General features: G+C 34.9%; 2 protein-coding genes and 1 pseudogene across 7 annotated transcripts; all 3 read left to right on the forward strand.

Moving 5' to 3' along the window:
• The first annotated feature begins 11234 nt into the window (after positions 1-11234).
• LOC145544461 (NKG2-A/NKG2-B type II integral membrane protein-like) lies at positions 11235-16013 on the forward strand. Its single transcript, XM_081587371.1, has 6 exons — positions 11235-11485; positions 11875-11973; positions 12526-12579; positions 13114-13265; positions 14997-15097; positions 15433-16013. The coding sequence occupies exons 1-6, from the start codon at positions 11278-11280 to the stop codon at positions 15548-15550; spliced, it is 732 nt and encodes a 243-aa protein (XP_081443497.1). The 5' UTR covers positions 11235-11277; the 3' UTR covers positions 15551-16013.
• A 12094-nt stretch (positions 16014-28107) lies between these two features.
• Positions 28108-37091, forward strand: LOC145544463 (NKG2-A/NKG2-B type II integral membrane protein-like; annotated as a pseudogene). Its single transcript, XR_014081440.1, has 8 exons — positions 28108-28143; positions 29815-29931; positions 30438-30536; positions 31356-31409; positions 31940-32090; positions 33822-33922; positions 34259-34379; positions 34902-37091. The product of XR_014081440.1 is annotated as an NKG2-A/NKG2-B type II integral membrane protein-like (transcript).
• Positions 37092-43106: 6015 nt separating this feature from the next.
• Positions 43107-59797, forward strand: KLRK1 (killer cell lectin like receptor K1). Of its 5 annotated transcripts, XM_081587373.1 has the most exons (9): positions 43107-43173; positions 47701-47946; positions 48674-48717; positions 52149-52256; positions 55796-55888; positions 56084-56119; positions 56720-56871; positions 57172-57275; positions 58836-59797. In XM_081587373.1, exons 4-9 carry the CDS (start codon positions 52151-52153, stop codon positions 58951-58953), a joined length of 609 nt encoding a protein of 202 aa, XP_081443499.1. In that variant the 5' UTR covers positions 43107-43173; positions 47701-47946; positions 48674-48717; positions 52149-52150; the 3' UTR covers positions 58954-59797. The 5 variants fall into 5 exon arrangements, with proteins under 5 accessions (XP_081443499.1, XP_081443500.1, XP_081443501.1 ...); XM_081587374.1 differs by lacking the exon at positions 47701-47946 and having other exon boundaries at positions 43119-43173; XM_081587375.1 differs by lacking the exon at positions 43107-43173 and having other exon boundaries at positions 47703-47969.
• The last annotated feature ends 234 nt before the right edge of the window (positions 59798-60031 follow it).

Raw genomic sequence — 60031 nt, forward strand, 5'->3', positions numbered from 1 at the left:
ATGTTCATCAGCTCAGTTCAATTCAGTTCAGTCGCTCAGTTGTGTCTGACTCTTTGTGACCCCCTGGACTGCAGCACACCAGGCCTCCCTGTGCATCACCGACTCCCGAAGTTTACACTAACTCATCCTCTGTCATCCCCTTCTCCTTAATGTTCATCATTGTTCATCAAGCCACTATCATCTCTCACCTAGATGACTGTACTAGATACTTCATGTCCCAATTCATACTCCCTATACACCTAAACATACCCCAGACAGCCTGGAAAGCAAAGTCAAGTGGGCCGTAGGAAGCATCACTACAAACAAAGCTAGAGGAGGTGATGAATTCCAGTTGAGCTATTTCAAATCCTAAAAGATGGTGCTGTGAAAGTGCTCAACTATGCCAGCAAATTTGGAAAACTCAGCAGTGGCCACAGGACTGGAAAAGGTCAGTTTTCATTCCAATCCCAAAGAAAGGCAGTGCCAAAGAATGCTCAAACTACCACACAGTTGCACTCATCTCACACACTAGGAAAGTAATGCTCAAAATTCTCCAAGCCAGGCTTCAACAGTATGTGAACCATGAACTTCCAGATATTCAAGCTGGTTATAGAAAAGGCAGAGGAACCAGAGATCAAATTGCCAATGTCCATTGGATCATCAAAAAAGCAAGAGAGTTCCAGAAAAACATCTACCTCTGCTTTATCTACTATGCCAAAGCCTTTGATCGTGTGGATCACAATAAACTGTGGAAAATTCTGAAAGAGATGGGAATACCAGACTACCTGACCTGCCTCCTGAGAAGTCTCTATGTAGGTCAGGAAGAAACGGTTAGAACTGGTCAAGGAACAACAGACTTCTTCCAAATAGGAAAAGGAGTATGTCAAGGCTGTATATTGTCACCCTGCTTATTTAACTTATATAGAGTACATCATGTGAAATGCCAGGCTGGATGAAGCACAAGCTGAAGTCAAGATTGCCGGGAGAAATATCAATAACCTCAGATATACAGGTGATACCACCCTTACGGCAGAAAGTGAAGATGAACTAAAGAGCCTCTTGATGAAAGTGAAAGAGGAGAGTGAAAATTTTGGCTTAAAACTCAGCATTCAGAAAACTAAGATCATGGCATCTGGTCCCATCTGCTGCTGCTGCTAAGTTGCTTCAGTCGTGTCCAACTCTGTGCGACCCCATAGATGGCAGCCCACCAGGCTCCGCCGTCCCTGGGATTCTCCAGGCAAGAATACTAGAGTGGGTTGCCGTTTCCTTCTCCAGTGCATGAAAGGGAAAAGTGAAAGTGAAGTCGCTCAGTCATATCTGACTCTTAGGGACCCCATGGACTGTAGCCTACCAGGCTCCTCCATCCATGGATTTTCCAGGCAAGCGTACTGGAGTGGGGTGCCATTGCCTTCTCCGTCTGGCCCCATCACTTCGTGGCAAATAGATGGGGAAACAGTGGAAACAGTGACAGACTTAATTTTCTTGGGCTTCAAAATCACTGCAGTAGGTGACTGCAGCCATGAAATTAAAAGATGCTTGCTCCTCGGAAGAAAAGCTAATCTGGGTTTGGGTAAACTCCAGGAGTTGGTGATGGACAGAGAGGCCTGGTGTGCTGCAATTCATGGGGTCACAAAGAGTCAGACACGACTGAGCGACTGAACTGAACTGAACTGATAAACACATATTCATAAATACTTGGGGCAAACCCCTGTGAAAAACAGATTAGCAATTTTAGTTCTTAGGGCTTCTAAAATAGGCTTGTACATTTATTATAATTGAAATAAATATAATAAGTGCTAGAAAAATCTGGCAGACTATATGCTTTAAATGTTTCATGAACAGTATCTACAGCAAGAAAAATGTGAAATATCTTCAGAGTATGGATACATCATGATTATTTTATTTTAAGAATTAAAATAATTTCTCCTGAGTTTTATTAATTAGTTGATTAAGCTCTTTTCTATTCTTGAAGCACCCACACAGTTTTGCACACAAAATGTTAATGTACTTTTAGTACTATCTAGAATGGCTTTTATTCTAAACAACTTACCTTTCAACCTGAACTTTTACTTATCTTTTAAAGTGCCATTGAAGTATTGCTTATGTTTCACTATTTTCACATCTACAAAGCTAACTCAATATTAGAAAACAAAACAAAAGAAATAGAACTTCAAATAGCTTTGAATGAAAGAATCATGAGGTAATAGAAACCAAGATTCAAACCTCAGATGAAATAAATAAAATAAAATAGAGAGGGGAATACTTCATGATGACACAAGTAAACATAAGCATAAGAACAAAGCAGAATGATAGCAGGATTTAACTAATATGAACTTAATTATAAAGCAGATGGAATACAGAAAATTATGAAACAATATTCTAAAAGGAGAGGTCTGAAAAAAACTTCTTTTTTTTGAGGAAAGCTGAATCTTTCATATGTATTTTTAAAAATTCTTTTTCAACTAGAGTATAGTTGATTTCCAATTTGTGTTAGTTTCTATGTACAACAAAGAGATTCAGATATATATTTATATTATATGTATGAAAATACGCATTTCTTTTCAAGATTCTTTTCCATTATAGGTTATTACAAGGTAGTAAATATTGTTCCCTGTGTTGTTTATCTATTTTATATATAGAAGTGTGTATCTGTTAATCCGAAACTCCTGATTGATTCCTCTTCTCATTTTCCCATTGGTAACTATAAGTTTGTTTTCTGTATCTGTGAGTCTGTTTCTGTTTTGTAAATAAGGTCATATGTATCATGTTTTTTAAGATTCCATATGTAAGTGATATGATATGATATTTGTCTTTGTCTGATTTACTTCACATAGTATGATAATCTCTAGGTACAACTATGTCTATACAAATGACATTATTTCATTCCTTTTTATGGCTGAGTAAATATTCCATTTTATATATATATATATATATATATATAGTATGTGTGTGTGTTTATATGTACAACATATCTTTCTATTCATTCATCTGTCAATGGACACATAGCTTCAATGTCTTGGCTATTTTAAATAGTGGTGCTATGAACATTGGGATTTAATGTGTTGTTTCAAATTAAATTTTTCTCTTGATATATGCCCAAGTGTAACATTGCTTCATCATATGGAGATTCTATTAAGTTTTTAAGGAATCTCTATATTGTTTTCCATAGTGTCAACACAAATTTACAATTCCACCAATAGTATAGGAGGGTTCTCATTTTTCCACACCCTCTAAGCATTTGTTATTATAGAAAATTTGAGTTAGTTATTTTGACGGTGTGAGGTGATAACTAACAGTAGTTTTGATTTGCATTTCTCTAATAATTTCTTTAATAGTTTTCTGAATAATTACCTAAGGGAGATCAGTCCTGGGTGTTCATTGGAAGGACTGATGTTGAAGCTGAAACTCCAATACTTTGGCCACCTGATGCAAAGGGCTGACTCATTTGAAAAGACCCTGATGCTGGGAAAGATTGAGAGCAGGAGGAGAAGGGGACGAAAGAGGATGAGATGGTTGGATGGCATCACCGGCTCAATGAACTTGAGTTTGAGCAAGCTCCAAGGGATGCTGAAGGACAGGGAAGCCTGGCGTGCTGCAGTACATGGGGTTGGAAAGAGTTGAATATGATTGAATGACTGAACAACAACAATAAATGGTTCAAGGAGGTGTTTTAACTTCATTGATTTGCATGCAGCTGTCCAGATTCCCAATGCCACTTGCTGAAGAGACTTTTTCTCTGTTGTTTATTCTTGCCCTGTTGGTGAAAGATTAGTTGACTGTAGGTTGGAGGGTTTGTTTCCGTGCTCTCTGCTCAGTTCCATTCATCCATATATCTTCTTTTGTGCCAGTATCACACTGATTACTGTAGCTATGTAGTATTGTTTGAATTCTGAGAAGGATCTGCCTCTAGATTTGTTCTTTTTCCTCAGGATTACTGGGTCTTTCCTGGTTCCATACAGATTTTAGAATTATTTGCTATAGCTTTGTGAAAAATGTCATGGGTAATTTGATAAGGAATTACATTAAATCTGTAGATTGCTTTGGGGGTAGTATGGCCATTTTAACAGTATTAATTCTTCCAATTAAAGAGCACCTTTCCATTTCTTTAAATCATGTTTCCTTTATCAATATTTTACAGTTCTCAGCCTTTAGATCTTTCACATCCATGGTTATATTTATTCTTTTGTATTTTTTAATGCATATTAACCAGGATAATTTTTACTTTCCCTTTCTGATAGTTCATTGCTAGTGTAAAGAAATGCAACAGATCTCTATGTATTAATATTGCATCCTCCTGCTTTGCTGAATTTATTAGTTCTTGTGGGTTTTGTGTGCAGTCATTAGAGTTTTCTATATATAGTGTCATGTCATCTGCATATATTGACATTTTTGCCTCTTTGTTCCCAATTTGAATGCATGTGTGCCCAGTTGTTTCAGTAGTGTCCACTTTGTATTCCTGTGAACTGTAGCCTGCCAGGTTCCTTTTTCCATGGGATTCTCCATGCAAAAATACTAGAGTGGGTTGCCATGCTGTTTCCAGGGGATCTTCCCAACCCAAGGAGCAAAACTGCTTCTCTTATGTCTCGTGCACCACCTGCTAAGCTCCCAATTTCAGTTAGGTTCAGTTCAGTCGCTCAGTTGTGTCTGACTCTTTACGACCCCATGAACCGCAGCATGCCAGGCCTCCCTGTCCATCACCAACTCCCAGAGTTTACCCAAACTTATGTCCATTGAGTTGGTGATGCCATCCAACCATCTCATCCTCTGTCGTCCTCTTCTTCTCCTGCCTTCAATCTTTCCCAACATCAGGGTCTTTTCAAATGAGTCAGCTCTTTGCATCAGGTGGCCAAAGTATTGGAGTTTCAGCTTCAAAATCAGTCCTTCCAATGAATACCCAGAACTGATCTCCTTTAGGATGGATTGGTTGGATCTCCTTGCAGTCCAAGGGACTCTCAAGAGTCTTCTTCAACACCACAGTTCAAAAGCATCGATTCTTCTGTGCTCAGCTTTCTTTATAGTCCAACTTTACATCCATACATGACCACTGGAAAAACCATAGCCTTGACTAGATGGACCTTTGTTGACAAAGTAATGTCTCTGCTTTTTAATATGCTGTTTAGGTTGGTCATAACTTTCCTCCAAGGAGTAAGCATCTTTTAATTTCATGGCTGCAATCACCATCTGCGGTGATTTTGGAGCCAAAAAATAAAGTCAGCCACTGTTGCCACTGTTTCCCCATCTTTTTACCATGAAGTGATGGGACTGGATGCCATGATCTTAGTTTTCTGAATGTTGAGCTTGAAGCCAACTTTTCACTCTCCTCTTTCACCTTCATCAAGAGGCTCTTTAGTTCTTCTTCACTTTCTGCCATAAGGGTCGTGTCTTCTACATATCTGAGATTATTGATATTTCTCCCAGCAATCTTGATTCCAGCTTGTGCTTCTTCCAGCCCAGCGTTTCTCATGATGTACTCTGCATATAAGTTAAATAAGCAGGGTGACAATATATAGCCTTGACATACTCCTTTTTCTATTCAGAACCAGTCTGTTGTTATAAGTTAAATAAGCAGGGTGACAATATACAGCCTTGACATACTCCTTTTTCTATTTGGAACCAGTCTGTTGGTCAATGTCCAGTTCTAACTGTTGCTTCCTGACCTGCATACAGGTTTCTCAAGAGGCAAATCAGGTGGTCTGGTATTCCCATCTCTTTCAGAATTTTACATTTTATTGTGATCCACACAGTCAAAGGCTTTGGCATAGTCAATAAAGCAGAAATAGATGCTTTTCTGGAACTCTCTTGCTCCCAATTTAGATACCATTTATTTGCTTTTCTTGTCTGACTGCTATTGGCAGTACTTTGAATACTATGTTAAATAGAATTGGTGAGAATGGGTGCCCTTGTCTTGTCCTAGATTTTAGCTGCATGGCTTTCAGCTTTTCATTGTTGAGCATTATATTGACTATGGATTTGTCATAAAAAGTTTATGCTGAAACATGTTCCCTCTATCCCACTTTGGTGAAAGTTTTTATCATGAATGGACATTGAATTTTATCAAAGACTTTTTCTGCATCTATTGAGATGATCAGTGTTTGTCTTCTTTTCTTTTGTTATCATGGTTTATCATGTTTATTAATTTGTATATGATGAACCATTCTGGGTACCCTGTAATGATTTTAATTTGATCATAGTATATGATCTTTTTATGTATTGTTGCATTCATTTTTCTAATATTTTGTGAGGAATTTTCCATTTACATTAATCAGGGATATTGGCCTTTAATAATTTTCTCTCTCTTTTTTTTTTTTTTGGTAGTATCTTTGTCTGATTTGGTATCAGGATGCTGGTGGCTTGTTAGAATGTCTTTAGGAGTGTTTCCTCCTCTTCAGTCTTTTAGAATAGTGAAAGAAGAACTAATATAACTTTTTTCTTTGTGTATTTGGTAAAATTCCCCAGTGAAACCATCCAGACCTGAACTTTTGTTTATAGGGAGTTTTTTAAGATGACAGATTCTATTTCACTTCCAGTGATCATTCTGTTCAAGTTATCTTTTTCTTCTTGACTCACTTTGGAAGGTTGTACATTTCTAGAAACTTGTTAATTTCTTCTAGATTGTCCAGTTTGTTGAAATAAGGATTCATAGTATTTTCTTATTTTTTTTAATTTCTCTGGTATTGGTTGTTATCTCTCATTTTTATTTTTTAATTTTTTTTATTCGAGTTCTCTTTTCTTCTTGGTGAGCTTGGCTTGATTTTCTTTACATTCTCAAAAAAAATCAGCTTATTAATCTTTTATCTTTATTTTATTTCCTCCATTGTTTTAATCTCTTATTTATTTCCTCTCTGATATTTGTGATTTCCTTCCTTCTGATGACTTTTGGGTTTGTTTGTTCCTCTTTTTCTAATTTTCTTAAGTGGTAGGTTAGGTTGTATATTTGAGATTTTCTTCTTTGAGAAAGTCCTGTATCCCTATGACCTTCCATTTTAGAACTGCTTTTGCTCAGTCCCATAGGTTTTATAAGGTTGTCTTTTCATCATCATTTGTCTCTAGGTGTTTTCTGATTTTTCTCTTTCATTTCATTGCTGACCAATTGTGTTTTAGTATTGTGTTTTTAGCTTCCATGTAATCATTCTTTTCTCATTTTATTTCTGTGGTTGATTTCTATTTACATAGAGTTGTGGTCAGAAAAGATGTGTGAAATAATTTCTACCCCTTACATTTCTTAAGGCATATTTTGTGTTCTAGTATATGGTCTATTGGAGAAAGCAATGGCACCCCACTCCAGTACTCTTGCCTGGAAAATCCCATGGACGGAGGAGCCTGGTAGGCTGCAGTCCATGGGGTCGCTAAGAGTCGGACACGACTGAGCGACTTCACTTTCACTTTTCCCTTTCATGCACTGGAGAAGGAAATGGCAACTCACTCCAGTATTCTTGCCTGGAGAATCCTAGGGACGGCAGAGCCTGGTGGGCTGCCGTCTATGGGGTTGCACAGAGTCGGACACGACTGAAGCGACTTAGCAGTAGCATATGGTCTATCCTTGAGAATGTTCCATGTGCACTTAAAAGGATGCTCTGGGCTTTTTGTATGTAATGTCCTGTAGATATCAATTAAGTTCACCAGTTCTATTGTGTCACTTAGATTCTCTGTTGCCTTACTGATTTTATGTCCAAGATCTGTCCAGTGATGTCAGTGCAGTGTTAAAAATCTCCCACTATTATTGTATTCCCTTCAATTATTATTTTTATGTCTTTAGTGTTTGTTTTATGTATTTAGGTCCTCCTAAATATATTGGGTGGATATATGCTAACAAGTATAATATACTTTTCTTATATTGATCCCTTTATCATTACATAGTGTCCTTCTTTGTCCTTCATTATGAAATTTGTTTTAAAGACTACTTTATCTGATATGAGTATTGTTATACCTGCTTTCTTGTCATTTTCATTTGCATGTGCCATTTATCTTGTGGTTTAAGTCTTCTTTTCCTCCCCTTTCCATTGTTTTGTTAGATATGTTTAAAAATTACCTTTTCTTGAACTGCATAGTTTAACTTGGGTTTATATTGTGATATAAATATTCCCAGTAAAATATAGACCACTAGACATGATTGAGGATTTGAGGATGAAATCATGACCTATTTAATGTGTGTGTTAGTCACTCAGTTGTGTCCAAATCTTTATGACCCCATGGACTGTAGCCCACCGGGCTCCTTTGTCCATGGAATTCTCCAGGCAAGAATACTGGAGTGGGCTTCCATTTCCTACTCTGACAGCATATTGGACATAGCTTGACATTGCCAATAGTTTTCTTCCAATTTTAGTTACATCACAAACCTCTATGACCCTGCCTCAATTTCATCCCAGGTTTCTGGTTTGAGCACTCAGAAAAATGCTGGATTGCAAGTTGTCTGAAGACGGTTCAGTTTGGGGGTAAGAACTGACACTTTTCATGTTGTAAAGGACTAACAAAGTGAATCCTAAGGAGGAAACAGAAGTGGGAAGAAACTAGGAAAGTAAACGAAACTGATGGTGATCAACAGTGGACATGCCTGTGTGACTCATTTCGTCTCTAAAGGTAGGAATGGGTGGATAGAAATTAAAAGTACTAATACTTCTTCCATTATAACAAAAAGAGAAGGGAAGATGGAATGTAAACTTTGAAGGTGGGTAGCTGGGAAGTGATGAGTTATCTGATATGATGAGTAGTTAATTAATATCTCAGCCTATGTCATAACGATACATTTAATATTGTTTATATTTCTCCTTTCGAGGGGAATTTATTTTTATCAGAGGAAATTTATACATTAAAATATTTATTTAATAAGATTAAAGCTGAATGTAAGAACTAAGGCAGAGAAAGAGAGATGGTATTTTGAAAGTGTTGGACTTCTGTGCCAGGTACACTATGGTTGGCAATGCAGTAATTTCTCAGAATAATTATGGACAAATATCTTTAAATATTTCTTGAAAATGGGATTATGATTCATAGAACTTCTTTAATGACAATGGAAATGAACTAATAATGGATGTGAGTAAAAGGCATACATACTGCTAAGATTTAGCAATCAGTTTTAAAAGAAAAGCCTGAAGTATTCTAAGTTTGCACTCTATATGATTGAGATGGAAGCAAGATAACTGCATGGGTGGTTAAACCTCAATTTCCTCAGGTCTTGTAGAATATGGAAATAATTTCTCAGAGGCATTTGAAAATTGAAAATATAAATAACACACTTAGAGGTCCATCTGTCCTTTCAACTGGAGTCCAAAGTTTCCTATTTTCTGGAGGTGTGTGATGAGCTAAACTCTCTTCAAATAGCCCAAGTGTGAGAATTTCCTGTCCAAACCTGATGTCACACATTGATGAGAAATCAACTTTTTCCACTCTCACTTCACTCTGAGCTTTCACAGGCAGTATGTGAAGGTCACAGACATTGTTTACTCTTGTCCTGGATTTATGTATTTAAATGTCTCCTTTTATTACCCAGCCATAGCAGGCCTCTTTTATGAGAGTAACCTGACCTCCCCACTAAAGGATGCACGACTTTCTGGCCAACAGAAGGTATGTGTCCCTTCTCACCTGTCTCTCTACTAGAACATCTCACTTAGTGGGAACTAGCAAATGTTAGATATGAAGCAACTGAGGTATAGTTAATATACAACAAATCAAAGTATAATGTTAGTTTTTTAAAAAAATAACTCAGGGTAAAAAACAACCATAAAATATCAAATATGATGGAAGATTTCTCCAAGTATTCAAATTAGTGTCTGTAGAATGCTAGTCAAGTGCATATTTGGATTTGTATATAATCTTAAGTGAAATCTACAGGCATCTTGACAGAGAACAACTAGTTTGGGATTTTATAATCAGTAGAAGGTAGGTTTCTTGTATAATAATATGTTAATATATATTTCTCTCAACTTCTATAAATAGATTCTTGGAAAAGAATTTATTGCATAAAAAGGCCAAACATAATTCTTTACATATGCACTTAGATTGAATAAAATCAGTTTTATTTTTAATAAAAATCAAGATGAAGTAGCTTCCTAAATGCTAATATAACCTTAACTGAAGGTAATGAAAAGATTTTTAAGAATATTGAACAAACATTTCAAAAAAGATGTACTGTACTAATTAAAGACACTCTTGTTTAATAAATTGCTTTCCAGGCTCTAACTGATATGAATCAGAAATAGTAACACAGAAACTGTAACTTAAACAGTAGCTAAAAACTAATATTTATTGAGAACGTATAGGTACCAGATTGAGTGCTCAGTGTAACATGCATTATATATTACATATTCTTATTTCCATGTTAGATTAATAATATAGGTTGCTAGACACTAAATAACTTTTAAAGAACACACTTATTTAAGTTTCAAATCCATAATTAATTTCCAGATCTTTCTGACTAATGCATCCATTGACTGAATTATTAAGCTATGTTTTCTGGATTTTATAAGTAATTATCATTGCTTATACAAATAAAATGACCTTTACTAACTTTGACTGACATCTATAAGATCTTTCTGGAAGTTTGAGCCAACAGTGTTCTTCCATGAATGACCTATATTTGTTTATCATTTTGTGGATTCAGACCTTAGCCACTAAATCGATTATTAAATACTTTTGTAAAGTAAGTATTTTTTAGTCTTTTTCTATTGTTTTATTTTTAATATTGTTTAGGTTATGTTTAGTTTTTCAATACATGAAGTAGTACCTCAATTTTTAAAGTTTTCTCAGAATTCCTCAGCCATTCAAAATAAAGACCATTTGGTACCCTTTTTAATAAATAAATGTAAGTCACCATATACTGTAATTTAGTGCAGGAAATGCCAACTTTATCTTCATCTTTAAAGTACTCAGTCTATAACCAGTGTTGGATTTCAAAATAATCAAAATTATTGTTGGATCTCTCTCTTGTAATACACAATATTGTCATTTTAATACAAGCACTTAATGCTGTTAAAATATTTCTGTGGAATCTAACTTTAACTTAAAGAGGATATTGTTGGTCATAAACTTCTTTATTATTCCCTGATTTGTTGTTTTTCATTGTTTAACCAATAATATATTGTCAAATATAGAATATCTTTTTTTTTTTAAAGTGTTCTATCATGAAATGCTTGTTTGAAGTTCCAAGGAATTCAGAACCAGGCTTTAAGTTTGTTCAGGTGCAAAGCGAACACTAAGCTCTTTGCCGCGCCCGTGTTATTGCAGCAGGATTCTTGTTTCACATACACCACTCATTCCTCAGTTCACTTAGAGCACAGTCCTTGACATCACTCAGCTTCAGAGATGAATAACCAAGGAGTAATCTATGCAGAACTGAAGGGAGTCAAGAACTCAGAGAGACAGCGAATAAAACCTAAGGGCTCTAAAGGTTTTATTTCAATAACTCAGCAGGAATTAATATATGCAGAATTAAATCTTCAAAATGCTTCCCAGAGTCTTCAAAAGACCTCTCAGAATCTTCAAGGGAATGAGGAGAACTACCACTCCAAAGGTAAAATGTTAGCAGTCACTAGGTGGAACTGTTCTAGGATATGAGGTTGGGGTGCAAAGATGTGGAGAAAGAGTAGGGGATAAGCTTACATATTTTTCATTTGAGGAAGAGAGCTTAAAATTGGTATGGTATCTAATGTGAAATCAGAGAACTACTTTCATTCTGGCATTGCTGAAATTTTTAGTCTTTAATCAACAACTAATGCAGCATTATATTTGCTGAAAATGCAATGGTATATTCTGAAAGAAAGACTATAGTGGTAGAAATTGAGTTTGGGGTCCAAGTTTATACACATAACTCTCTGTTTACATGGGTTCTAGTTTATGTCTTCTCTCTAAACAATTGCCCCCATCACTCCTTTCTCAGTAGTTCCTTTTCTCTCCCTGCAGGTTCACCGTCACCTCCAGAGAAGCTCATTGCTGGGATCCTCGGAATCATCTGCCTTGTTCTGATGTCCACTGTGGTAACAATGATCATTATTACTCCCTGTAAGTACATTTTTTAAAAACTGTAGGGGAACTTTTCACTTAAATGATGGTCAGTCCCGTAAACATTTCATAATATTATAGAATATGCCTATCATTAAAATATATGCATTTAGACTAAAGGTGGAATGGTAATTCTGAATCTGTCAAAAATATACAACACAAAATATTTACTGAGGATAAGTATTTGTATATTCTGATTTCATAACTCAAAACATATATTAGGAGATTGAAAGAATTTATTGGTAAACACAAATTAATTCTTTTTTTAATTTATTCATTTTAATTGGAGGCTAATTACTTTACAACATTGTAGTGGTTTTGCTTAATACTGGTTAAAACAAATACTGTAAGAGGTGGTGGCATCTGTTCCTTTTGGTTTTTGAAATATTTTTTCCACCAGATCTTCATTGCGTCATTAATTTTTCTTGGTAAAATCAGTTTGATTTTAGATTACTCTAATCCTAAACAATAAACCAAATTTTAAACTCAGAAACTAAAATCATTATGATTTATTTAGAGCAATATTAACTTTTATAATGATTAATTTTGTAGCTACTCTAATACAGGAACAGAATAACTCCTCTCGGATAACAAGGCTCCAGAAAGGTACATAATGATTTTAAAGCTCTGGCATATATACAGTTGGTATTTTGTCTCTGTCTTAGGCTAATGAAAATAAGAATACATTATGGGGTAGAACGTAAATTGTAAAATAGAGCAACAAATATTTATAAGTAATGATTATCGGAGATTGCTTCTGCCTATACAACAATATGATCAATATGAACAATACAACAATTGTTGAAAATTGGTTTTAATTTCCTTCTACTATAATATGATAAGAGACAAATCAGTTTATTATTCTAAAGCAGAGGTTTCATTTCTTGATTTTCAGGATGTGTAGGGTGGGTATTTCTGTGTGCTTGCTTTATATGGAGACATAAATTGTGTTATGAGAGACTGACCCTTTCTGTAAATGTATGTGTTGGCTTGTTTAATATGTACCAGCCTTGAGGGTACAGGTATGTTGTATAAACATGCATATACATAGATATGTTTATATCTATGCATATATGTAAATCGACTTTTATTTTCTAAAATTCAGCATTTTTTGGCTAGTAATTCACAATCTTTCCTCAGAATGCCATTATGATCGTTGCCCAAAAGACTGGTTTACATATTCCAACAACTGCTATTATATTACTTTTGAAGAAAAAACGTGGAATGGGAGTTTGACAGCCTGTGCTTCTAGGAACTCTACTCTGCTTTATATAGATAATGAAGAAGAAATGGTAAGATATCAAATGTTTCCAACACTTTGTTAAAGGCTTGATTCATCAATATTATATTTGTTAGAATGCACTTGTGTTTTAGTATGTATTTGTAGTTTGTTTAAGGCATGCTATTTTATTAAATAATGGAATACAACTTTATGATATTTTATTAATATTTTATCCTATGAATGCATGCTTGATTATTTCCACTCTTGCTTTTCTCTGAAAACCACACTTCTACAAGTGCTATCATATTCTAAAATAAACTGTGCTATTTAATTTTAATATATATCAAGGAAAGTAAGATAATAAATTTTCATATAGATCACAAAATAAATAGAACCATGTAATTACACATCAGATCATGGATTAGAAGTTTCAACTTTCCAGCAGCCTATTCTCTGTAATTTCTCATCATTCTGTGTCCTCCTTATTTACCCACTGTCATGACTTTTGATGTTTTAGAATGTCTTTGAATGTTTTTGCTCTTCATGCACATAGAATCAAACTATATGCATTCTTCTTTCAGTCTCTGCACACTCCCATGTACTAGTTTTGCAATTCATTCATATTCTTGCATTTAGATGGAGTTTGTCAATTTCCATTGTTCATTATGTAAATATAACATTTAAAATCCATTCTATCCAATGTCTCTGAGTGGAGATGGAGTCTTATGCCCTCAGGGAAAAGAGGCTTCCTAGGTTCAGAACTTTTAGTCATGGGATCCTCTTTGCTGGCCCCACCTCCATCCCTGACTCCCAACTCTAGTTCTCTTTGTGGGGGCAGGAGGAGAACTTCCTCTAACTGCTCCTTATTAGCAGGTGTCCTAATAGACACTTTGTAAGGCTCATGTGGTATTGTCGACAGGATTCCCCTCAACACAAAGGAAAAATGGAATGGCTTATCTGTGCCACCTCCTACAGCTAGGCTGGGTAAGTCATTTAGCAGATCTAGGTCATTTTCTTCTTTGGGGGAAGATATAAGATGCCCCTAATTGTTGTTCCCTAACCTCACCTCGTTGTCTCATCCTGGAGAAATGATGAGAGGTTACAGATGAGTCAAGCTGCTGTTAAGTCTCCAACCACGTCACCCTTCTCTTTCCACCTTTCAGAGTTCTCCGTTCTTGTGTCTTTCGTTAGTTCCGGTGTTTACACTTGTACTTAGCAGGGAGGAGCAGAGAGAAATGAGTCTCTGATCCTTTGTCTTGTCCACCGGATTCCAGCAAAACAGAAAAAAAGATTGATTTGGGGCTTATCTAGGCAAAGAATGGTGTGGGTCCCAGAAAATCAAAACTTTGTCTTTCGTGTCACTTATTTTCTCAATTTCAATCCCTTAATTTCCTTCTAAAGCTGAATCTCTGAGAAAAATAGTAGCGAAATCCAGTGATATAATCACAGTATCCGGAAAAACAAATGTCACAGAATCTGAAAACATTTAAAACATTGCTATGTTTAATTTGAAACCGTGGGTAGCAATTAAACTGCATGAATCAGACTTCTCTTATGAACACAAGAAAAGTAATGAAACTGATAAACATAACTGTTTGAGTTTATTTTTAATCAAAAGTACAGACATTGGTTAATGCTTTGACAAATATTAAAACTTTCACCTTTGTATTTTTAGTGTTAGATTAGATTCTAATACTTCTCTTTTTCAGAAAACTCAGGATCCTATGAAAGAGTACACTATTTGCATTTTAAGAATTAATGAAATCTTTCATAGTGATTAAACGAAAATACTTTTGTGTAGAAATTTCTGAAGTCCCTATCAATTATGTCATGGATTCCAGTCTTTCGTGAAGGCCATCGTCATCTGTGGATGTGGCAAAATGGCTCAACTTGCAAACTACAGTAAGTTTTTAAAAACAATACTATATAGAGAAGGAACGCAGTAAAAAATATATTTTAAGAATATTATTAAAACATTTGTTTTGGTTGAATTGCACAATGATGAAGGAAGATGTTGAAAGTTAATAAAATGTTGATAGATTTATTAAAAATGGGATACTCAGTATTCCATTTTCCTAATAACAAACTCTTCCTGAAATTGTGTTAAAAACACCATTACACACTTTCAAAATATCTTTATATTTTGTATATGTTGTGTACTGTTTTACAGAAATGTTATAACTTCATGAGCTGTCCTCATATATCATAACAGAATTATGCAATGCTTTCCATTACAGGATATTAGACTTATCACCTGAGAACAGAAACTGTGCCGTGCTATCCTCGGGGGACATAAAATCAGATGATTGTGAATTCCCAAATAAGTATACTTGCAAGCACAAGCTTGAGAATTAAAAAATAAGTTTGGCTGCTGTTGGGTAACTTCATCTCTTATGAAATGGAAATAATAGTATGATTGCATAAATTTCAAAATGCACTATGTTCTTTTTTCTAATAATGGAAGTTTTTTTTTTTAATTATTGAAATTTAATATGTACACCAAAAAGTACAGATATCATCCCTTCGGTGTCTGATTTTTTTTGCTTAATAATATATTAATGGCAATCAAGCTTTCTAAAGGATTGCATGGTGTATAGGACCATTTACATGAAATATCAAAAATAAGAAAAGAGAGACCAGAAGCAGATTAGTGATGAGCAAGAGCTGTGGGGTGGCGGGGTGAACAGTGATGAATACTTTCTAGATTTTGATAGTGGTGATGGTTGCAAATGTATATAAAATAACTGTTTATGCACTTTAAATGGATGAATTTTATGCTATGTAAATCACGCCTCAATAAAGCTGTCTTTAAAAACTGCTTGGGGCTGCATTTAATCTTTAAAGTAAATTGTAAAGAGAGTCACCTTTGCAATATTGACTATTCCAATCAGTACCATGCTTTATCCTTCCAATAATTTAGGTTTTCTCTTAATTTCTTTCTATTTTATTTATTTAATTATTTTTGGCCACTCCAGGTGGCATGTGGGATCTTAGTTTCCCAGCCAGGAATCCAATCTGCACCCTCCATACTGGGGAGCACAGAGTCCCATTCACTGAACTGTCAAGGAAATCCACTTATCATGTTTTACATTTTTCAATATTGAAATCTTAGAGAAATACGGGTATTTCATAGCCATGCTTTTCTAAATGTCATCTTTGCTTTTTAAATTTTTGGTAATTTTTACTGCTGCAGCAGAAATAAACAAAAAAAAGAGGTTTACAGGCTGATCTTATGTCCAATGACCTCTCTGATTTTATGTATTAATTCTATTGTTTCAAATTTACATTCCTCTGGATTTTTAAAATAAAAACAAATATTGCAACTATAAATAATCACATTTTACTTCTTCTCTCCAGGTGCCATTGCTTTGTTTTTTTCTTGACTTATTTTTATACTGCAGGCTTTTATCTTCAATGTCAAATAGAAGGTACTGTAAAGGTCCTATATGTACCAGTCTTATATTACGGGAATATATTCCAATACTTTACCATCAAGTATGAGGTTTAAGGATTCTTTGTTCATACTTTTTTACTATGAAAGCAATTCCATATTATTTATTTTTTCTTATAAATTTTGTAACCAGTCAGTGGTGTTTCATTTTTATTTTTCTTCAATAAAATGAGAAATGTTTTTTTAAATAATGCTTATGTATGGCAAAAACTACCACAATATTGTAATTAGCTTCCAATTAAAATAAATAAATTTAAATAATAAAGTTTATAAAGTTTTTTCCTCCAAATATTCCTATTTACTTCAAATATTAACCAGTCAAGCATTCCTGAAATGAAACCACAATGATCATTCTGTATTTTCTTTCTCTTAAAATCAGTGCATATACCATACTTAGATTAAAATATTTTCTCCATCCATTTTCACAAAGAGACAGGACTGAGTTCCTTAATATGTAAGCTGGCAAGTTTTGTTCTCAAGGCTCTATTGGGAATCATTCCTTTTTTTTTTTATCTTACCTAGAGACTTTGTGAAAGACCTGGTATAATTTTAAGTGCTATTATTCACTACTGTTACCATTAGAGTTTTTAGAACTTTTTTTGTAGGAAGTTTATACAAAGAACGCCATATCTTTAACACATGTTAAGTTTACTTAGGATCCGAGTTGTACTGTATTTGGTAAATTGCATATTTTAGGCATTCTCTATTTCATATAGATAGTAGAATATATTCATAATATGGTTTTCTTATCTATTTAACATCTGTAAAAACAATAATGGTGTTGTCATATTTATTATAGATGTAAAAGATTTATGTCTTCTAATTTTTTCTTTAAATGTCCTTAATCAATTACACTGTCTTTCAAGTGAAAATGACATTGACCATTTTATTTCTAATGTACTTGCTTTCTTTGTCATGATTTTGCAACATTTATTTTCCTTTTACTCCTTTATTTGGACTATACTTGGATTTAATTTCACCCAGATTGCTTTTTAACTTTGTTTCTAGTGGCACCTCCTCAAATTTATTCTTTCTTATTTTTTTTGTTTGTGATGTATGCATTTAAGGCAATCAATATGTCACAAGACAGATTTTACTATTGCATTTTCCTTTTAAATCATATAAAAATTGAGAACTTTGTGGATTTTTCTTTGGTTCATATGTTATTTATAAATGTGTAACTGAACTTAAAACTAGATAAAGGTTTTCACATTTTTGGTTATTACCTTCTAGCTTGAATTGTAAAGAATTTCTATGAATCTGGAAGCAATCTATATCTCTATTATATGTGGCTGGTGTGAATGAGGAGGAAATCTTAAATTTTAATTTTTTTATAATTAATTAAAAATTAAATATGAATACTCACATTTCTTTTTTCTATTTTTTTATTTTTAATTAGTTTATTTATCTATTTTTTAACTTTGCAATATTGTATTTGTTTTGCCACACACTGACATGAATCCACCATGGGTGGACAAGTTTCCCCCTTCCAGAACCCCCCTCCCACCTCCCTCCGCATCCCATCTCTCCAGGTCATCCCGGTGCACCAACCCCGAGCACCCTGCATCATGCATCGAACCTGGGCTGGTGATTCATTTCACATATGATAATTTACATGCTTCAATGCCATTCTCCCATATCATCCCACCCTCGCCCTCTCCCATAGAGTCCATAATACTGTTCTATTTATCTGTGTCTCTTTTGCTGTCTCGCATACAGAGTTATCTTTACAGATTTACTAAATTCCATATATATGTGTTAGTATACTGTATTGGTGTTTTTCTTTCTGGCTTACTTCACTCTGTATAATAGGCTCAAGTTTCATCCACCTCATTAGAACTGATTTGAATGTATTCTTTTTAATGGCTGAGTAATACTCCATTGTGTATATGTACCACAGCTTCCTTATCCATTCGTCTGCTGATGGACATCTAGGCGCTTCCATGTCCTGGCTATTATAAACAGTGCTGCGATGAACATTGGGGTACACATGTCTCTTTCAAGTCTGGTTTCCTCAGTGTGTATGCCCAGCAGTGGTATTGCTAGGTCATATGGCAGTTCTAGTTCCAGTTTTTTGAGGAATCTCCACACTGTTCTCCATAGTGGCTGTACTAGTTTGCATTCCCACCAACAGTGTAAGAGGGTTCCCTTTTCTCCACACCCTCTCCAGCATTTATTGCTTGTAGACTTTTGGATAGCAGCCATTCTGACGAGCGTGAAATGATACCTCATTGTGGTTTTGATTTGCATTTCTCTGATAATGAGTGATGTTGAGCATCTTTTCATGTGTTTGTTAGCCATCTGTATGTCTTCTTTGGAGAAATGTCTGTATAGTTCTTTGGCCCACTTTTTGATTGGGTCGTTTATTTTTCTGGAAATCAGCTGCAGGAGCTGCTTGTATATTTTTGAGATTAAGTCTTTGTCTGTTGCTTCGTTTGCTATTATTTTCTCCCATTCTGAAGGCTGTCTTTTCACCTTGCTTATAGTTTCCTTTGTTGTGTAAAAGCTTTTAATTTTAATTAGGTCCCATTTGTTTATTTTTTTGGAGGGGTGTTAGTTCTAAAAGGTCTTGTAGGTCTTCATAGAACCGTTCAAGTTCAGCTTCTTCAGTGTTACTGGTCGAGGCATAGACGTGGATTACCGTGATATTGAATTGTTTGCCTTGGAAATGAACAGAGATCGTTCTGTCGTTTTTGAGATTGCATCCAAGTACTGCATTTTGGACTCTTTTGTTGACCATGATGGCTACTTCATTTCTTCTAAGGGATTCCTGCCCACAGTAGTATATATAATGGTCATTTGAGTTAAATTCACCCATTCCAGTCCATGTTAGTTTGCTGATTCCTAGAATGTCAATGTTCACTCTTGTCATCTCCTGTTTGACCACTTCCAATTTGCCTTGATTCATGGACCTAACATTCCAGGTTCCTATGCAATATTGCTCTTTACAGCATTGGACTTTGCTTCTATCACCAGTCACATCCACAGCTGGGTATTGTTTTTGCTTTGGCTCCATCCCATCATTCTTTCTGGAGTTATTTCCCCACTGATCTCCAGTAGCATATTGGGCACCTACCAACCCGGTGAGTTCATCTTTCAGTGTCTTATCTTTTCGCCTTTTCATACTATACTGTTCATGGGGTTCTCAAGGCAAGAATACTGAAGTGGTTTGCCATGCCCTTCTCCAGTGGACCACATTCTGTCAGACCTCTCCACCATGACCCATCCATCTTGGGTGGCCTCGCACAGCATGGCTTAGTTTCATTGAGATAGACAAGGCTGTGGTCCCTGTGATTAGATTAGCTAGTTTTCTGTGATTATAGTTTCAGTGTGTCTGCCCTCTGATGCCCTGTTGCAACATCTACCACCTTACTTGGGTTTCTCTAACCTTGGACATGGGGTATCACTTCACTGCTGCTCCAGCAAAGTGCAGCCGTTGCTCCTTACCTTGGACAAGGGGTATCTACTCACGACGGCCCCTCCTGACCTTGAGTGTGGAGTAACTCCTCTCAGCCCTCCTGTGCCCACGCAGCTGCTGCTCCTGGGACCTGGGGTAACTCCTCTCTGCTGCCCCTGGCCTTGGGGTGCAGGATAGCTCCGCCGCCCCCAGCCTCCGGCCCAGTGTAGCTTCTCTCGGCCATGCTTCTGTGTGGTCAGTCGCAGCTGCCATGCTACTTTTTAACACCCAAAACAGATATCCTTTTCATTATAGGGGACTGGAATGCAAAAGTAGGAAGTCAGGAAACACCTGGCATAACAGGCATATTTGGCCTTGCAGTACAGAATGAAGCAGGGCAAAGGCTAATAGAGTTTTGCCAAGTGAATGCAATGGTCATAGCAAACACCCTCTTCCAACAACACAAGAGAAGACTCTACACATGGACATCACCAGATGGCCAACACCGAAATCAGATTGATTATATTCTTTGCAGCCAAAGATGGAGAAGCTCTATACAGTCAGCAAAAACAGGACTGGGAGCAGACTGTGGCTCAGATCATGAACTGCTTATTGTCAAATTCAGTCTTATATTGAAGAAAGTAGGGAAAACCACTAGACCATTCAGGTATGACCTAAATCAAATCCCTTATGATTATACAGTGGAAGTGAGATATAGATTTAAGGGACTAGATCTTAAGGGACAGAGTGTCTGATGAACTATGGACAGAGGTTCATGACATTGTACAGGAGACAGGGATCAAGACCATCCCCATGGAAAAGAAATGCAAAAAATCAAAATGGCTGTCTGAGGAGGCCTTATGAATAGCTGGGAAAAGAGGAGAAGTGAAAAGCAAAGGAGAAAAGGAAAGATATTCCCATCTGAATGCAGAGTTCCAAAGAATAGGAAGGAGAGATAAGAAAGCCTTCCTCAGTGATCAATGCAAAGAAATAGAGGAAAACAACAGAATGGGAAAGACTAGAGATCTCTTCAAGAAAATTAGAGGTACCAAGGGAACATTTCATGCAAAGATGGACTCGATAAAGGACAGAAATTGTATGGACCTAACAGAAGCAGAAGATATTAAGAAGATGTGGCAAGAATACACAGAAGAACTGTACAAAAAAGATCTTCACGACCCAGATAATCACGATGGTGTGATCACTCACCTAGAGCCAGACATCCTGGAATGTGATGTCAAGTGGGCCTTAGAAAGCATCACTATGAACAAAGCTAGTGGAGGTGATGGAATTCCAGTTGAGCTATTTCAAATCCTCAAAGGTGATGCTGTGAAAGTGCTGCACTCGATATGCCAGCAAATCTGGAAAACTCAGCAGTGGCCACAGGACTGGAAAAGATCAGTTTTCATTCCAATCCCCAAGAAAGGCAATGCCAAAGAATGCTCAAACTACCGCACAATTGCACTCATCTCACATGCTAGTAAAGTAATGCTCAAAATTCTCCAAGCCAGGCTTCAGCAATGCATAAACCGTGAACTTCCAGATGTTCAAGCTGGTTTTAGAAAAGGCAGAGGAACTAGAGATCAAATTGCCAACATCCGCTGGATCATCAAAAAAGCAAGAAAGTTCCAGAAAAACATCTATTTCTGCTTTATTGACTATGCCAAAGCCTTTGACTGTGTAGACACAATAAGCTGTGGAAAATTCTGAAAGAGATGGAAATACTAGACCACCTGACCTGCCTCTTGAGAAACCTGTATGCAGGTCAGGAAGCAACAGTTAGAACTGGACATGGAACAACACACTGGTTCCAAATAGGAAAAGGAGTATGTCAAGGCTGTATATTGTCACCTTGCTTATTTAACTTATATGCAGAGTACATCATGAGAAATGCTGGGCTGGAAGAAACACAAGCTGGAATCAAGATTGCCAGGAGAAATATCAATAACCTCAGATATGCAGATGACACCACCCTTATGGCAGAAAGTGCAGAACTAAACAGCCTCTTGATGAAAGTGAAAGAGGAGAGTGAAAAAGTTGGCTTAAAGCTCAACGTTCAGAAAACTAAGATCATGGCATCTGGTCCCACCACTTCATGGGAAGTAGATGGGGAAACAGTGGAAACAGTGTCAGACTTTAATTTGGGGGGCTCCAAAATCACTGCTGATGGTGATTGCAGCCATGAAATTAAAAGACGCTTACTCCTTGGAAGGAAGGTTATGACCAACCTAGGTAGCATATTTAAAAGCAGAGATATTACTTTGCCAACAAAGGTCCATCTAGCCAAAGCTATGGTTTTTCCAGTGGTCATGTATGGATGTGAGAGTTGGACTGTGAAGAAAGCTGAGCACCGAAGAATTGATGCTTTGGAACTGTGGTGTTGGAGAAGACTCTTGAGTGTCTCTTGGACTGCAAGAAGATCCAACCAGTCCATCCTAAAGGAGATCAGTCCTGGGTATTCATTGGAAGGACTGATGTTGAAGCTGAAACTCCAATACTTTGGCCACCTCATGCGAAGAGTTGACTCATTGGAAAAGACCCTAATGCTGGGAAGGATTGGGGGCAGGAGGAGAAAGGGACGACAGAGGGTGAGGTGGTTGGATGGCATCCCTGACTCAATGAACATGGGTTTGGGTAAACTCTGGGAGTTGCTAGTGGACAGGGAGGCCTGGCATGCTGTGATTCATGGGGTCGCAAAGAGTCGGACACGACTGAGCGGCTGAACTGAACTGAACTGAACTCTTTATTTTTGCTTTTATTTCCAATATGAATACTCACATTTCAAGTGTCCATCTGCCAAACTTGACTTAAGGCTGTTATAGTGACACTACACTTCTATATATTTCATATTAATATAATCAGGATTATGAATATATAGTGAATTTTTGAAAAATTTTAGTGTAATTAAAAATGTTAGTATTCTATATGACTATATAAATGTGTGTGTGCACAAATATGTTGGTTAATTGTCTCGTTTAGATCTGTCTGTAACCTTTCTGGTATATCTGCTTGCCAGATGAGCAGTGAGAGGTAATTGTTTAAATCTCCATTTATGATTATTTAACCTACATACTTTTCTCAAATCTTTGTAGAACTTGTACTATTAAGTACCTGCAGTTTTTTTGTAATTGCTAATCGCTTGGATCCTCAGTATATTGTTATGAAACATGCTTCATCTTTTCTAACAAGGTTCTTCCCTTGTATTGTGACAGTACATTAACTTTATTAGTTCTATCATCTTGTGTTGCATCTTATCATTTTTCATCTTTTTAAATTTCCCCTTTATGTTTTTGTTAAAAAATTCTAACTAGGACAGCAGTTATTAAAATAACTCTTCTATATATATAGCTGTATTAAACAAAATGTTTTAAATTATGAACATTCTTAGAAGTGAAAGGCTATTTCATATATATTTAACCTAATTTTAAAATTATTGTAAACGATATATATTTGTATGTAAGTATATATAATTAATTTTTAAGTATAATATATTGTTTCTTTGAATTCTACTTTATCTTTTTCTTACTTTTCAAAATAAATATTTTTTACACTCATCTATAAGAATTTATTCATTTAATATGCCTTAGTTTAATTAATGCCCTACAATTTGCAGCTTTGTATTCTTTACTCAATAAAGTCCAAGTTAGTACTTTCACCCACTTCTCAAACAATGAAAGGATATATTTATTCTCTACTTTTACTTACTGCTTATGCTGTATTCACTCCCTTGAATTCTAATACAAATGTATATTTACAATTTCAAATTTTATCATTAATATTTTACCTCTCAATATCTATTTGGATATAGTTACACAAGTTCTTTTCTTCAAATCTTCTTTTCTTATAAAATTTTACCTAGATTAAGAGTTTCTTCTTTAGAAGACCCTAAATAGTTCCTTTCTTTAGAGTCAGTGGGTAATTTCCCTCCATTTAAAAAACTTTCTTGAAAATGAATTGGTATCTTGTCATTAGGTTAAAAGGACATTTTCACTTGTTATTGACTTCCAATTTACCTCTCTCTCTTAGGTCACTAAGTATGGCCATTAATAGACATAGTTACAAATCGATATATTCATATCATAAAAAGTAAATTCAAACTACTTTTAGTGTTTTGAGTAATTTTATCTTTGCTGTATGTTGTCTGAACATAGATTTTATTAAAGTCAAATGCCACAGAAAGTGAAAATGAAAATGTACTCACTCAGTTGTATCCGACTCTTTGCAACCCCATTACCTGTGGCCTGCCAAACTCCTCTGTCCATGAAATTCTCCAGGCAAGTAGTCATTCCCTTCTCTAGGGGATCTTCCCAACCCAAGGATCGAACCCAAATCTCCTGCATGGAGGGTAGTTTCCTCAGATTAAACTCATATTTTGACATATAACAAAGAACCTGACATGTATAACATTATTTAATTAAAAACAGTGAAGTTTATGACAGCAGTAGACATAAGTACTTCAAATTTTAAAAGTCAACATTAGTGCATTTTACATTGATATCTAATGAATGTTTCAATTGCTGTAATTCTAGGATGTGAGTAATAGAGAAAATTATCAATTTAGTTTATGAAAATAAAATATAATGGATAGATACAGCCATATAGGTAGCCATTAGTCACTGTTTTAGAAGACTCAAGTATTAGTCTTCATTACAAGGACATAACTGAGTTTACGTTACATTTTTCTAGATTTCAGAAAGCTAAAAATAGTGTTTCCCTGAATTCAACGTTCTAGAAGTGATGCTGAAAGTGAATATCCTTAGGAATGGTAGATAAACATTTATCCTTTTCTTGATACAAGTGAAAATTGATGAAAAAAATTCATTTGAGGCAAACTTGATACTTTATTTAATGTTTTACGTATTGTATGTTCATGTGTGTTTTGCAAAAAGGTCAACATTTTCTGCCTTCCCCATTTTCTTGTGAAGTGAAAATTTAAAAGCTTATTTTTCCCCCTATGGAAACTTGAGCTTTTGTTGTTTACAGCAAATATTCCTATTAAAAATGTAGATAACAAGTTATGATTTGAAGATCATCAATGAATGATACAGTGAGTATTCAATATTTCAATCTCTGCCATGGTGATATAGCTTGATATTATTTGATGTTTTACCCTTCCCAAAGACATTTATTTTTATCGGGGGAAACCTGAATAACGTATTTAGGAATAATATAATTAGATGCAGCTATTTTAAGAACTAGGGCAGAAAAATAAAAAAGTAAGTTTAGGCGTTCATCTCTTTGTAGCAGTTATTTTAATGTAGACAAGGTAGTAAGTCTTCTGAATTAGTGACAAATGGTATGGAGTAGCCCTCATAGTCAAAAAAAGAGTCCGAAATGCAGTACTAGGGTGCAATCTCAAAAATGACAGAATGATCTCTGTTCTTTTCCAAGGCAAACCATTCAATGTTACTGTAATCCAAGTTTATATCCCAACCAATAATGCTGAAGAAGCTGATGTTGAACGGTTCTATGAAGACCTACAAGACCTTCTAGAACTAACACCCAAAAAAGATGTCCTTTTCATTATAGGGAACTGGAATTCAAAAGGAGAAAGTCAAGAGATACCTGGAGTAACAGGCAAGTTTGGCCTTGGAGTACAAAATGAAGCATGGCAAAAGCTAACAGAGTTTTGTCAAGAGAACTCACTGGTCATAGCAAACACCCTCTTCCAACAACACAAAAGACTACTTTACACAGGGACATCACCAGATGCTCAATACTGAAATCAGATTGATAATATTCTTTGCAGACAAAAATGGAGAAGCTCTATACAGTCAGCAAAAACCATCATACAGAGGAAGTGGCAAATAGATCCAAGGCATTAAATCTGATAGCCACAATGCTTGAAGAACTATGGACAGAGGTTCATGAAATGGTATAGGAGGCAGTGATCAAGAACATCCTCAAGAAAAAAATGCAAAATGGCTATCTGAGGAGGCTTTACAAATAGCTGAGAAAAGAAGAGAAGCTAAAGGCAAAAGAGAAAAAGATATACCCATTTGAAAGCAGAGTTCCAAAGAATAGCAGGGAGAGATAAGAAAGCCTTCCTCAGAGACCAATGCAGAAAAATAAGGAAAACAATAGAATGGAAAAGACAAGAGATCTTTTCAAGAGAACTAGAGATACCAAGGGAACATTTCATTCAAAAATGGGCACAATAAACGACAGAAATGGTATGGACCAAACAGAAGCAGAAGATATTAAGAAGAGGTGGCAGAATACACAAAACAACTATACAGAAAAGATCTTTATGACCCAGATAAACACAATGGTTGATCACTCACCTAGAGCCAGGCATCCTGGAACGCAAAGTCAAGTGGGCCTTAGGAAGCATCATTATGAGCAAAGCTAGTGGATGGAATTCCAGTTGAGCTATTTCAAATCCTAAAAGATGATGCTGTGAAAGTGCTGCACTCAAAATGCCAACAAATTTAGAAAACTTAGCAGTGGCCACAGGACTGGAAAAGGTCAGGTTTCCTTCCAGTTCCAAAGAAAGGCAATGCCAAAAAATGTTCACACAACTGCACAGTTGCACTCATCTCACATGCTAGTAAAGTAATGGTTAAAATTCTCCAAGCCAGGCTTCAACAGTATGTGAACCGTGAACTTCCTGATGTTCAGAGACCAAATTGCCAACATCTGCTGGATCATCGAAAAGCAAGAGAGTTCCATAAAACCATCTACTTCTGCTTTATTGACTATACAAAAGCCTTTTACTGTGTGGATCACAACAAACTGTGGAAACAAACAGGGCATGAGATGATTGGATGGCATCATTGACTCAGTGGGCATGAGTTTGAGCAAAGGTTGATAGTGAAGGACAGGGAAACCTGGAATACTACAGTTCATTTGGGGGGGGAGGGTGGACGGTGAAGTATCGAACACGACTTAGCGACTGAAAAACAACAATCCTTAAATAACTACTGTTAATGGATTATGATTGTTTTCATTATAACTGAAAAGACATAATGCTAATGTAAGGAAAAGAAATATGTAATGCCATGTAGTAAATCTTCTGAATTAGTGACGTGTTGTATGTTCTAAGTCAGTTTGGTCATGTCTGACTCTTTGTGACACTATGGACTGTAGCCGCCAGGTTCCTCTTTCCATAGGGATTCTCAGGCAAGAATAGTGAAGGGCTTGCCATGACCTGCTCCAGGGGATCTTCCCAGGGATTAAAGCCGCATCTCCTTTGTCTCCTGCATTGGCAGTAGGATTCTTTACCACTAGCTATAACTGGGAAGCCCTAGTGACAAATATTGTTAATAGAGTTATGACTTATTCCACAACAGTAATGAAAACATGAGAGTATTAGGAAATGAAAAATGTAATGCCAAGATTTAGCAACCTTATATAAAACTTTATATAAAAGTAGAACTTAAAACATTGAAGGCACCCTTAGCAAAGCCTAAGTTTATAGTATGTGTGATTGAGATAAAAACAAGTTAACAGTATTGTAGTCATCTTTTCCCCAGTATATTTTATTTTATTTTTTTAATTTATTTTTTAAATATAAATTTATTTATTTTAATTGGAGGCTAATTACTTTACAATATTGTATTGGTTTTGCCATACATTGACATGAATCCACCATGGGTGTACATGTGTTCCCATCCTGAACCCCCCTCCCACCTCCCTCCCCATCCCATCCCTCTGGGTCATCCCAGTGCACCAGCCCTGAGCACCCTGTATCATGCATCGAACCTGGACTGGCGATTCGTTTCACATATGATAATTTACATGTTTCAATGCCATTCTCCCAAACCATCCCACCCTCGCCCTCTCGCACAGAGTCCCCAGTATCTTCTAGAAAATAAAAAAAAACTTCTCAGAGGCACTTGCCAAAGGACAAACTAAATGACACACTACATACCCAAAGTCTCCTATATTCTGGCGCTGTGTCATAAGATAAACTGTCTTCAAAATACTCAAGTGTAAGAATTTCCTGCTTAAACTTTGTCACACATTGATGAGAAATCTACCTTTTCCACTATTGCTCCACTGTGGGCCTTCACAGGGCAGTCTGTGAAGACCACAAATACTGTTTACTACTGTAACTTGATCACCCACAAGAGGTGGCAGGACTCTGGACTACAGAAGGTATGTGTCTCTCTCCTTCCTAATTCCTCATCTCATTTGGTAGGAGATTACCCATGCCTAGCTATGGTTCAATTTAGGGACAATTGATATGTAGCCAAATTAAGGGTATATTGGTAGATTTATTTGAATAATTCTGAGAATTATGTAAGCATAAAATATGAAATATTATGGAGGATTTTGTAAAATATTCAAATTCTTACCTGTTTATTATTCAAGTGCATATATACATGTGTAAATGAGTTTCTAAATCAATGCAATTTAAAGTGAAATCTCATAAGCACCATGACAAGGAACAGTTACTGCTGTATTTTGTCATCAATAGATGACAAATATATATGTCATTAAACATTTCACTCAGCTTTTAAGAATAGATTCTTAAAGGGGATTCATGAAATTGTGAAGGGCCAGTGTAATTCTTCATAAATCTAGATAGAATAAAAGCAGTTGAGTTTTAATAAAAATAAGACTGATGTAGCTTCAGTAAAATCCTAATTTAAATCCAATTATAAACAACCAAATGTTTTTTAAAACCTTGAACAAAACGTTGAATAAAAAAGATAAATGACACAGACACAGAGATCCTGTCTAAGAAATTATGTTACATTTTTCTGACTGATATGAATGGCATTATGGCAATTATGTTAAAATAATAAATAAAATGCAAAATTTAAAATGACTTTTATATGATCTATATAATACATATTTTATTATCATTTTAGATTTGCAAACTAGTTTCTATATGCTGAATAATTTTTAAAGGTCACACATTGTACATTTCAAAGCCAAAAATAATTCTAGTTCTCACTAACTACTGACTCCAGTGACAGAATTATCAATGTGCATTATCTGACATGTAATTGCTGATACAACTAAAGCTACCTTCATTGATTTGACACCTATAGGATTTTTCTGAAAGTTTTGGTCAGTATCGCTCTTCCATAAATGACCGACACTTTATCATTTTATGATTTCATATCTCAGCCATTATCAATTGCTAATTACTTTTGTAAAATAAGTATTTATTTTAAAATCTTTTTAGTATTATTTTCTTTTTATTGTTTACTAAGCTTTGGATATTTTAATATGTCATGTAACATTTTTAACATGCAAAATGTTTCTCTAAATTTCTGATTTCGAAGAACTTGCAGTCAATCAAAATAAAATAAAAATAATATTTGATAGCACTTCATTTTCTTTTAATAAATGATACCAGTAACTAAAGTAGTTTAGTGCAGGAAATATTTCATATGCCAATACTATAATTCTCTCTTCTTTAGAAGGCTCAATCTTTAACTGTTAATGGGTTTTAAAGTTATCATAAAAATTGGTACATTGGTGCATCTATTTTTTCCAGTATGGCATTTTAATTTCAACTGAGTTACTGTAACAGTTTTAAAATGTTTCTTTGCAAATTAACTGTAAGTTGATAAGGATATTATTCTCTATGAGCTTTGTTTTTCACCAATTTATTAATTTCATTGTTCCAACGATGAATAGCATTATTTCAAACATAGAATATTATTTTTAAAACTTAGTCTGTCTTGAAACACTTACTAACACTCTGTGGAAGTGAGACCCAAACATGTACCTTGCTTGACTGCAAAATGAGTGCTGTCACACCACCCACTCTAGGCTTCTTGTGATTTTATACACCATTTATTAACTACCTAGGTACAGTTTTCATCGAGTGCCATCCTTGACATTGCACAGCTGAGGAGATGAACAATCAAACGAGAAACTACCCAGAACCAAATCTGGCTAAGGACTCCAGGAAACAGCAAATGAGAGGTAAGAGCGCGCAAAGTTCCATTTTAGTCACTGAGCGGGAGAAAACCTACATGGAATTAAAATTTCAAAATGCTTCTCGCTATCCTCAGTGGAATGACCGGAGCTACCAGTGCAAGTATGAGAATTTAATAGCTCACATACTTTTTATTTATGAGGATCAGAGCTTGAGTTTGAAATACAGTACTCTAGTGTGAGCTTCCGGGTGGCTTCGTGATAAAGAATCCACCTGCCAATGCAAGAGACGCGGGTTGGATCCTTGGCAAATCCCATGGACAGAGGAACCTATCTATTCTAGCATTGTTGTAATTTGTAGTCTTTGATCTACAACTTATGAAGTGTTATATTTGCTGAAAATGTATATATTCTGAGAGGAGGATTACAATGTTTCAGATGGATTTGGGGTCCAAGTTGATGTCTTTGAATTCTCACGGATGTGGGATCTTTGTTCTTCTAGAACAACTGTCTCCATTGCTCCTTTCTCAGTGTTTCCTTTTCTCTCCCTGCAGATTTATTGTCACCTCGAGAGAAGTTTGTTGCTGTGATCCTGGGAATCATCTGTTTTGTCTTGATGTATACTGTAGTGAGAATGATAACTTTCATTTCACGTAAGTCAATTTTTGAAATTGTGATTGAACTTTTCACTTTAATGATCATCAGTGGCTCTCAACGGAGAAGACGATGGCACCTCACTCCAGTACTCTTGCCTGGAAATCCCATGGACGGAGGAGCCTGGTAGGCTGCAATCCATGGGGTAGCGAAGAATCAGACACGACTGAGCGACTTCACTTTCACTTTTCACTTTCATGCATTGGAGGAGGAAATGGCAACCCACTTCAATGTTCTTGCCTGGAGAATCCCAGGGATGGGGGAGCCTCGTGGTCTGCCGTCTATGAGGTCGCACAGAGTCGGACACGACTGAAGTGACTTAGCAGCAGAAGCAGCAGCAGTGCCTCTCAAAAATCATGTGATGAAATAAAACTCTTATTTTAATATGTGCATTCAGCCTAAATGTGGAATAGCTATTCTCAGGTTGTCCAAAGTATAAATAACACAATGATTCTAGAGAATATTATATATATATATGTATATATTTGTATATAGGTTTACATGTATATATATGTTTTTCTAACTTCATAACTCAAACACAGGCTTTAGGAAGCTGAAAGACCTTATTGAGAAACACAAATTAATTCTTGAGATTGGTTAAACCAAATACTGTAAGAGGTGGTGGCATCTGTGCCTTTTGGGTTTTGAAACACTTTTTTCCACCAAATCTTCATTGCTTAATTGATTTTTCTTGGTAAAGTCAGTTTTAGTTTAGATTATTCTAATCCTAAACAATTAACCAAATTTTAGACTCAGAAACTAAAATCATTATGGTTTATTTAGAGCAATATTAACTTTTATAATGATTAATTTTGTAGCTACTGTTATACGGGAACAGAATATCTCCTCTCGGATAACAAGGCTCCAGAAAGGTACATAATGATTTTAATCAGATTTTACCAAAATACAGTTGGTATTTTGTCTCTGTCTTAGGCTAATGAAAATAAGAATAGATTATGAGGTAGAACATAAATTGTAAAATGGAACAACAAATATTTATAAGTAATGATTATAGGAGAATGCTTCTGTCTGTGCCACAGTATGATCACCATGTGCACTGTTGAAAACTGGTTCTAATTTCCTTCTGCTATAATATGATAAAAGAAAAATAAGTTTGCTATTCTAAAATAGAGGTTTCATTTCTTGATCCCCAGGACATGTAAAGAGTGTGTATTTCTGTGTGTTTGCTTTATACGGAGACATAAATTGGGTTATGAGAGACTGACCCTTTCTGTGAATGTATGTGTTGGTTTGTTTAATATGTACCAGCCTTGAGGGTGCATAGATATGTTGTATAAACATGTATATACATATAAATGTTTATATCTATGCATATATGTAGTTTCTTTTATTTTATAAAATTCAAGTATTTTTTGGCTAGTAATTCACAATCTTTCCTCAGAAGGCCATTATGGTCGTTGTCAAAAGACTGGTTTAAATATTCCAACAACTGCTATTATATTACTTTTGAAGAAAAAACGTGGAATGGGAGTTTGACAGCCTGTGCTTCTAGGAACTCTACTCTGCTTTATATAGATAATGAAGAAGAAATGGTAAGATATCAAATGTTTCCAACACTTTGTTAAAGGCTTGATTCAGTCAATATTATATTTATTACAATTCACTTGTGTTTTTGTTTGTATTTGCAGTTTATTTAAGGCCTATTATTTCATAAACAATGGAATACAAATTTATGATATTATATTTATATTTTTATCCTATTAATGCATGGTTAATTATTTTCATTTGCTTTTCACTGAAAACCATGCTTCTCCAAGTGCTATTATATTCTAAGATAAACTGTGCTATTTAATCTTACCATATATCAAGCAAAGTATACATATCATAAATTTTCATATAGATCACGAAATAAATAGAACCATGTAATTACACATCATATCATGGACTAGAAGTTTCAACTTTCCAGCAGCCTATTCTCTGTAATTTCTCATCATTCTGTGTCCTCCTTATTTACCCACTGTCATGACTTTTGAGGTTATAGAATCTCTTTGCATGTTTTGCTTTTCATGTACACAGAATCAAACTATATGCATTCTTCGTTCAGTCTCTGCACCCTACATGTACTAGTTTTGTAATTCATCCATATTCTTGCATTTATGTGGAATTTTTTAATTTCCATTGTTCATTATGTAAATATAACATTTAAAATCCATTCTATTCAATGTCTCTGAGTGGAGATGGAATCTTATGCCCTCAGGGAAAAGAGGCTTCCTAGGTTCAGAACTTTTAGTCATGGGATCCTCTTTGCTGGCTCCACCTCCATCCCTGCCTTCCAACTCTAGTTCTCTTTGTAGAGGCAGGAGAAGAACTTCCTCTAACTGCTCCTTATTAGCAGGCGTCCTGATGGACACTTTATAAGGCTCATGCGATATTGTCGACAGGATTCCCCTCAACACACGGGAAAAATGGAATGGCTTACCTGTGCCACCTCCTACAGCTAGGCTGAGTAAGTCATTTAGCAGATCTAGGTCATTTTCTTCTTTTGGGGAAGATATAAGATGCCCCTAATTGTTGTTCCCTAACCTCACCTCGTTGTCTCATCCTGGAGAAATGATGAGAGATTACAGATGAGTCAAGCTGCTGTTAAGTCTCCAACCACGTCACCCTTCTCTTTCCACCTTTCAGAGTTCTCCGTTCTTGTGTCTTTCAGTAGTTCCCGTGTTTACAGTTGTACTTAGCAGGGAGGAGCAGAGAGAAATGAGTCTCTGATCCTTTGTCTTGTCCACTGGATTCCAGCACAACAGAAAAAAGATTGATTTGGGGCTTATCTAGGCAAAGAACGGTGTGGGTCCCAGAAAATCAGAACTTTGTCTTTCGTGTCACTTATTTTCTCAATTTCAATCCCTTAATTTCCTTCTAAAGCTGAAACTCTGAGAAAAATAGTAGCGAAATCCAGTGATATAATCACAGTATCCAGAAAAACAAATGTCACAGAATCTGAAAACATTTAAAACATTGCTATGTTTAATTTGAAACTGTGGGTAGCAATTAAACTGCATGAATCAGACTTCTCCTTATTAATGTAAGAAAAGCAATGAAACTGATAAACATAAATGTTTGAGTTTATTTTTAATCAAAAGTACAGACATTGGTTCATGCTTTGACAAATATTGAAAGTTTCACCTTTGTATTTTTAGTGTTACATTAGATTTTAACACTTATCTTGTTCAGAAAACTCAGGATCCTATGAAAGAGTACACTATTTGCATTTTAAGAATTAGTAAAATCTTTCATAGTGATTAAATGAAAATACTTTTGTGTAGAAATTTCTGAAGTCCCTATCAATTATGTCATGGATTCCAGTCTTTCGTGAAGGCCATGGTCATCCGTGGATGTGGCAAAATGGCTCAACTTGCAAACTACAGTAAGTTTTTAAAAACAATACTATATAGAGAAGGAACACAGTAAAAAATATATTTTAAGAATATTATTAAAACATTTGTTTTGGTTGAATTACACAATAATGAAGGAAGATGTTGAAAGTTAATAAAATGTTGATAGAAATGTTAAAAAATGGGATACTCAGTATTCCATTTTCCTAATAACAAACTCTTCCTGAAATTATGTTAAAAACACCATTACACACTTTCAAAATATCTTTATATTTTGTATATTTTGTATACTGTTATCTAGAAATGTTATAACTTCATGAGCTGTCCTCATATATCATAACAGAATTATGCAATGCTTTCCATTACAGGATATTAGACTTATCACCTGAGAACAGAAACTGTGCCATGCTATCCTCAGGGGACATAAAATCAGATGATTGTGAATTCCCAAATAAGTATACTTGCATGCACAAGCTTGAGAATTAAAAAGTAAGTTTGGCTGCTGTTGGGTAACTTCATCTCTTATGAAATGGAAATTATAGTATGATTGCATAAATTTCAAAATGCATTATTTTCTTTTTTCTAATAATGGAAGGTTTTTTTTTAATTATTGAAATTTAATATGCACACCAGAAAGTACAGATATCATTCCTTTGGTGTCTGACTTTTTTTGCTTAATAATATATTAATGGCAATCAAGCTTTCTAAAGGATTGCATGGTGTATAGGACCATTTACATGAAATATCAAAAATAAGAAAAGGGAGACCAGAAGCAGATTAGTGATGACCAAGAGCTGTGGGGAGGTGGGGATAGAAAATGACTGATAGAAATATAAAAAAAATGAGCTACTCAGTAGCCCATTTTCCTAATAACAAACTCTTATAGCAATTATATTAAAACACCATTACCCACTTCCAAATATCTTTCTATTACAGTTATACAGAAATGCTATAACTTCATGAGCTGTCCTTGTATGTCATAACAGAATTATGCAATGTTTTCCATTACAGGATGTCAGACTTATCAACTGAGAAAAGAAACTGTGCCGTGCTATTCTGGGGGGACATAAAGTCAGATGATTGTGAATTCCCAAATATGTATACTTGCAAGCACAAGCTTGAGACTTAAAATGTGAGTTTGGTTGCTGTTGGGTAACTTTAGCTCTTGTGAAAGGGAAATAATATTCAGTTCAGTTCAGTCGCTCAGCCATGTCTAACTCTTTGCAACCCCATGGACTGCAACATGCCAGGCCTCCCTGTCCATCACCAGGTCCTGAAGTTTACTTAAACTCATGTCCATTGAGTCGGTGATGCCATCTAACCATCTCATCCTCTGTCATTCCTGTCTCCTCCTGACTTCAATCTTTCCCAGCATCAGGATCTTTTCAAATGAGTCCGTTCTTCACAGCAGGTGGCCAAAGTATCGGAGTTTCAGCTTCAGCATCAGTGAATATTCAATGAATATTCAGGACTGATTTCCTTTAGGATGGACTAGTTGGATCTCCTTGCAATACAAGGGACTCTCAATAGTCTTCTCCAATACCACAGTTCAAAAGCATTAATTCTTCGGTGCTCAGCTTTCTTTATAGTCCAACTCTCACATCCATAAATGAATAGTGGAAAAACCAATGCTTTGACTAGATGGACCTTTGTCAGCAAAGTAATGTCTCTGTTTTTTAATATGATAGAAATAATATTATGACTGCATAAAGTTTAAAGTGAATTACTGCCAGAGTCCAGCTCCAGCTGGTCCAGGGTTCCCTCAGGAAGGATGGCGTCGGCGATGCGAATGAGAAGACACAGCGAGTCTCGGTGTTTTCCAAGTGTCTTCCGACTTTATTGTTTTTTAAGACAGCTTTTATATCTTTAGTTGTATTTTTTAAAGAATATAGGCACAGCGGATTATGACAAAGAAAGAATTCATTAACAGAAAGCTTTAAAGCAAAACCTGTTTTTCTAAGGGTTGATCAGCCAAAACACTTTTGTATCAGGCACAGCAGATTATGACAAAGAATGCATTTGTCAACAGAAAGTCTTAAAATAAAACCTGTTTTTCTATAATCTATCTTACACCTTGAGCCCAACAAAAAGGAATGTGGTCCTATAAAGCCATGGTACAGCAAGCTGAAACAATATAGTACAAAGGTCAGTTCTTAGCAAAAATCACCAGCTAAATTAACAATCGTCTTATAATTTGTATTAAAGCTAAACTTTTATTTCTATAAGTTTTTAACTATTATACTTTCATTACGCAGGCTAAATACGTTAAGAGCAAAAACATAGTGAGTAAATATAGACTAAGTAACAGTTTCATAAAACAATATTTCTTATATTTCCTAACAAGCCTTTTTCCTATGAAGAGCTCTGTACCTATTGGGGCTTTTGTGTGTTAGGCTCTCAATGCTGTTTATTGTTAAGGAATAGTCATGCACATTAGCTCCAAAGGCACAGGTATATTTATTAAGTAAACCAGTATGCCAGCAAGAAGAATTTAGATTAATATACTCCATATCCTAGACAATCCCATCAGGGTGCCACCGTTTTTTAGGGGCCTTGTCGATTGAGGTTTTAGATTGATCTATATTGGAAAAGAATCAGGAAAAGGCCTTTTACCTAAGTCATAGAAAATAAGAAGAGGTCTATTGTAGCAAACATCAGAAAGACAGACATCATCTTTAAGATGAGCGCTGAGGCAGCCTTCCGAGAATCCCTGAGGCCTGAGAAGCCGTGCTCAATCAGTCCTTCTCCTCATGACACTGTCATGGGTGGGATCTCGTGGGCTGGCTCCCGGCAAATTACATTCCTTTTTCTAATCATAAAAGTTTTTTCAAAAACAGTTGAAATATAATATGCACACCAAAAAGTACAGACATCATTCCTTTGGTGTCTGACTTTTTTTGCTCAACATGTTTACGACAATCAAACTTTCTAAATGATCACATGGTGTGTGAATCCATTTACATGAAATATCAAAAATAGAAGAACAGGCACCAAAAGCAGATTAGTGATTACCAAGAGCTGTGTTGGAGATGGGAACAGGAAATGACTGATAACTGATCAATGATGAATACTTACTAGATTTTTATAATGGTGATGGCTGTAAATTGTAAATATATTTAAAATCACTGTTTTATACATTTTAACTAGATGAATTTTTGCTGTGTAAATTGTACCACAATAAAGCTATTTTAAAAACTGAAATTATGCTTGGGACTGCATTTAATCCTTAAAATATTTTGTAAAGAGAGTCATATTTACAATATTTACTCTTCTAGTCCATATCATGCTTTATCCTTTCAAGAATTAGGTTTTCTTTCATTTCTCCCTTGTATTTTATATTTTTCCATATTGAAATCTTACAAAAATATAGGTATTTCCTAATCATGTTTTTGTAAATGGCATCTTTATTTTTTAAATTTTTAGTAATTTTGCTGTTGCAAACAGAAATACAATGAGATTTACAGTTTGACCTTAAGTCCAATGACATCCCTGATTTTATATATTAATTCTGTCATTTTGAATACATATTGCTCTTGATTTTTTATATAAAAATCTATTGCATCTATAAACAATCACACTTCATTTCTTCCCTCCAGGTACAATTTTTTTTTACTTATTTTTACAGGTCAGGGCTTTATTTCCAATACTGAATAGAAGGTACAGTAAAGATCCTATATTTGTCCTTCCTATATTAGGGGGACAATATTTCAATATTTCATCTTCAAGTATTAGGTTTGTTTTAAGGTTTTTTCATCATACCTCCATTTATAACAAATGTTTCATCCTCTGAACAGATCATATTGTTTATGTACAGCGTGAAAATCTGACTTTGTCAATTCTCGCTTCACACTCATCAAATCATGAACTCCTTATTGCAAAATTCAGACTTAAAGAAAGTAGGAAAAACCACTAGGCCATTCAGGTATTAACTAAATCAAATTCCTTATGATTATACAATGGAAGTGACAAATAGTTTCAAGGGATTAGATCTGATAGAATGCCTGAAGAACTATGGATGGAGGTTCATAACATTGTACAGGAGGTGGTGATCAAAATCAAACCCAAGAAAAAGAAATGCAAAATGATTGTCTAAGGAGGCCTTACAAATAGCTGAGAAAAGAAGAGAAGAGAAAGGCAAAGGAGAAAAAGAAAGATATACTCATCTGAATGCAGAGTTCCAAAGAATAGCAAGGAGAGATAAGAAAGCCTTCTTAAGTGAACAATGCAAAGAAATAGAGGAAAACAATAGAATGGGAAACACTAGAGATTCCTTTAAAAAAACTAGAGATACCAAGGGAACATTTCATGCAAAGATAGGCACAATAAAGGACAGAAATGGTATGAACTTAACAGAAGCAGAATATATTAAGAAGAGGTGGCAAGAATACACAGAAGAACTGTACTCAATAGATCTTAATAACCCAGACAACCATGATGGTGTAATCACTCACCTAGAGTCAGACATCCTGGAATGTGAAGTCAAGTGGGCCTTAGGGAGCATTGCTATGAACAAAACTAGTGGAGGTGATGAAATTGCAGTTCATCTATTTCAAATCCTAAAAGATGATGCTGTGAAGTGCTGCAATCAATATGCCAGTAAATTCAGCAGTGGCCAACAGGACTAGAAAAGGTCAGTTTTCATCCCATTCTCAAAAAAGAGCAATGCCAAAGAATGTTCAAACTACCGCACAATTGCGCTTATTTCACATGCTAGCAAGTTAACGCTTAAAATCCTTCAAGCTAGATTTCAACAGTATGTGAACCGAAAACTTCCAGATGTTCAAGCTGGATTTAGAAAAGGCAGAGGAACCAAAGAACAAATTGCCAAAGTCCGCTGGATCATAGAAAAAGCAAGCGAATTCCAAAGAAATATCTACTTCTGCTTCATTGACTACACTAAAGCATTTGACTGTGTTGATCACAACAAACTGTGGAAAATTCTTCAAGAGATGGATATACCAGAGCACCCGTCCTGCCTCCTGAGAAACCTGTATGCAGGTCAAGAAGCAACCATTAGAACCAGACATGGAACAACAAACTGGTTCCAAATTGGGAAAGGAGTATGTCAAGGCTATATATTGTCACCCTGCTTATTTAACTTGTATGCAGAGTACATCATGTGAAATGCCAGGCTGGATGAAGCTCAAGCTGGAATTAATATTGCTGGGAGAAATTTCAGTAACTTGAGATATGAAGATACACCATCCTTATGGCAGAAAGTGAAGAGGAACTAAAGAGCCTCTTGATGAAAGTGAAAGAGGAGAGTGAAAACGCTGGCTTAAAATTCAAGAGTCAAAAAACTAAGATCGTGGCATACTGTCCAATCAATTCATGCCAATAGATGGGAAAAAATGGAAACAGTGACAGACTTTATTTTGTTGGGCTCCAAAATCACTGCGACGGTGACTGCAGCCCTGAAATTAAGACTCTTGCTCCATGGAAGAAAAGCTATGATGAAACTAGATAGCATATTAAAAAGCAAAGGCATCACTTTTCCGACAAAGATCCATACAATCAAACTACGGTTTTTCCAGTAGTCATGTACGGATGTGAGAGCTGGACTATAAAGAAGGCTGAGCACTGAAGAATTGATGCTTTTGAATTGTGGAGCTGGAGAAGACTCTTGAGAGTCCCTTGGACAGCAAGAAAATCAAACCTGTCAATCCTTAAAGGAAACCAATCCTGAATATTTATTGGAAGGACTGATGCTGAAGCTGCATCAGGACTGATGCTGAATATCCTTTGGAAGCCACCTGATGTGAAAAGCCGACTCACTGGAAAAGACCCTGATGCTGGGAAAGACTGAGGGCAGGAGAGTAAGTTTCTCTTATAGGTCATTAGTGAGTATTAAGTAGAGCCACCTGTACTAAATAGTAGTTATTATTTATTTTATATATAGTAGTGTTATATGTCAATCTCAATCTCCCAATTTAATTCAAAGCAATACATACACACCAATGCTCATTGCAATGCTATTTATAATACAATAGCCAGGACATGGAAACAACCTAAATGTCCGTTAACAGATGAATGGACAGAGAAGATGTGGTCCATTTATGCAATAGAGGATTACTCTGCCACAAAAAGAATGAAATAATATCATTTGCTGCAACATGGATAAACCTGGAGATTGTCACACTCAGTAAAGTAAGTAAGACAAAGATTCCCACTCAATTCTTGTCATTGTAGACTGTTCCATGTTCCATCCATCTCCAGATATTCATAACCTCACTTAAACCAACAATGCTGGACTACACATAGCTCTCTTTATTCATTTTAATGCCTCTTTCTTCTAAGTCTTCATCATTTCTATCATCAATTCTTGGTGTATCTTAGCCCCATTCAACTTGATATCTAACATGTATGTATGAGAGTTGCTCAGTCATGTCTGACTCTTTGCGACCCCATGGACTATGTAGTCCATGGAATTCTCCAGACCAGAATCCTGGAGTGGGTAGCCTTTCCCTTCTCCAGGGCATCTTCCCAACCCAGGGATCAAACCCAGGTCTCCTGCATTGCAAGCGGATTCTTTACCAGCTGAGCTACAAGGGAAGCCCGATATGAGACATATTGTTTTTAAATATACTCCTTCCAAATCACCTAATCCAGGACATCTCCCTAACACCATTTCCTCACAGTTGATACTGGTAATCCATTATGAAATTGTCATATATAATTATCTCTTCTGTAATACCTAGTAATTGTGTTTACCATTGCAAATTACATGTTAATTTAAAACCATATGCTTATGTCTATAAACAGACTGAACAATTAGATAGTAGGGACTGTGCTTTATATTTTTTAAACTATATATATATATGTATATATGTATATATGTATATATATATATATATATATATATCTGTTGCCAAACAACATACTTGACACACAGAAATCCTTAACAAAGAAAGACTAGCTCAAACAAGAAATAGGATAGAGTCTTCATGAAAGTACAAGTGGTTTCCTATTTGTGTGTGTACATATATATATTCTACTGTGCTTTGATGTGATTAATTCTGTATATAATAATGGAGAAAAAATAAGCCAATATAAATAGGCTCCAGGAGGTTGGCTACTACCATAGAAGGAACATTGCAAGCTTTCAGTAGATATTTTCAAACTCTCCAAGAGGATTATGTTAGAATTGTAGAGTTTAAACAATGCATTTTTATTCCAGTGTATGTAAATAAATCTACTAACAATAAATGAAGAAATAAATAAATTAAAATTTGACTGACTGCTATTAAGTGCATTTAAAAAGTGATTTGAGAGACTTTGATTCTACCTAGATCTGCAGCTAATAACCCATTTTCCCTGGAAAAAGTGCTGCCTTATTCCTAGATCTATTTCTTTGTGTACCTGGGGTAAGTAATATCCACATTTCATGATATTGACAAAATCCTAGTATTCTTTGGTATTGAAAGTGCATTTGAATTTGAAGTTGTAAATAGCATATTTCATTTTTTCTATGAATGTGGGGATTACCATTGTGGCAGAAAATTTAAGATTAAATGCCAAACAAACAAGCAATCAAACAAGGAAAATAACTAGAATGCTAATAGTAATTTGAAGACATCTAACTTGTAAGTCATGCATATTTTTCACTTGAGAGTGATTTTGAGAAGAGTTACTATTTACATGGCCATTTATTCACAAATTATGAGTTAATACCACAGCAGGGAAAAGCTCTTATGTTTCACTATAGCAAATAGATTGATATTAAACAAAACAAAACAAAAATGAACTTAGCATGGGCTAAGTTAATGCAATGAAAACATTTCTTTGTTGAAGAAATGACCCTTTGGTAGAATTGTTTAATTTTTAAATTATAGAAGGCTTCAACTAAGATGGGGCTAAGGAATTATTTATCCATTACTAACTCAGGAAACCGTGCTCATCAATATTAGTTGCCAAGATGGTGATCTAGTCTCTTCCTCTTCCTGCTGAAGTATACATTCAAGATTTATGAAATTCCTGCCTTGTGTTCATTCTACTACAATGTAGTGGTTGACTTTATATGTGCCTTGCCAAGTATGTAACACCTAGCTGTGTTCTGAATTTGTATTAGGTTCTGAATAATTATTTCTTCAAGTGTGTTTGCCGATCTTTCACTTTGTCACTGGGCATTTCACTTCTGCTCCAACATGCCCTTGAGTATCCAGACTCAACTCTGTTTCTTCCAGTCAGGTTTATTTACTTCATTGCTCTTGTTATGAATTTTAGAATCTTCTTTTCCTGTCTTGTCGATTCAAACACATTTATGAAAATGTCAAGACTACAAAAGTTTCTGTTGGTCATGGTCATACTGTTTATGCTTGCATTTCCAGGCAACTGTCCACCAAACACCCCTGACCACATCCAGTTTTAGTATCACACCTTGAGATGAGTATCCTGCCCTGAGGACAGCTTCCCACCACAAAGTTTCACTGTGGCCTCACCACCTCCGCCCCTTATTGTACACAGGAAGAGCTTAACACAGGCTCAGTCATATAAGCCAGACTGTACCTTACTGGCCAAGAAGGCCTGTTGATTAACTGTAGTGGTTATTCTCACTTAACAAATTTAATTTTGAAGAGCTTGTTGAAGTGGCAGTGGTTACTCTCAGATGACTTGAACCCAAGCTGTTTGCAAAGCATTGTAAATTTCTATCTCCAGTAGTTTTAAAATGTCAGATAGATATGTCCCTATGAAACCTATGCATGTATTTTTGTAGTCAAATTACTCCATCTGCATAAATTCATTTTGTTGGTCTAATAAAATGCCATTTATTAGAAAGTATGTCTTCTGAAAGCAATGTCGTATACTTCTGCAATTTCACATATCACTGAAATATCACTACTGTTCAGCACATCCTCAATAAGTGATCCATGATGACTGGTACAGGGTTAATGTATGCTGAGCATTGAGAAAGATGTTGGAATTTCATTATACATACTATCTCTTTACACAAGTAAGTCTTTAAATGTCCTCCCTGCCTTTTCATTTTTTTAGCTCACCTTCCTGACTCAGAACATATCTCTTTAAAAATCCTTACAGACAGATGTTGACTGGACTTTTGTGGTGATCATTTTGCAATATATATGAATATTGAATCATTGTTATACTTTTGAAACTAATATAATGTTATATGCTAATCGTACTTTAATTAATAAATTAATGAAAATTTGTTTGCCCTCTACCTTAAAAAAAAAAGACTCCTTTTCTCACTCAGTTTACAGAGGGAGCTTTACATGTGACACGGCACTCCTCAAGCTTACTTTGTCTCTTTCCAGAAACTGTTCTTGTAAGTATGTTTTTCTGAGTTTTCTGCAGGACTCTAAGTTCTTATTTGAAATAAACAAAATGAGTAGACTATTCAGATGTTCTGTTTCTACTTTATTTTTATCTTTTTCTTGGTCTTTTATTTAAAAGACACATCAGTTAAACCTAAAGCTGCTAACATAAAAAATAACCCTTCAAGTAAGTGTGATTTAGATTTCCCCATAAAAAAACCCACATTCATTTCCTTTTATAAACCAAATATTTTTTAAAATGTGGTTTTAAGAAAATGTCTGCCTATATTTCTTATGTAGAGGTCTAGCTTTATTCTGTAGCATTGGCAATGGAAAATGTGGATTAGCTGAAAAGAATATTGGTCAAAGACTATCAGAAGATAACTATATTTTTCCCTCAATGTGTTTTACAGTCACTTGTTTTGTTTATTCTTGAAATTATTTCACACTTTCTTTTCCATTTTTCTATCACCTACACTAAAATGTAATCTCTATTACAAGGCAAGAAATTTTTCCTAGATTATTTAACATTCTCAAGGTTTAGAAAAGCATCTAGCAAATAGCTGTCACTAAATATATATATATATATCGAATAAAATTATTTATTGTTCAAGTTGAAACATACTACCAAATTTTCTTTCCTTCTTTTCTCAGTATATTGTTAAAAATTTTGAGTTTTACAACCTTTCATTTCCTTATAATTTACAGTGCTTTGTTATCTTATTTTATATTTTATCTCAGTGTTTCAAATAATGAAATGAATGAAATGAAAATAAATAAAATGTATACTGAATCAATCTTATGAATTGATATCATTTTTCATGTATTTGCTTATTTTTATGCACACCAGGTTATGATTTAAGTTCCTAATTCTGCATATGATGTACATATGGCAGAATATATATATCCACATTTGGGTATTTATACTGGTTTAAAAATTCACAGCAGTAATTATTTAATAGTACCTCATTTTCTACTTTATCTACAACGCTACCTAATCTATTTTTTCAGTGATACACACATGACTTCTTCTTGTCTGTATCTTTTCTCTTTCAGTTTGCCTGATTTGTTTATGTTCTCATGTCATTTTGTTGTGATGAACATAGCTTTAGCAAAAGTCTTGATATCTAGTAGAAAAAGACCATTATTTTTTTTTCTTCTTCAATAGTGACAGGTCTACTCTTGGACTTTTCATTAATGAACATAGCATAACAGGGGATATTAACTGGAAGTGAATTTAACCTCTAAAATATTTTAGGATTAATTGGCATATTTATTAGACCCAGTGGTCCTATTAAAATTTAGCTGTGTTTGAAAATTTTTATATAAAATTATAGAATAAGTTCTATATAGATCTTGTCTATTTCTGTTAGATTTGCTCATAAGTATCTAACAATGTTTCTATTGTGGCTGTTAATTAATTGTTTCTGTTTATTATTGACCTTTAGTATAAGAGAATTTACAAATTAATGTTACATTCAGTTATACTAATATGATTTCTATTAATTAGTCATTAAATTATTTTTATATTCTATGTGGATAATTATATGATCAGCAAAAATTTTTTTAAGTCCTTATCTTTTAAATTTTCTGTGGTGGTCTTAAGTATGCTGGAGAATCTCCTCAATGATATTGAAAAGAAGTGGTATTATCATCACTTTGTCGTAATGATTTTCTAAAAATCTACTAATACCTTGAGGTTAAGAATGATGTTTATCAAATTCAGGGCTGCCAGGGGGAAGGGATAGTTAGGGGGTTTGGGGAGATCATTATACACACTGCTATATTCAAAGTGGATAACCAACAATGATCTATTGTATATTACATGAAACTCTACTCAATGTTTTGTGTCAGCTTGGATAGGAGGGGTGATGTGGGAGAAAATGGGTGCATGTATATGTATGGCTGAGTCCCTTTGCTATTCACCTGAAACTACCACACCATTGTTAATTGGCCATACTCTAATACAAAATAAAAGTTTAAACTGTGAAAAAAAAAAGAATGTATATATAGATTCTGGTATATATACTAAAGACTGTTTTATCATGAAAAGTTGTTGAATTATAATAAGCATGCATTCCATCTTGATGCAATCATATTCTTTTATTTCTGCAATCTATTGTTTGTAGCATTTTATTTAACATTCTTCGGAAAGAGAATTATTACAAACGTGAAATAAACTGAATTTGGTCATCTATATGCTAAGCAGTTTTACACAGTGTTTGATATGACTTGGGACTGTTTTAGAATCTTGTAACAAATTCATAAATAAGATTAACTTTTCCTTTTTCTATTAACACATTTTCATTTAATTTGGAAATCAATGTAGCTCTAGTTGTAGTGAAAAAATAGCAACAAATCCTTTTCCCCATATAGTTTAGAAAACTTTGTATAATTTATAATGAAAGTCCTTGAAAGTTAATTTCTCTTTCCTATAAAACTATTTGAAGTTTGTGCTATCCATACAGAAATTTTTAAAGTCGTGTATTGATTTCATAAAAATAGCTAGAGCTTTATCAAATTTTGCAGAGTTTACTTTTACTTATGTTAATTTTATCTCACACATTTTGTACATAGCAAATAGTTACAGTGCCTATGTAACTGCTCTATTAACTACAAATTATCTCCTGATAATTATCTCTTACTTATTCAATAGACTGTGGATTTACTGGTTGAAGTTCTGTTTTTACAAGCACATGTTCAGTGGGACAACAGACTGGTTCCAAAATGGGAAAGAAGTACGTCAACACTGTACATTGTCACCCTGCTTATTTAACTTATATGCAGAGTACATCATGAGAAATGCTGAGCTGGATGAAGCACAAGCTGGAATCAAGATTGCCAGGAGAAATATAAGTAACCTCAGATATGCAGATGACACCACCCTTATGGCAGAAAGCAAAGGAGAACCAAAGAGGCTCCTGATGAAATTGAAAGAGGAGAGTAAAAAAAGTTGGCTTAAAAGTCAACATTCAGAAAAGTAAGAACATGACATCCAGTCCCATCACTTCATGGCAGATAGATGGGGAAACAATGAAAACAGTGACAGACTACATTTTTGGGCTCCAGAATCACTGCAGATGGTGACTGCAGCCATGAAATGAAAAGATGCTTGCTCCAGAAGAAAAGCTATGACCAAGCTAGACAGCATATTAAAAAGCGGAGATGTTACTTTGCCAACAAAGGTCCATATAGTCAAGGTTATAGTTTTTCCAGTAGTCATGTATGGATGTGAGAGTTGGACTATGAAGAAAGCTGAGCACTGAAGAATTAATGCTTTTGAATTGTGGTGTTGGAGAAGACTCTTGAGAGTCCCTTGGACAGCAAGGAGATCTAACCAGTCCATCCAAAAGGAAATCAGTCCTAAATATTCATTGGAAGGACTGATGCTGAAACTGAAACTCCAATACTTTGGCCCCCTGATGTGAAGAACTGACTCATTTGAAAAGACCAGATGCTGGGAAAGATTGAAGGCAGGAGAAGGGGACAACAGAGAATGAGATGGTTGGATGGCATCACAGACTCTATGGTCATGAGTTTGAGCAAGCTCCAGGAGTTGGTGATGGACAGGGAAACCTGGCGTGCTGCAGGCCATGGGGTCGCAAAGAGTTGGACATGACTGAGTGACTGAACTGAACTGAACTGAACTGTTCAGTGAGAGCTCATAAAAATGACTCTTTTTTTTAAGTTATTTTCCTTTGGAATATATATTTTTGTTTTTTTCTTCAAATTGCCCCATCTCATTTATAATAACAATAAAGATAATGATAGCTACTATTCTATAGAATATAATATTATAAAGAGGTACAAAGAGTCCAACTTTCATTAAAACTTACTCTAAATAAATTTTTATCTTAGAATAGTCTTTAATATAAAAAGTACAAAAAATAATACAAAGAGTTCCCATAACCCATTGTCCAGGTTCTCTTACTATTGGCAGCATATATTAGAATGGTGCTTTTTTCACAGTAAATAAACTGATGTTGATATTAAAGAAACTACTTTATTCATATTTCTTTAGTTTTTACTTAATGTCATTTTTCTGTTCCATTATTCCATCCAGGACACCATCTAATGTTTATTATATTTAGTTATTCAGTCTCTTTAAACTCCTTTTGAATGTCACAGTTTGATTGTCATTATTGCTTAATGAAATGTCATCATTTCTTAAATATAAATTATAAATTTATAATTTATAGCAGAAGTTATAAATAGCTAAAAACCAGAGCATTAAGGCATTAGTTGATTTTTGTTGCTATTCTGGTAAGAGAGTTGGTGCTATTGTTCTGAGCAACAGAGAGGTGGTGTTCAGAAGGAAAAAAGAGAAAAGAGCCCTACTTATGAGCAGAGATAGACCTGAGTCACTCACATACATAGAAAATGAAATATGGGATGTAAGTTGATAATTATTTACACTAGGCATGTGATGATTCATCATAGAATTTTTATTTTGTATACACTTTCTATTTTCATCATTAAAAAGTCATGTGTATGCATACATACAAATGTTGGTATAATCAAAGCTGTGGTTTCTCCAGTAGTCATGTACAGATGTGAGAGCTGGACCATAAAGAAGGCTGAGCACTGAAGAATTGATGCTTTCAAACTGTGATGCTGGAGAAGACCCTTACAAGTCTTTTGGTCTGCAAGGAGATCAAACCAACCCTGCATATTCATTGGAAGGCTGTTGCTGAAGTTGAAGCTCCAATACTTTGGCCACCTGACGCGAAGAACTGACTCATTGGAAAAGAATCTGATGCTGGGAAAGATGGAAGGCAAAAGAAGTGCGTGGCAGACAATGAGATGGGTACATAGCATCATCTACTCAATTGACATGAATTTAAGCAAACTTGGGGGATAGTGGAGGACAGAAGAGAGTGGTGTGCTGCAGTTCATGGGGTTTCAAAGAGTCAGACACAACTTAGGGACTGAACACCAACAACAACATGTACACACATATGTATACATACACATACGCGTTTAGGTATATATACCTATATATGTATCTATGTATTAACAGTATATATATGAAAGCTATCTCTCTATGGTTTCGGCTTATATGATACAGCACAATTAAGTCCACTCAAACAAAATGATTAAGAAGTTTAATTTTTCACAAAGTGATTAAGAAGTTTAATTTTTTTTCCTTTTTTTTCCCACCCACTACTTACAACCACATTTTATAACAAATTATTCACTTTTGGAAAAAATTCAGAAAGTAATTCTATTATCCCATCATTTGTTTCTTAAACCTCTGGCTATGTGTTATCACTGAATTTACCACTTTTAAGTCATAAAATGATGTTAGAACCTAACATTCATTCCATCAAAAAGGGAAATATTCTGTGCAATAAGAGGCGGAAGTACTGTGGTTTGTGTGGTGCTTTTTCAACATAAAGATGAGATGAGAAAAGCACCTATCGTATCTTTCTTCAGGGATCAAAATTGAGTGGATATCATTAGTGTCATTTTTAAATGGGGAACTCAGGACATGTCTGTTTTTTTTTTCAGGAGGCTCTTATCCACAAGAATCAGGATCTTCTTTCTCTGATCAGGTGTGTGTCTGTGTGCGTCTCTCTGTGTGTTTCTAACAGCTATTGTTCAAGGTATCAGAACTCTTGAGGTTTTAACCTCAAGAAAGTTTCTAAAAATATGCTGTATGGTAATTCTTGTTGTTCCTTAAATGTTTGAATTGACTTACTGAAGGCAAGGAATACTTATTACTTCTGAGGTATATTCTTTTTCACTTTATATAATGATGGATAAGTAGAATATACTTATTGAAGAATCAGAAGTTATGATGTTGCTATAAGATGACGTTTTCAAATAAAGCTAAAAGAGTAAACCTTTACTTTTGGGACTAGAGAACTGAATTTCAATTTAAAATTTCACACACGAATTTTCTACTCTTGTTCAAGTCACTTACCCTATGTGACATACAACCTTACTTGCAAAAAGGAAACAAATTATTTTTGTTGTTTCCAACAATTATGATCAAATATAAAACAACTTTTTAAAAAATCTAAGCATTATGCATATTTATTCAACGCATTTTGTGTGAGAGCTATGCTAGACAATGTTAAGATATTAATATATAAACAAATGTGAGATTAGTTTTGTTAATGATGATGATGGTGACAACTTGTAAATGATGGCAATGATATGGACAGAAACTCAAATAAAGCATACTAGGAAAAATCATTCAATAAAAGTTTATATATCCTACCCAGATTTACCTTGCAAAGAAAACAATTCCCACCATATCCTAGTGTAGGTGAATTAAAAGCAACTATTACATTTTTTAACAGTTTGAAATGGTTATTTTTTATTTTCTAGTAAGGGAAAATTTAAAAGTTAATGTTACTTGATTTTATATGAATTCTCATTTCCATTCTTTCCTTTGTTTAATATCTGCATGCATGAACTTTTTCTGTATTCTCACTTTTCTAATCTAAATATATCAACTTACCACAAGGAGAGAAAACTAGGTACTTTCCATATAAATGGAGTTTACTCTTTCTGTATAATTTTAAAATACCCAGAATTTGATACAAACATATAAGTCACAGAAAAGCAATTTACTTTGAATCACTTATGTTCACATTACATTTTAAATCAAGGCTTCAAAATCTTGAAAGCTTTTTTCCCCCTTCATTAACTAACAAAGTAATGTATCTCACAATTTGCTGCTGCTGCTGCTAAGTTGCTTCAGTTGTGTCCGACTCTGTGCGACCCCATAGATGGCAGCCCCCCATGCTCCGCCATCCCTGGGATTCTCCAGGCAAGAACACTGGAGTGGGTTGCCATTTCCTTCTCCAATGTGAGGCAGCCTAAAATAATAACAGCTTTAGGATTTAGAGTTAGAATTGAATTTTAATCAAGCTTTTACCAGTCTCTAGCTTAGATCTGGGACAATCCACAGCCTCTGTGGACTTAAGTTTCCTTTTCTAGTAAAAAGAGATAAAAAACATGTCATATTCACCTTAATGGATCTCTGTGATATTCAACTCAAGTGACATAAATTTGAAAATGTTTCTTAAACTAAAAATATTATAAATTACTCATAAGTGGTAGCATTATATTAAGTAAGCAGTATGACTTTGGCCACCTCTAAGATTTAATTTCTTCAACCATAAAATACTCTTACCTTATTCACACATTTAATAATAAAGTTTGCTACATTACATATTATGTGAAAGTCTCTGTCTTTCATTTGTGTCTGACTCTTTGTGACCCTATGGACTGTAGCCCACCAGAATCCTCTGTCCATGGAATTCTCCAGGCAGGAATACTGGAGCAGGTTGCCATTTTTTTCTCCAGGGGGTCTTCCTGACCCAGGGATCAAACCCAGGTCTCCGTCATTGCAGGCAGGTTCTTTACCATCTGAGAAAATAATGTTTTAGTTTAATTTTACATGTAAAAGTTAATTTGTATTAGCATTTCATTTATAAAGAGGCTTTTACATATTCAGTAATGATTACTATTCAAAAAGAAAGAAAAAATGATTTTTCACTTTCTTTGTTCAGAGGTGAGAGTCTTTGCTTATCTTTATCCTAAAATTTTAGAGCCTATTTTATTGTTTGTAAGTCCTTCACTATAAAGAATATTAGATACACTAGTACATACTCTTTACTACATGATTTACATTATTGACACTAGATGTATATTATTTCCTTTCACTTTTTAAAAGATCCACACAAGACTGTGTTAATATTGTTTGTCTTCCTTCATCCAAACTCCTCCCCTTTTCTTTCTCTTTCTTTCTTTTCTTCCTGCAATTTGTGAAGTTATTAACTTAGTAAATGTGGCTTTGTGAATCACACAAATGTCTAACTCCTTAGAAACCAGTCTTTTTCATGATACACTGTCTTTATTTTAATGTTATATTTCATTAGAACACATTAGTGCTTTAATAGTGCATAGGATCTTGCTAGAGATATTTTGCCATAGCATAAATATACTTTTGTTTATATCAGTTCAGTTCAGTTCAGCCGCTCAGTTGGGTCTGACTCTTTGCAACCCCATGGCCTGCAGCATGCCAGGCCTCCCTGTCCATCACCAACTCCTGGAGTCTACCCACATCCACATCCATCGAGTCGGTGATGCCATCCAACAATCTCATCCTCTGTCGTCCCCTTCTCCTCCCAACTTCAATCTTTCCCAGCATCAGGGTCTTTTCAAGTGAGTCAGTTCTTCACATCAGGTGGCCAAAGTTTTAGAGTTTCAGTTTCAGCATCAGTCCTTCCAATGAATATTCAGGGCTGATTTCCTTTAGGATGGAATTGTTGGATCTCCTTGCAGTCCAAGGGACTCTCAAGAGTCTACTCCAACACCACAATTCAAAATCACCAATTCTTCAGCGCTCAGGTTTCTTTATAGCCCAACTCTTACATCCATACATGACTACTGGAAAAACCATAACTTTGACTAGACGGATCTTTGTTGGCAAAGTAATGCCTCTGCTTTTTAATATGCTGTCTAGCTTGGTCATAGCTTTTCTTCCAAGGAGTAAGCTTCTCTTAATTTCATGGCTACAGTCACCATCTGCAGTGATTTTGGAGCCCCCAAAATAAAGTCTGCCACTGTTTCCACTGCTCCTCCATCTATTTGCCATGACGTGATGGGACCAGATGCCATGTTCTTTGTTTTCTGAATGTTGAGCTTTAAGCCAATTTTTTCGCTCTCCTCTTTCACTTTCATCAAGAAGCTCTTTAGTTTTTCACTTTCTGCCATAAGGGTGGTGTCATCTTCATATCTGAGGTTATTGATATTTCTCCCAGTAATATTGATTCTAGCTTGTGTTTCATTCAGCCCAGCATTTGTTTATATCACAAAGTATAAAAATCTTAAGGTAACACAGAATAAAAGTAATTTGATGTTATGCTTTAAAAAGGATATGAATGGAAATGCCAACTTAAATTTTAAACATTTATGAGCTGAGTGGCAGAAAGACCATGACATAGTGGCTTGAACTGTTTTTCTCCAGAGATGGGTGAATCTCATACTTATGCCAGTGAACGAGTAAAGTCTGGTGCTTCTAAACGGTGTCAAAAGAGACCATGTACATTAACCACAAGCCAACGTGGAGAAAACCGTAAGTCCTATGTTCCATTTGTCTCTCTCAGTATGCTGAGGTGAATCTTAGAAACTGTGACTAAATTGATGATAAGCATTCAGTTTATTTTACCTTCATGAAGAAAGCAGAAATGAGATTCTATCTCATAGGCTATATGGTCTTCCCTGGTAGCTCATATGCTATTGGAATATATAATAAAATTTAGCAGGAACTGTTGTGTTTAGGATCTTTTCATGCCCTAAAAATGATGAAATCATCATAATAACAAAGACAGTAGTTTCTAAGGGATTGCTGAACAACTAGACTTGTGTGTTTGTGTGTTCAGTCACTCTTTGCAACCCCATGGACTGTAGCCTGCCAGGCACCTCTATGCATGGAGTTTTCTAGGGAAGAATACTGGAGTGGGTTGCTCCAGGGGTCCAGGGGATCTTCCTGAGCCAGGGATTAAACCTGGGTCTCCTGCATTGGCAGACAGATTCTTTATCACTGAGCCACCTGGGAAGCCATGAAAAACTAGCCTTAATGAGAAGTAAATAGAAATGGAAAACAGAAGGGAAATATCAAATTTCCTTTAGTTATGTCCTTAAACATTATGGAGGAGATGACTTGACCACTATTCGCAGAAATGTTTCTGAGTGGTGAAGGTATGCACTCTTAACCAAGCCAGAATATCATGAAAAATAAAGCCTGAGATAGCTTACACAAAAGGAAAAACAACAGGTTACTCTCACCTATAAATTTTGATTAAATGTTAAAAATAGATTATCAAATAACATCATTTTACAATTATTAATTATAGGAATGAAACTGTGTCCTAGGTAATAATCAAAGTGGAAAGATTGTATGACCGTATACATAATGCTGAAAAGGTTTCAGATAAAAATCGATATGAATTCTTAATTAAAAAGAACTTAATTTTAAAAACCTCTAAAATATAAGTACTGCCTTTGATATATTTTTTCGAAAGCTACCATTATGCTTATTGCTAAATGGCAGCAGCATTTTCATTGTAGTTAGAAAAAAGATGAATTTTCATTATCATTACTGTTGAGTAATATTGATTGTTTTGCTGGTGTTAACATGAATTAACAAGAAAAGGAAGAGGTAAATGATATAAAATTGGAGTTAAAAGGCAAAATTAATATTATTTGAAAAAATTATGTGATTTAAAATATTTTTTAAGCCTTCACCTAAAATATTACAAACAATAAGTGTATCTAGTAAGTGGACTTGACTGAAAATAATCAATGGCCTTACTAACTACAAAAACAGGGAAAAAGTGATGAAAAACAAATGCCATATGCATAAAACTAAATATCAGAAAAGAATAGCAGCACACTTTTAAATTGAAAACCGTAGAAGTAAACTTACTCATTGAAAACTGTACCGGTGAACATAAAATAAGACATGTGTAATAGAAATAGAAAATATTCAAGGATAAAAGACAACATTTTAAAAATGTAAATTATCTCTCCACATTAAAGGAGAAGGGGATGACAGAGGATGAGATGGTTGGATGGCATCACCAACTGGATGGACTTGAGTTTGAGCAAGCTCTGGGTGTTGGTGATGGACAGGGAAGCCTGGCGTGCTGCACGCAGTCCATGGGATCACAAAGAGTCGAACACGACTGAGCGAATGAACTGAATTGAATTTATACACTTACTGTTATTCTATGGAAAAACCATTGTATTATATTTTTAAACTGACAGGTTCTTGGAAAGCTGATATTAAAATTATTAAGGCACATATGGGGCTTCCTTAGTGGCTCAGACGGCAAAGAATCAACCTGCTAATGAGGAAGACCTGGGTTCAGTCCCTAGCTTGGGAAGATTTCCTGGAGGAGGGCATGTCAACTCACTCTAGAGTTGCCTGGAGAATCCCCATGGACAGAGGAGCCTGGTGGGCTACCTACAGTCCATGGGGTTGCAGAGCCCGACACGACTGAGCGACTAACCACAAAGCATATATGAAATGTAATGATGTGGAAAATCATCTGAAAAACGAAATGTAGTATTATATTGTGTCCACTAATACTCAAGTATCTTACATATTAGAAAATTTTACATATTGTTTAAATGGAAAATAGAATAAAAATTATAGGAATAAATGCAGGTACAAATTGGAATATATTATATGCTAAAGGTAGTGTTTCATATCAATGAGAACACATTGATTTATTGAGCAAATGTTAGAAAAATTCAGTGTCCACTTGGAAAATAAATTTTTTATGTTTAGCTCCTACATAACTTGGTAAACAGACACACACACACACACACACACCCCTACCAAATAAACCAAATACAAAAGGAAACCACAAAATATCACAAAGGAACATAGGCATAACATATTTTATAAACTCAGAATAATGAAGACATTTTTATTCACATCAGAAAAAGCATAAACCATAAAATAATGTTTGATTAAGTCAACCATTACCCATTTTGACATCACAAAAGTATCATATGTAAAGTTAAAACAGAAATGGTATCTGGGACATGTATTTGCAAAGCATGTGGCATGAAGTGAATTAATAATTTTAACCTGAAAAGAAACAGACCAGACATAGAAGTCTCAGAGTAATTTTTTTAAAAAAAGCATTATTTAACCTCATGAAAAAATGTTTAATCTTATTCATAACAGGAAAAACAAAGTTAGATTTTAAAAATAATACTGTGTATCAGATATATATATACTTAAAATGTAGAGAAATAGAAATATTTGGTGTGAAGGAAAGTGTGAGGAAACAGGCTTTTGAATGCTACATAAATTGGCGTGGCTTCTTTGGACGAAACTTTCAATCATTATAAAAATTGAAAAAGCATGTGCCCTTTGATTAATTTCCCCTAGGGAGGTAATCGAAAAACATGCACAGATATATGTGAAATATTACTCATTCATTATATCTAAAAGCAAAAACTAAGAAATCATTTAAGTATGTACTGGGAAAAAAACAAACATCTGCCAATAATTAGATTTTTGCCCATATACTAATGAAACACAATGCAAGAAGCTAATTTTTTTTTTTTTAATTGACAACTTTGTAAGACATAATATGGAGTAATCACCAGGATATTTTCTTAATGTTTCCAGAATATTTTGTGTACTTCCTTAAACATGTGCTTTTAAAAGAGAGTTGATGATTCATGTCAATGTATGGCAAAAACTATTACAATATTGTAAAGTAATTAGCCCCCAACTAAAATAAATAAATTTATGTTAAAAAAAAAGAGAGTTGAAGGAAACTGTCTGCATTTATTATATCTGTGTGAAAATTTTTAAATTTTTAAAATGATAACTGAGATTTATTCTAATGGAGGACTAGGACTAGGGAACTTGAAGAAAAGGGTAAGAATGGATATTACATTTTTATACCCTTATTTTTAAATAATTTACAAAATACTTGTTTTACCTTTCCTGAGAAAAATAATCGTAGAGAAGAACTGATATCAAGCCTCCCCCTTCAATTAAAAACACTTCTAATATTTAAGATAAACAGAAAGGTAACAGAACCTTTGCTCATCTTTCTCACTCTTTTTTTTTTTTGGCTTTGACAGCATCTCCATTTGTCCTTGCCAGATCCGTTGCTATAGCTATGGGGATTCGTTTCATTGGAATGATAATAATATGCACTGCCATGATCATAACTTGTAAGTAATAATAGAGAAAGTAATTAGCAGCAATATTGTTCTAACCATTGTAATGCATTACTTTGACTAGTATTCAGAGGCACAGAAATATAAACTAGTAATATTGAGTATATTTTTTGTTGAGTTTATACTTTTGCTTAAACTATCAGTTACTAACAATATAAACTCTTTCAATAACTATGATTATTTTAATAGCATTATTCATCCAAGAAGATCCAATTTCTTTGAAAGGTAAGTGAAAATTTTCTGACATTTTGATGCACAAACTGCATGCATCTATACATGAGTACAGGCACATATCTAATGGCATGAACAAGAAAGTGAATATGAAAATGATTAATTCTTGTCCCATAGTTCACTGTAGATGTACTTATTTATAATGAGGAGGTACTTGTAAAAAGTAAAGGACATGGTTTTGGCATCCCTCCCTGTATAAATCTGTAGAGATATGTCCCTGGGCAGGATCATAATGAGTTACTTACCTTGAATTTTAGAGTTGAAATAAAAAAAGTATTTAACCTGTCCAGATAAAATCTGCTCTTATGTTCAGACCGGCTTCTTTGCCCAGGTGGCACTAGTAGTAAAGAACCCACCTGCCAATGCAGGAGACATAAGAGAGATGCAAGTTAGATCCCTGGGGTGGGAAGATCCCTGGAGGAGGGCATGGCAACTCACTCTAGTATTCTTGCCTAGAGAATCCCATGGACAGAGGAGCCTGGCAGGCTACAGTCCATGGAGTCACAAAGAGTGAAACACAACTGAAGAATCTGAGCATGCACACACACATAATGTTCAGACGTGCAGAATTAACAATGTATTCTACCTTTCTAGGCAACTACTGTGGTCCATGTCCTAAAAACTGGATATGTTATAGAAATAACTGCTACCAATTTTTTAATGAGAGCAAAAGCTGGTACCAGAGCCAAGCTTCTTGTATGTCTCAAAATTCCAGTCTCCTGAAGATATACAGCAAAGATGACCAGGTTGAGTATTTGTTTTAATTCCCCTTTCTGTATTTAGTCTTAACATATGAAGTGACTCACTGGAATGTGAACCTGAAACACAAGAGAGGCACTAAGACTCAGATATAACAAACCCAAGTCTTTCTGCATTAGAAATAAGAAAGCACAGAAATTCCAGGTGTTTTGTATGTGGTGTTTAAGTCAGAATTATGCTATTGGAGAGAATCCATCTCCCCCAATGTGTGGGGGGAAATAGTTAAATGACTACGGCCTTGCATTTATGAAATTCTGAACTCTGATTTCATTTGCGGTTTCAAACAGGATTTCTTTAAATTGGTGAAGTCATATCATTGGATGGGACTAGTACAAGTTTCTGCAAATGGTCCTTGGCAGTGGGAAGATGGCTCCATTCTCTCCCCCAACCTGTAAGTTTCCTTACCAATTGGAAGGAAATGTAACATTGTATTTCATGTGATATGGCAACAAGGACTACCTATTTTCCTACTTTGTTATATACTTGGAATTTGAAGCCCTTTGTACATCTTAGAATTGATCTGGGATGGCCTCCTTTCTGTGTTACCCAAGGTTTTACTTTTAACAAAAAAGATTTTTCTCTCTGGAAATACTAAGATCTTGTATCATCTCATTTCAATATTTTTCAGTCTGCAAGTGCAAAATTTCATTTTTGCTAAAAGAAAAACAACTAGCATACCCAAGTTCTGTTTCTGCATATTATTAATATTTGTTGAGTGTGAATCGGTTTCCAGGAACTATGCAAAAATAACTACAGAGGTGAATAGGGCTTAGAGTCTTCAAGAGCGTCACACTTAAGTTAGAGATATAGTTATAAATAAATAGTGTAATCCAGTGTAATCAGTACCCTTGTGAAATGTGATGAGAGTAGGATAGGAAAACAAACACAGAAGTTGAAGAAGCATATGAAAAAAAGTGAGACTTAAAAAATTGAGGCTTTAATGTACATAGATTGAGACCAACTAAGAGCAGTTACTAAAAAACTCTTGATTTTTTTTCCCTACAATGGCTAGTTTTTGCTATATTGACAAAGTTTGTTCTTTTGTCTCTTTAAATACATATACTATCAAACCTTGTAGTTTCATTTTCTCAGTTTCACACTGATGTAGCATCATTACTCTTTCTTCAACTTTCAATTTCCTGCTGGTTCCTTGTAGAAAACAAACCACCATTTATTACATTAATTATATAACTACAAAATATTCAAGATCCTGGGACAAAATAGATATAAAGATACAGCAATCTCTATGTGGACTACCAGGCTTCCCAGAGCGCTACTGGTAAAAAACCTGCCTGCGAGTGCAGGAGACTTAAGAGACGGGTTCAGTCCCTGAGTTGGGAAGATCCCCAGGAGGAGAGCATGGCAACCCACTCCAGTATTCTTGCCTAGAGAATCTCATGGACAGAGGAGCCTGGCAGGCTATAGTTCACGGGTTTGCAAAGAGTCAGACAGGACTGATATGACTTAGCATGCATGCACATGGAATAGCTAAACATACATATGCACACACACTTTTATATGTATATTAGAGGATTTCACAGTTTATTTTTATATTTTTACCAGTAAAATTGCATATATCTGAAGAAGTTTGTTTATTTTTGCACAAAACGAGACATCTGCCAACTTCTAAATTGAATTCTGAATTCATTTCTAAGTATTTGTTTTAATTTTTTTGCTTTCATTTTGACTCACATACATAGATGAAAAGATTTCAGACTTTTCAAATTGACTAATTTCTAACGTACAAAAAATAGTTTATAATAGAATGCAATTTTTACTGTTATTATCTTAGTTGGCTGTATTTTGCATATCTATGAATTAAGAAAGAACACACATGATCCTAAAATCTCCTGAAATGATATTATTTCAGTGTCTATATTTATATATTATTTCATGTTTGTATTTCTTCATTAAAAGCTGTGAATATAATCTATCCTTCTCTCTAATCTAGACTAACAGTGGTTGAAATGCAGAATGGAACCTGTGCAGTCTATGGCTCAAGTTTTAAAGCTTATACAGAAAATTGCTTAACTCCAAACACATACATCTGCATGCAGAGAATTGTGTAAAAGCTTATAATTAATAAAATATGAAGCATTCAAAGACTCAAAAGCCATTCTCTGAGTGTTTTCAGAGAATGCTCACAAGAACAGTTCTTTTTGTGTTCAAGAAGAACACACATACACTTCTTGAAGAAAACTTTAAGAAGCAAATTCTATATATTTTGCAAGTATGGCATATAAAATTTTTTTGCAGGGAATAAAAACCAATAGACAAAGACGAAAAGGTACACATATACAATGGAATAATACTCAGCCATAAAAAGAACAAAATAATACCATTTGTGGCAACATAAATGGGCCTAGAGATTGTCATACTGAATGAAGAAAGAAAATTATTGTATTAAATAGCTTATTTTTGGAATCTAAAAAATAAATGATATAAATGAACTTATCTACAAACTAGAAACAGAATTACAGACCTGGAAAATGAATTTATGGTTACCTGGGAGTGGAAGGATACTTAGGGAGCTTGAGATTAACATGTACACACTGCTATATTTAAAATAAATAACCAACAAAATCTACTGGTTAAAAAAATGGAAAGGGGACAGGGGAATGATACAGATGAGATGCGATTGGCCATGTGTTGATAATTTTTCAAGCTAATTGGTGACTCCATGGGGATTTATTACACTATTTCTTCCAGTTTTGTGTATGTTTGAAATTTTCCATAATAAAAAGCTTTCTAAAATTTGTTTTAAAAAATTAAAGCTTGGTGGAGGGTATATGAGATTTCATTTAATTTTCTATATTTGAAATTTTCAAAGTGAAAGTTGAAAAATCAATAAATACACCCTCAAATCTTCAAAGTTCCTCTACAAATTTAATAAAGCATATGACATGTTTGGCAGAAGTTGAATTATTCCTTGCAATAAGAATATGGTACTAATTGCTACAAAACTTAGAAAATAAATAGTTGAATTTGAAGGAGACTTACAAGGCTCCTAGGGAAAAAGATTACACCTGAGTTGAAACCTGTTGAATGTCTAGAAGTTGTCTGGGCAAGTCATTAGGGTACCAGAATTCTTGGCAAATGAAATGCTACATGCAAACATGTAGACGTAAGAAGAGTCTGTGACTAGGG

The sequence above is a fragment of the Giraffa tippelskirchi genome, chromosome 4 (genome assembly GCF_054371585.1).
Source record: "Giraffa tippelskirchi isolate mGirTip1 chromosome 4, T2T-mGirTip1v1.2.pri, whole genome shotgun sequence".
Lineage (NCBI taxonomy): Eukaryota > Metazoa > Chordata > Mammalia > Artiodactyla > Giraffidae > Giraffa > Giraffa tippelskirchi.

Coding starts and splice junctions, on each gene's coding strand:
- KLRK1 (XM_081587373.1), top strand. CDS start 52,151: ATGGGTGAATCTCATACTTATGCCAGTGAACGAGTAAAGTCTGGTGCT. Junction 56,120..56,719: donor AGATCCAATTTCTTTGAAAG/GTAAGTGAAAAT, acceptor CTACCTTTCTAG/GCAACTACTGTGGTCCATGT. Junction 56,872..57,171: donor TATACAGCAAAGATGACCAG/GTTGAGTATTTG, acceptor GGTTTCAAACAG/GATTTCTTTAAATTGGTGAA.
- LOC145544461 (XM_081587371.1), top strand. CDS start 11,278: ATGAATAACCAAGGAGTAATCTATGCAGAACTGAAGGGAGTCAAGAAC. Junction 12,580..13,113: donor GATAACAAGGCTCCAGAAAG/GTACATAATGAT, acceptor ATCTTTCCTCAG/AATGCCATTATGATCGTTGC. Junction 15,098..15,432: donor GGCTCAACTTGCAAACTACA/GTAAGTTTTTAA, acceptor TTTCCATTACAG/GATATTAGACTTATCACCTG.